This window comes from Miscanthus floridulus, chromosome 2, assembly GCF_019320115.1.
Source record: "Miscanthus floridulus cultivar M001 chromosome 2, ASM1932011v1, whole genome shotgun sequence".
NCBI lineage: Eukaryota > Viridiplantae > Streptophyta > Magnoliopsida > Poales > Poaceae > Miscanthus > Miscanthus floridulus.
Window position 1 is genome coordinate 1568885 of NC_089581.1, and position 70522 is coordinate 1639406.

General features: G+C 49.4%; 4 protein-coding genes and 1 pseudogene across 10 annotated transcripts; 3 read left to right on the plus strand and 2 right to left on the minus strand.

Annotated features, from left to right (window-relative positions):
- Positions 1 to 18850: 18850 nt before the first annotated feature.
- Positions 18851 to 41562, minus strand: LOC136514486 (probable thiol methyltransferase 2). 7 transcript variants are annotated; one of them, XR_010773660.1, is made up of 12 exons: positions 41209 to 41560; positions 40960 to 41111; positions 40781 to 40867; positions 40580 to 40677; positions 40371 to 40470; positions 40222 to 40268; positions 40026 to 40104; positions 19982 to 20177; positions 19723 to 19858; positions 19545 to 19637; positions 19107 to 19457; positions 18851 to 19013 (listed from the first exon to the last, which is right to left on the minus strand). XR_010773660.1 is itself a non-coding variant. In XM_066508435.1 (8 exons), exons 1-8 carry the CDS (start codon positions 41318 to 41320, stop codon positions 25224 to 25226), a joined length of 759 nt encoding a protein of 252 aa, XP_066364532.1. In that variant the 5' UTR covers positions 41321 to 41558; the 3' UTR covers positions 24935 to 25223. The 7 variants fall into 7 exon arrangements, 2 of the variants coding, with proteins under 2 accessions (XP_066364532.1, XP_066364547.1); XR_010773662.1 differs by having other exon boundaries at positions 19963 to 20177; XR_010773668.1 differs by lacking the exon at positions 40222 to 40268 and having other exon boundaries at positions 41209 to 41562.
- LOC136514475 (poly(ADP-ribose) glycohydrolase 1-like) lies at positions 21337 to 24772 on the plus strand. Its single transcript, XM_066508427.1, has 9 exons — positions 21337 to 21896; positions 21996 to 22197; positions 22322 to 22426; positions 22717 to 22835; positions 22961 to 23104; positions 23207 to 23276; positions 23551 to 23688; positions 23807 to 23869; positions 24366 to 24772. The coding sequence occupies exons 1-9, from the start codon at positions 21352 to 21354 to the stop codon at positions 24531 to 24533; spliced, it is 1554 nt and encodes a 517-aa protein (XP_066364524.1). The 5' UTR covers positions 21337 to 21351; the 3' UTR covers positions 24534 to 24772.
- A 915-nt stretch (positions 41563 to 42477) lies between the features above and the next one.
- On the minus strand, positions 42478 to 45033 carry LOC136537599 (putative pentatricopeptide repeat-containing protein At3g01580). The gene has a single exon (XM_066529535.1). The coding sequence runs from the start codon at positions 44726 to 44728 to the stop codon at positions 42533 to 42535; it is 2196 nt and encodes a 731-aa protein (XP_066385632.1). The 5' UTR covers positions 44729 to 45033; the 3' UTR covers positions 42478 to 42532.
- A 159-nt stretch (positions 45034 to 45192) lies between these two features.
- Positions 45193 to 50332, plus strand: LOC136537600 (kinetochore protein NUF2 homolog; annotated as a pseudogene).
- A 14535-nt stretch (positions 50333 to 64867) lies between these two features.
- Positions 64868 to 66815, plus strand: LOC136537601 (large ribosomal subunit protein uL22-like). Its single transcript, XM_066529537.1, has 7 exons — positions 64868 to 64947; positions 65027 to 65063; positions 65169 to 65209; positions 65838 to 66068; positions 66150 to 66252; positions 66340 to 66407; positions 66510 to 66815. The coding sequence occupies exons 1-7, from the start codon at positions 64945 to 64947 to the stop codon at positions 66540 to 66542; spliced, it is 516 nt and encodes a 171-aa protein (XP_066385634.1). The 5' UTR covers positions 64868 to 64944; the 3' UTR covers positions 66543 to 66815.
- The last annotated feature ends 3707 nt before the right edge of the window (positions 66816 to 70522 follow it).

The following is a 70522-nucleotide window of genomic DNA, read 5'->3' on the forward strand; positions in this document are numbered from 1 at the left end:
CTATACACCGATCTCAGCCGAAGCCATGCAACATCGTCAATATGGTCCGGATTGAAGATTATCAAGAAGGATCCGTCCACACGGTCCGAGAGGGCGACTCCAGCTCCTCATCCGGCATCGCATCCAACGCATCAGTCCACACCGAGCTTCAGCGTCACGAAGATGAAGGCGTCAAATACGATCTGGACCTACCAGACCACGCCTCGGGTTTCCCCCAATTTCCGTCTTTCCCGCCAAGACGGGGGGATTTGATCCATGTTGTCAGCAATGACGAGCCGCCAGCAGTCGGCGAAACAGAACAAGAAAAGACTGCACGCGAAGCACGCAATATTGACCGGTTTAATCGCCGGCAAATCGAAGCTGAAGCAGACCAGGAGGCACGACGCATAAGGGTCCAACCACGTGACCTCAACAATGCTTTCGATAGGGTGGGGGACAAACAAGTCTTCAAGACCCCAAGCGCCAACGTAGCCGTCGCCATGGCGTCGATGCAGCGGCTGCCCAACACTCCCGAGACCCAAGCAGTCCGTGATGACATACAAGCTTATCTAACGGCTGCTATGGCTCAGACCGCAGAGATGAATCAAGCCCGGGCTCCATCCATTTCAGTTGAATCAAGCCACAGCCGCCAATACTCAAGTCGCTCACAGCCGCTCAACCGACGCGGCTTGCACAACAACGACCCATCGGACAACCGTCAAGGCGGGAACAGTGGTCATGATGGCGGTCGGGACGAAAACCGCCGCCGGGAGGATAACCGCCACGACGTTCGAGGTGACAACCGCCGAGATAACCGCGACGATCGTCGTGATAACCACGGTCGCAGGGCTAATCCAGATGGCAATCGGGATCGCCGCGATGGCAATAACGATCTCCGCCATTACCTCGGTGGACGTGATCTGCGTGCTCGCATCAACCAGAGAGCCAACGATCATGCATCCCATGAAAGCTATCGCCGTATGGAGTATGATACCGCCCACGGTCTGTCGGGTCTGAAGCAGTTCACTCCACACCTTCGCCAAGTCATATGGCCCAAGAATTTTAAGCTCGAGAAACTTCAGAAGTACGACGGCAAGGAAAACCCCGAATTATGGGTCATGCTCTACGAAACTGCGTGCCGATCAGCCATGGCCGACGAACACGTCATGTCTAACTACTTCCCAGTCGCTGTTGGTCATGCAGGTCACCAATGGCTGGTTAGCTTACCGCCAAACTATTTTGACTCTTGGCAGGAGCTCAAGCAGGCCTTCATCGACAATTTCATCGCTACTTGTGAACAACCCGGCAATAAGTACGATCTGCAACGGATCCGAGATCGGAAAGACGAACCACTGCGCGAGTACGTTCGGCGTTTCTCGGAGATGCGCATCAAGGTCCCGTCAATCTCCGACAACGAAGCAATCGAGGCTTTCGTCACCGGCCTCCGCTTCCATGACGCCCTAAGAGACAAGCTCCTCCGGAAGAGACCTGAATTAGTCACAGCGCTTTTGGCCACCGCTAAGAAATACGCAGACGCTGACGACGCTAAAAAGATAATCGTTGAAGAAGCAACAAGGGTTCCACGCTCCGACCACCCTCCAAACCGCGACGATTACCGCGGCAATCGTGGTCGGAACGACAATTTTGACCGCCGCAACCAGCGCAACGACTCCCGCGACCACCGTGACCAACGTAATCAGCGGCGCAACCGCCGTGACGATTACAGGAGCAAGCGTGCTCGGGAAGACGACGGCGAGGTCAATACCGTGAAAAAGGGCGGCGGACGTCGTAACTACGAGGACGACTACGCCAAAGCATTGAAGGGGCCCTGCCAGCTCTATCCTAAGTCGAACCACACCATGGAGAATTGCCGCGTCCTCAAGACTATCTACACACGTCAACAGGCTCCGGATATGTCCGACAAGCCTAACGACGCGGGGGAACAGCGCAACGAGGACAACGACGACGACGATGCAGACCCTCGTCATAAATACGTCAAGCCAACTGATCGCGTGCACACCATCATCGGCGGCAAGGTGTCCATTGAGACCAAACAAGAACGCAAGCTGCTCGCCCGCGCTTGCTTGAACGTGGCAAACACCGACAACCTTCTCACCGATCCACGGCTCCCTCCGTGGTCTCACCGTGAAATCTACTTCAGCAGGAAGGACCAATGGGCCGCCATACCCGAGCCAGGGCATTTTCCCCTGGTCCTCGATCCTTGTATCAACAAGGTTCAGTTCGACAGGGTACTGATCGACGGCGGCAGCTCCATTGACATACTGTTCAAGAACAGCCTGCCCGCTCTGAAAATAGCCCAGGCGGACCTGAAGCCGTACGAGGCACAGTTTTGGGGTGTTCTCCCCGGACAGAGCTCCACACCTCTCGGGCAGATCACGCTACCTGTGCAATTTGGGACTCCGGACCACTTCCGCACCGACTACGTCAACTTCGTGGTCGCTGACTTCGACGGCACCTACCATGCTATTCTTGGTCGACCGTCGCTCACCAAGTTCATGGCCATACCTCATTACAGGTATCTGGTGCTCAAGATGCCTACTGAGAAAGGAGTTTTAACCCTCAGGGGCAACGTATACGCAGCTTATACCTGCGAGGACGACAGCTTCAAAATAGCAGAGGCCCACGACCTCTCCATTCACATGGCCGAGACCATGCTCGACGCTAAGAAGACCTCGGCCGACCACCTGGAGATCCCAGAGCTCGAGGCTCTGCGCAAGAACATCAGGTCCAAGGAGCACAAGACGATCTAGCTGGTCGATGGCGATCCCAGCAAAACGGCCCTCATCGGGGCCAACCTGGATCCCAAATAGGAAGACGCGCTCATCAGGTTCTTGAGGGGCAACGTGGATGTGTTTGCATGGAAACCTTCCGACATGCCTGGTGTACCTCGGGACTTGATTGAGCACTCCTTAAATGTCAACAGCAAGGCCAAACCAATCAAGCAGAAGCTACGACGGTTCGCTCGCGACAAAAAGGAGGCGATTAGGGTAGAAGTTACACGGCTTTTGGCAGCCAGATTTATCAAAGAAGTGTATCATCTGGAATGGTTAGCCAACCCAGTTCTTGTACACAAAAAGAATAATGAATGGAGAATGTGTGTTGATTACACTGATCTCAACAAACACTGCCCTAAGGACCCCTTCGGCTTACCTCGCATAGACGAGGTCGTAGATTCAACCGCCGGTTGCGAGCTGCTTTCCTTTCTCGATTGCTACTCTGGTTATCACCAGATTGCTCTCAAAAAGGATGACCAGATCAAGACATCTTTCATCACGCCTTTTGGCGCCTACTGCTACACGACTATGTCGTTCGGGCTCAAAAACGCCGGGGCTACCTACCAACGAGCTATACAGGCTTGCCTCAACGATGAGATAAAAGACGGCCTCGTCGAGGCTTATGTGGACGATGTAGTTGTCAAAACCAAGGAAGCACGTACCCTTGTTGACAACCTGGAACGCACCTTTGCAGCCCTCAATACGTTCCAATGGAAATTAAACCCAAAGAAGTGTATCTTTGGCGTTCCTTCTGGCATACTGCTCGGCAACGTCGTCAGTTACGACGGCATACGCCCTAACCCGGAGAAAGTCAAAGCTGTCTTAGACATGAAGCCCCCAAAAAAGGTGAAAGATGTCCAGAAGCTTACCGGATGCATGGCCGCTCTAAGCCGTTTCATATCAAGATTAGGAGAAAAAGGGCTACCGTTCTTCAAACTGATAAAAGCATCCGAGAAGTTTGAGTGGTCGGAGGAAGCAGACACTGCTTTCACATAGCTAAAAGAATACCTCACATCACCCCCGGTACTTACTGCTCCCAGAGAAGACGAAACTCTCCTACTTTACATTGCGGCAACCGATCGGGTGGTTTCCACTACAATGGTGGTCGAGCGCGATGAGCCGGGCCACGCCTACAAGGTACAGTGGCCAATTTATTTCATTAGTGAGGTACTCAACGAATCCAAGACCAGGTACCCACAGATTCAGAAACTGATCTACGCCATACTGATAACATCCCGAAAGTTGAGACATTACTTTGACGGATATCGGGTGGTGGTCATGATCGAGTATCCTTTGGGGGACATCATTCGCAATAAGGATGCGAACGGACGCATCGTCAAATGGGCAATGGAGCTATGCCCCTTTTCCTTGGAATTTGCAAGCCATACTACAATCAAGTCTCAGGCACTCGTCGATTTCATCGTCGAGTGGACAGACTTAAGCACGCCTGCCTCTCCGGGATCCGATGAATATTGGACGATGTACTTCGACGGTTCTCTCAACATTGACGGTGCAGGAGCAGGAGTTCTTTTCGTGTCACCATCTAAGGAGCAGCTCCGGTACATCCTCAGGATTTATTTCCCAGCATCTAATAACACCACCGAGTACGAAGTATGCCTGCATGGTCTACGCATTGCGGTTGAGCTTGGTATTAAATGTCTCTATGTCTACGGAGATTCGGCTCTGGTCATCAACCAACTCAACAAGGACTGGGACACGACCAGTGAAAAGATGGATGCATACTGCAAATCGATAAGAAAGCTAGAAGGCAGGTTCTATGGCATCGAGTACATACACGTGGTCCGGGACAAGAACCAGGCAGCGGATGCGTTGTCAAAGTTAGGATCATCCCGAGCCAAAATCCCACATGGCGTATTCGTCCAAGACCTGCTCACGCCTTCTATTGAAGACGAAGATTCAACGATCGACAAAGCTTCAGACCAGCAATTAGTGGCTACGGTTCCGGCAACAAGCACAACTGAGCCGCTTCCGACCACTCATGAGCCAGACTGGAGGACACCTTTCATCAAGTACTTAACAGATGGTAGCGGTTACACTGATCGAACAGAAAATGAACGACTGATGCGTCGCAGTAAGCAGTATCTGCTCATCGATGGCAAGTTATGGCGCAAAAACGCAAAGGAGGAAATCTTGATGAAGTGTATAACCCAGGAGGAAGGTGAGCATCTCCTGGACCAAATCCACTCTGGCTCCTGTGGCAACCACGCGGCCTCAAGAACACTGGTCGGTAAGGCTTTCCGAGCAGGGTTCTATTGGCCATCAGCAGTAGCCGACATAGAGAAGTTAGTCCGCCGCTGTGAGGGTTGTCAGTTCTTCGCCAAGAGAATCCATGTACCAGCACATGAGATCCAGACGATTCCAGCCTCTTGGCCCTTCATGTGCTGGGGACTGGACATGATCGGGCCTTTCAAACCGGCTCCTGGGAAGTTCACATGCGTCTTCGTGCTAATTGACAAATTCTCTAAGTGGATAGAATACATGCCTCTGGTACAAGCAACCTCAGAGAAAGCTGTCACGTTCCTCGACTAGGTCATCCACCGTTTCGGCGTACCAAATAGCACCATTACTGATCTGGGTACTCAGTTCACCGGGAACGCCTTTTGGGACTTCTGCGATGAAAGGAGCATAGTAGTAAAATACGTCTCGATGGCGCATCCTAGGGCTAATGGATAAGTCAAGCGGGCAAATGGCATGATCTTGGACGCACTAAAGAAAAGGATATACAGAGAAAACGACAAAGCTCCCGGAAGATGGCTCAAGGAGTTACCAGCCGTGGTCTGGGGCCTCCGAACTCAGCCCAGTCGTAACACCGGCGTCTCACCATACTTTATGGTTTACGGCGCTGAGGCAGTCCTCCCACCAGATATAGCTTTCAGATCAGCACGGGTAGAGAACTTCGACGAAGGCAAGGTCAATGAAGTACGGGAGCTAGAAGTCAACAGCGCAGAGGAGAAAAGGCTTGATTCTTGCGTACGCACGGCCAAATACCTTGCTGTTTTGCGCAGGTACTACAACAAGAACGTTAAAGAGCGTTTCTTCGTGGTCGGGGACTTAGTCCTGAAGTGGAAGACGAACCAGGCTGGTGTCCACAAACTCGCAACCCCATGGGAGGGACCCTTCATGATCAAGGAAGTCACACGTCCAACGTCTTACAGGTTAGCTCACCTGGACGGCACGGACGTACCAAACTCATGGCACATCGACAAGCTTAGACGTTTCTATGCTTAACTACTGAGATATGTACTCTACTTGTATTTTCGATTTACTTTAATAAAGCAATTATGATTTCTCCGACCACTCTAATGTGTCACTCCGAATTTTATGGCTATTCTAACTTAAGCCAGTACAAGCCGACCACCACTCCTTCTACGGTTTTTGGAGCAGGCCTTGTCTCCGGTTCCTCCCAACACGTGCATGGGATCCGCTCTCTATGTTGCGGGTGATCGGCAGGTCCCCCCTGGTTTGATTTGTCTGAGTCCATGTGCGCACAGGTCATAGTACCTCACACTCCGACCACATGCCAAACTAGGGCCGCACAAACTTTTCAGGATGACATGTCGAGCAAAATGGTACAACTAAACAGAACGTTAACACGTTCCCACTTAGTTACACCAACCAAAAATTTCAGGCTTAAGTGCGTTTTGTATAAAGCAAACAAGCTTATAATGATATACAGTTATGTTATTACAAGCTTGCCTGAAGAGGCTCAAGTTTACAATAACACAACTATGTCCTCCTTCTACAGCTCTAAGCCTATTACATTGGCTGGTCGGGGCGCATGGCATTTACTGCTCGCCGCCTCTGATACCCTACTCGAGTCTCGGGGACTCTTGAGCTAGTCAAGCTGAAGGGGATGGCCCCACCGGTGCCTGGCTGGTTGAGACCGCAGGCTTCGTTGGTTGGCTTGCAGCTGATGGCATTTCCAGCTGGCTTGTCGATGGCATACCCTATACAGGTGCTGTCCCACCTCCGCACAGGTTAATATCACCAATTATCTTTGACGACAAGTCCAGCTGGGCCGTTCGAAGCTCTTCGGCCTTATCTAGGTTTATCTCCTTCGGGTACCCAGCCTCCAGGCGTTTGAGATCGATCAGGGGGTAGTGAGCATGCACCATGCTTAGCACATGGGCACCCGTGTACTCACCCGCCTCCTTCACGAATTCTTGGAACCATCCCCATGCTTGTTTGCATCTCTCAACCAGTCCGAGCTGGGGCGTCCTTAGCTCTTCCTCTGTGAGCGCCGGGTCGATAAGGCCGAGGACGGGCACAATGCCAGTTGCCATTTCTTGGCACCGCTTGTTCCACGTGTCCCGCTCCTCGGTGGCCTTGAGGCATTGTGCTTTCCAGTCATCACGCTCCTTGATCACGGCCTCTAGGTGCCTCTTGGCATTGACTTTCAAAACTGAACGCAGTACAAGACATCAAACGTGATGACACGACAAGGCAAGGTGGGCAATAGAATGAGAAAGGTGGTCTGGAATGCTTACTTTTCAGGTCATCCTTCATTCTGGTAGTGTGGTCTTGGAGTTCAGACTGGCTGCATGCCAGTTTCTCGTTGTCCTCCTTCAGGCGACCACATTCTGCGGTCACACGGCTATTTTCCCCCTGGAGGCGGGTCACTTCAGCTTCTAAACCTGCATTACAGCTGTTACTGCCAAGAACACAATAACACAAGTCCTGCACTTGCTACGATACGGTGAAAACTTACTTGTTCTCTCCCGCTCTTTGTTATTGAGCTGGCTGACCAGGTTTTGGTTCTGTGCTTCTCGGTCTGTCCTCTCCTGGTCGGCGGCTTCAAGTTGGCGCCGTAAGCGTTCCACTTCAGCCATCAGCTCCTTATTGGTCGTCGTGATTCCTTCTATCTGGTCGAAGCACCTTTTTCGGTATCTTGCAGTTTTCATCAAGTCCTACATATAGACAAGCTACGTCAGACAGTTCGATTACACAACAGGGTCAAGGACTCAAGCCAAATATACCTGGACTTCCGTCACCAGACGCTTGGCCGCCCGTTCGACTCTTAAGGTCTCTTCAACCTCTGGGATTTCCTCGTGCATGACCCATTCGTCGTTCTGATAGCGCGACACATATACATGTTGTCGCCTATCTTGGGGACGGCCCAGGACTTCTTCCACTTCTTCCTCTTCAGCCTCTTGTTCGGGAGGCGGCGCTGGTCTGGAGTTTGCAGACTCCACGACCACCAGGGCTTTTCCACGAGCCGTCGCGTCGGCAAACATGTTCTGGGCCACTTCTAGCTGCTGCTCCTCGGCTAGATCCAGCTCCCTTGGCGCCATGGTATCCACCTCAGCAGGGTTCGTGCTTGGAGCACTTGTATTCTGCTCGGTTGTCTTCTTGACCAGCTGCTCGGGGACTGGCGTCTGGTCATCCACCTGCTGAGGTCCAGGCGGAGTCCCTGCCATGGGCTCCTCCACGGCTGGCTGCTGGGCAGTTTGTCCCGTCGTTGTTGGTGTAGACGTTCCGCACCTAGCTAGCTGGTCAGGGCTTTCGGTGGATGCCGATCTAATGCATCAGAGACAAATTCAGAAGATAATAGTATCCAATGCAAAATGCAAGCTTACATAAAAAATATAGATACTTACAGCTTCGACTTGCGGAAGGATGTGGCGAAGGAACGTCTCCTCGACCGCCCCTGCTCCGCTTGCTCGGCAGTTTCCACCGGGACTCTTTCAACCTCCGGTACAGGCGTCGGAGTATGATGCGGCATGTTTCCTTCGTCTGTCCTCTGTGTTGCAGTGGTCGGTGCTGTGACCACTGCTGGCCCAGAGGAGCCACCCTGCTCCGTCGGTCCCACCTGCCTTCTCCTCTTTCGGGGGACGAGCCGGAAGATGTCCGCATCCTCTGCTTCGTCGTCCGACAGGGGGAAGATGGCTTGACGTCGTTTGCTGGCAGCCGGACGCTTACCAGCGGCTCTGGTCGAGGTGTCCTCTACAGTCTCGAGTACCGCCCAGTGAATGTCGTCGGTCCTGGCGCTGGTCTGGGCGGCTGGGCCGGTAGCTTGCGGCCATTCTACACCAGGGGGAGGCGACACGAACACTTCTGTCCGGTCATGACCATTACACTGAGACACAAAATGGGGGCAAACAGTTATTTTCTTGTTATAACATGACTCTACAGTTAAAAGGAGGCGTCATTTACCTTTGGGGGAGGTCGAGCCAGCTTGAAGGCGTGCTCGATGGCGTTCAGCGTGACATAATTGGGATCGGCCAGGTTGAACAGCTCTCCAATCCTGGCCTTGATCTCTATCTTGTCGAGTGGCTCTTTCCTGGTCCTTGTTGGATCCACGCCTCCTTGGTACTCGAAGCCAGGATGAATCCTTTTCTGGCACGGCTGAATTCGTCGGCTGATGAAGTTGCCGACCATGCTCGGGCCATCAAGCCTTCCCCACGGGATCATCCCGAGCAGTTCGGCGATCTGCTCCAAGTTCTCGGGCTTCTCCGACCAGCTATTTTTCTTCTCTGGAATTAGCCCCACGTCGCACAGAGTGATGGTGTTCGGCTCTTCACGGATGTAGAACCACTTCTTGTACCACTCGTCCAATGAGGTGTTCCAGGGGCAGTGCAGGTATTGGGCCTTCATGCCGTCACGCAGGTTCAGGTAGACGCCTCCGGCGATCTTCGAGCCACCGCTCCCTTTTTTCCGAAGACAGAACAGGTGGCGAAAGAGGTCGAAATGGGGCTGGAAGCCACCATACGCCTCGCAGAGATGGATGAAGGTGGAGATGAGAAGAATCGAGTTGGGATGCAGATTGCAAATCCCAATCTTGTAGTACAAGCAGAGACCCTGAAGGAAAGGGTGCACTGGAATCCCAAAACCCCGTTTGAAGAAATCTTCGAAAACCACAATCTCACCTGGTTGTGGATCGGGGAAGCTTTCTCCTTCCGGTGCGCGCCATCCAGCGAGTGCCTTGTTGTGGAGCACCCCCATGGCGACGAGGTCTTCGATGGTCTACTCGTTGCTCCGCGACTTCCACCACTCCTTCGCCATGATTCCGCCTTTCTTCTGGGCGTCTCTCCTCGCCATTACTCTGTCCTTTCTAGGGGGGTGGATGTGGTGGCAAGGGGATTTGGCGATGTTTATCGGAGGAATAGGGTTTGGCAAGAGGAAGACGAAGGTGGCGGCGGCGAATGACAATGGGGAACGGTGACAGTAGCTTGCCAGATCTACATTATAAATAACGAAGAGTTCCGTCGTTTCGTCCGCCCGAGTTTCTTGGGAGATGTGCGCACGCGCAGCGGACGGTTGTTCACACCACCTCGAGATCTATGCCAATAAACACGCCCCTTCGTTTACAGTGTACGCGCCTCTTCGCTGATAAAGTCAGAGGGCCCACACTGACACACCTCAATACAGGTGTCAACCGACTGTTTGCCAGGAAAAAATAAGACGACAGAATGACGTACTATACCTATTTGCTTTTTTGACCAGACGTGTCAGACTGGACTTGGTAGAGAATAGAGAAAAATAAATACACCAAATAATAGTACAAGCAGCGCACGTAATCGTGGATTTGCCCTGACCACTACTGTGCTCGGGAACTACCTAGACCACTTTTGTGCTCGGGGACTGCCCAGACCACTCTCGCGCTCGGGAACAACTCCGACCACGGTGACTGCTCCGACCACGGCCGTGCCCGGGGACTGCTCCGACCATTACCATACTCAGGAACTGCTATGACCACCGCTGTGCTCGGGGACTCTCCCGACCACTTCTTGGAGTTTTGTTCTCCTCAGCTACATGTGATTTGTACTCACATACAGTTGAGAGACATTTATTTGGACCTTGCTACAAGGCTCATACTTCGCCTTCCAGCAAGCTCGGGGACTACGTCGGAACGATGCACCTGCCGGTGTATCTTGTTTTGCCTGTACGACAATTGGATTCTTAACTTCAGCGGAATTCCTTTCTAGACCCTGGCACCACGTGACTGCGTCACCTACTACCAGGCTCGGGGACTAAGTGGGCACACTTCACCTTGCGGTGAATGTATTTGTTTAGATCGACTCTTGTGCTTTGAATGATTGTAAGGATTATTAATATGCTTGGGGACTGCCCCGACCACTGCTTGAATAATGGTTCTCCTTGGCTACATATGATTTGTACTCACATACAGTTAAGAGACACTTCTTTAGACCTTGCTACAAGGCTCATACTTCGCATTCCAGCAAGCTCGGGGACTACGTCGGTACGATGCACCTGCCGGTGCATCACGTTTTGCCTGTATGGCAATTCGGTTTTTCAACTAAACTATGAATTCTTTTTAGACCCTGGCACCACGTGCCTACATCACCTACTACTAGGCTCGGGGACTAAGTGGGCACACTTCACCTTGCGGTGAATGTGTTTGTTTTTTGACCCCTACGCTTCTGATGTTCAAGGACGATATGCTTCAAGACCACTTACATTTCTTTTCAGAAATAAAAGTGGGCACACTTCTCAGGACAGAAATCTTTTTCTTTTTTCTTAAGAGCACCATACATTCTTCGGACAACCTACTTCTCCGGTGATGACGGTCGTCGGAGGCGTCAAAGATTCAAGCCTCACTTGTCGGAGAAGGTTAAAATGGCGTGTCGCAGCATAATACATGATGCTCGGGGACTAGCTGTGGGGGTATTAACCCCTATACCCTTACGGCTAAGCTTGGACTGGCCCGGATCGATGGGTTCGGCCCACCCGAAAGACGACGTGCGGCCCAGTTAACCTGATCGGAGTCCCGCACAAGGAATCAAGACGGATTTGGCGACCAAGCAGGATCCTGGTCGGTTGGAATAGGAATCCTTATCCGGCCACATATGGCAATTGTAACTGACTAGGATTAGTTTCCAGATCTGTAACCCTGCCCCCCGGACTATATAAGGCGGGCAGGGGACCCCTTTAAAAAACATCTCTCATTGACATACAGCAATACAAATCAGACGCAGGACGTAGGTATTACGCCTTCTTGGCGGCCGAACCTGGATAAAACCTCGTGTCTGTCTTGCGTCACCGTCTTGTTTGGGGCTTGCGCATCTGTCTGCCGATAATCTACTACTTTGGGCATACCCCTAGGTAGACTGCCGACCATATTTCGTCGACAGAGATGGAGGAGGTGGAGCTCAGCCTCGGACTGTCTCTTGGCGGCCGTTTTGGGCTCGACTAGAAGGAGGACAAGCTCCCTCGTTCGTCATCCGTGGCGGCCATGCTGACAACGTCGGTGGAGGTGTCGGCGCCTCCTGGCCTGCCCTCCCGCGGACACAGCTGGTGCAAGCGGAGGTGTCGGAAGTTGGAAGGAAGCAGGGGCTAGATGGATGGGGTTCTTGCCGTCGGCCGGTCCAGCGGCTATTGGCTATTTCCAAGAGTTCCCAAGAACCATACCCATCCAGCCCTTGCTTCCTCCGAACTTCCGACACCTCCGCTTGGACCGGCAGCGAGCTCGTCTATGGGAGGGCTGGCGGCGCCGACACCTCCACCGGCGTTGTCAGCATGCCGCCACGAACGACGACCGGGGAGCTTGTCCCCCTTCCTATCGAGCCTGAACCGACCACCAAGCTGCCCTAGCCTCTTCTTCAATGGTGGCGCATGTCCCTTGCCAATCCCGCATAGCAAGCCTAGTGGAGAGGAGCTCGAGGAAGGAGCGAGGCGAGCGCGCATGGAACCGGTTTAGCAAAAGGAGGGGGTTAAGTAAACATTTAGTTACTTTAGGAGGTCATCCTGACCTAATCTATACATGGAGGTAGTAATTTGGACTCTTTTCTTTTTTTAATCTTGACAAAAATTAAAGGATTGGGGGTCTGTTGGGAACTCTTGGAGATGCTCTAATAATACTGCCGGTTTTTGCTAATAATTGGACTGGATGTTAAACACAGCAGAACCATCTTTTTCTTACTTTGCGTGCAAATCGCCTCAGAACTCAAAGTGATTCTCTCTCTCTCTCTCTCTCTTTGCAACCGACCACCATTAGGTGTACCCGTATTTGTTGTATCCTATCCTACACAAAAGTGATAGTCTACTGTTACAAGTTCAGACAAATTCTGAACAACTTTTTTTTGGCACTACTAGCTAGTGTGTGTAATCTTTACAAGCAATATATAGTTGAACAGTGGTTTTGTGATGGAGATATATACATAGTATACAAAACTACATAGTTTTCGTACAGCTGTAGCACGCCACTCAGAGAAAAGGTAGAGCCAAAACAAGAAACTGGACACAGGCTCGATCTGCGCGGTCGTCCAAACCATTTTTTGTTCTCCACGCCAACAGCTGCGTACGTGGTTTTCTTTGTTTGATTTGATGAGATGCTGATGAGTCATGCGTGAATCATACTAATTAAGGACAAAAAAAAGTACTAACCCCCTAGGAGTTTATGTCATCATTATTATTCATGGCAGACATTTAATGAGCCATCCCACGAGTAAATCATGACACGTCAACTTATATCTCCTATATTACTATCTATGATCATATCTACTTGCAAATTGATGGATTGTATTTGCAAATCTCAAACGAGATTATGCATGGTAGGCTTCATATTAGGGATTTTTCCTATTTTTCACAAAGGAATGGTGCCTTGCAAGGAATGTTAATAATAACATCTGAAGTTATCATGTTTCACTTGGCAATATAGACATGTAATAAATAAAATAGTAAATGATTAGCAATTTATCCTTTTTATGTTAGCACAATAATATATTATTTGAGTAAAGACTTTCTACTAGCTGCCGTTGTCTATTATTTATTTATTTATTTATTTATAGACGATGCACTTGGATGGAACATGTGAGCAATCTTGCAGCACTACGCATGCTTGGAGTTATAGTTGGGGTGTAGAAAACAACCATAGTTGTCTTCTCCATCTCATCTCCTACAACTATAGCTATCACGATCATTTATTCACTAGCCTGTCTTCCTCCACCTCCAATGGCTCCTTTTGATCTACCTAAGGCTATAGATTCTTGCAGTAAGCATGGGTGCCAACTTTACTATCGCTTAGTGTTTCTCCTTGGAATGGATCCTTCTCTTTCCATAGAAATAATTGCCTTTTGGTTGTTGGTTGAAGGAAATGGCGAAGTTGATTTCCTTCGACACATCAATTCCTTTCATGGCAATATGTTTCTAGACATCGTTGATATGGGAAAACAGTTTATTGATGCCGTGCATGGCAACCCTGGTGGTTTGAAATCCAGATCCGCATCAAAGTTTCATGAGGAAGTTATTTTTGGAATATGTTTCTTCCTCAATAATGTCTGCTACAAAGTCTTGAGCGATCTTAGACAAAAGGCCGAGCAACATATGGCAATTGATCATGTGAAAGAATCCCCCGGTTCAAGCTATCATGTTCATCATCAATACATGAAGAAGTACCAGCCCCACATGATCACTGTAAGCACAAATATAGCATGTCTCACAACCTATTTCATGGAAATTTCCTAAATTGACTGCATTTAAAACATTGTGACACTTATATGGATGGCACTAATAAATTTTCCTTATTTACCTTGTGCAATGAGCTTTTATTTGATTTTACATTTGCTCTTTTCCATACAGAGCTCTCATCAACATCAAGGAGACGGTTTAGTTTCTAGAAGTATACATAGGGATATTAATTCCCTTTAAGATGTGATAAAAATAAGGGATGAAATTCTAGCAATTCATGACATGGAAGAATCTCCTAGTTCAAGGTATCATGTTCATCATCAATACATGAAGGATCAGCCCCACATAAGCACTGTAAGCAAAAATATAATATATCTCACAACTTATTTTGTGGAACTATCCTGCCTTTAAAAGCATTTGACACTTATATGAATGACACTACTAATTTTCCCCATTTAACTTCTACAATGAACTTTATTTCATTTACATTTGCTCTTTTCCATACAGAGCTCTCATCAATATCAAGGAGACAACCCAATTTCTAAAGGTGTACATAGGGATATTAAATCCTTTCAAGGTCTGGTTAAAACAAGGGATGAAATTCTAGCAATTCATGATATGGAAGAATATCCCAATTCAAGCTATCATGTTCATGATCAATACATGAAGGACCAACCCCACATAAGCATTGTAAGCACAAATATAGCATATGACACCTATATGGATGGCACTCATTAACAATTTCCCCATCTACCTTCTGCAATGAAGTTTTATTTGATTCTACATTTACTCTTTTCCATACTGAGCCCCCATCAATTTGAAGGAGACAGTGCAACTTCTAGAAGTATGCATTGGGATATTGAATGCCACCAAGATATGGTAAAAACGAGGGATGAAATTCAATCAATGAATTCTTTTTCGGGAGATTAAGGAAATATGATTCACTAGCAACAAATAAACACTGGACTAAACATATATTCAAGACCGAACCCTGTGCCTATCACAAATCAAAGCCTTCAAGGTATGGTAAATAGGAGGTATGGAGCCCAACCAATGAATGATTTCTCAGCAGATTTAAATATTATTAATCCCCAGCAACAAAGAGCCATTGGAGTTATTCCTTCTGGATCAAATGTTGATGATTTGGAATTATTATTCGGACAGTGTACGATATCTCCTCAATTCCCATCAGAGCAGGGTACATTCCCCCAGAGTTCTACAACAAACATGAACCCTCATTTTCATTCACATATACAACATGATTCCCCTGTTCCACGAGAAGATAGAACATTATTTGTCACTTTCTCCAACGGACATCCATTAACTAAACATGAAGTATATAAATTTTTTATGAGGTAAGATTTTTGTCTTTATTCTTACCTATTTACTCCCATGTTTTTTAAATTACTTTTATTAAAGAATTTAGAAACAAAAGATCAAAATGAATTCTTTAATAATGAGATTACAAAGTATTTTTCTATTTGATTCATTTTATTTGTTTTCCATATATCTTCTCTAGATTAACTTAGATATATGCCACTATGCAATACCTATTAGGAAAAATGTTATTGCAAATTGCCTTCTTGCTAACAATAAAAAAGAAGCAAAAAAATTCTTAGAATGTTGAAATTCTTGCACCTACCTTCTAGTATAGTAGGTAAAATGCACCTCATATTCCTTATTGTTCATGACTTCTCGTTTGGAAAAGTGACTTGAGCATAATAAGTATTAAGTGTAATGAAAATATCTTATTCCCTCGTCAACAAACATAAGGTAAAAACACATGATGTAGATGGTGGTGGTGCATGGTGTCTCACTGCATCTAGATTTAGTGATGGGTGAGTTATCACAAATCAATAGTAAATAAGCTATTGTATTAAAATTGATATGAAAAAAAACTATATATAATATACATGACAAGTGGTAAAAAGGTCACTGAATGTATTTTAAACAAATAGGACAATACGAACCAAAGTGCTTAAGGGAGATTAAGAGATTTTTTTTATGTCAATAAGAGTGAAGGCCTAAAATCATTATCAAAAGCTCAATGAGTTAGGCAAAGAGGATACTTGTCATATAAGATGGACAAGGAGACTAAAGATGAGTTATAAGCAAAGAAGAAGAAGAAGAAGGGGAAAGGGGAGCACAAGGTTGAGGAGACAAAAATAACCTAAAGAAGAAGAAAGGGCGTGGTTGATGCCATCTATAGATCCTAGTTCTTTTTCCTTGTTGCTTCCCTACACTCTCTGGTCCTCTAGTATCCTTTGCTATCGCCTATGCCCTCTCTCATCCTCATGCTGCCATAGAGTTCATATTTATTCGTCCTTGAAATTGTAGTAGCACTTATAGGTTTCTGGTTCATGAGAAAGGAAGAATTATGCACAAACCTCACAAACAGGGGGCGATCTACAAAGGAACCCCCTTCCCTCCATGGCCACCCGACTGGAATTCTGTTGCGGAGAAGAGGTGGAGGAGAAGGAGAAAGAAGAAGATAGACCCACCTCTCCCACACCCACCCCACCCGCTTGTTCTTATTCGCCACAATCAGTAATGATAAGGTGTGATGTGCTACTTGATGTGTACATAATAATAAAGAATGCAAAAGTAGCATGACCTTTGTAGAAAGTGAAGCATAAACGACAAAATAACACGAGGATTGGCATCCGGTGGTACCAAAGATCATGTGAAGTTTTTACTTCCAAATATTGTTTTATAAGAAGGAAACAAATCAAATTCTAAACAACAACAATAATTAATTAATTAAGTGTGATAATAAAATGTGAACATAATGGTGGATATATTCAACGCAAATGGTATGTCCATGTGGACAATTATAATGAGAAAAAAGGAATGCATAGAGAAGAGGATGAATTACTAGTCAACCCCTTGACTTGTTTCATAGTCATTCCCTCGCCCTGCCCACCCTCCCTTAAATAAACCACTAAGCGCTTGATGGGTTCACAAATATTTTGGTAGTCACCATTTTGCATGGTATACCATAAGGTTTGGATTTAGATAAGCCTTTTCTCATTGTTTGGAAAGCTACTTCTTCCTTTTCTCATTGTTTGGAAAGCTACTTCTTACTTTATGAATTTACTAGTAGGGCACATTTATTTCGAATCCTATATTGCTATCCATCCATATTCTTATTGTTTGGTCTTCTATTTGTATTATTTTCGGTGATGTAGAAAGCCTAAGCATAGAGGATCCAGTTGACTAGGCCACCTCAATATGCACCGTCACATTTGGCTCGCTGGAGACTGTGCTATTCATACTTGGTGGGAAAGAGAGAGTCAAGTTTGTGTCAGGAGGGAAACATTTGTGGGCTCGAAGATATGTTCCAAGGAACCACGAGAAGGGCAAAAACGAAGCTTGGATGTGACTCAATAACATGAAAATCAAGTGGTTTCAGAGATCAGTCCATTAATTAAACTGAATAATTCGCAACTCCATGTTTTTGCTTGCATGTTAAGATCCTGCTGTAATAATGCGGCCGTCAACTCTTCGGCTCGAGACTACCTGCGTCTTTAATTTGGATTATTCCCGTGTATCCCAGCATGCAGATATGGAGATGTGCCCAAATGAGTAATGTGTGTTTAAATGACTTCTAGCACTGTTTTTCTTCTAGCACTGTGTTTAAATGATCTGATTTTATCACTGTGTTTTAGATTTTGATAGGAGTTTATTTGCGCTTTGTACCTCTTTCCGAACTGTTTTGCAGATTGGATCCATCTCTCTACATACTTTTTTTTTTACAGATAGAAAAATTCTTACTTTGAGGGGAAAGATTAGCGGTCTGTTCGGCTGGTACATAAACCGGTTGATTTCAATTGCAAGAGAGAATAAACTAAAATAAGCTAACACTGCTGGTTAAAGCGAACAGGACCTGTTGCCATGTTAAGAATTTTCAAGTTCGGATACCCCGATGATCTTCGCTAAAATCGTCAAATGTCTGCGTCGAATCCCAGTGGATCTCGTCGCTGCGCACCGTCGGTGTCGCCGACGGCAACCTTGCCCTCCCACCACGCCATTGCCGCCAAGCAGTAGTCAACCTGACGCGATTTTTTTTAATTTTAACCATTTTTTGAATATAATTTTAAATCTAACATTGTCGGTTTTTTTTTAAAACTAACACTTTTGGCCGTGTCTATTGCCCTGGCGCGGCCAAATGCCTATGCCGCGCCATGCATGGTGGCGCGGCACAGGGCTGACGTGGCGTGGGCCGGCTGGGAGGCGCTGACGTGGCAGGTCTTGCCGCGCCACCGACCCTGGCGCGGCAGTGCCGCGCCCTGTTGCGTGGCGCGGCTGGACCAAACATACCGTACAAGCAGCCACACCACCTGGCCGCTGCGCCTGCCGCCGGCCCGGGCTACCTGGATGGTAGAATCGAAACGCGTCGCGCCCGTATTTTGTTGCGTTTTTTTTCACGGCCGAATAGAGAATTTGACAAGCCAATGATTAGTTTTTCGCCTTTCATAATACGGTTATGCACCATTTTAACTAATCAATTACGAAAAATTACCACCGGTGTCCAGATACGACGGGACTGCCGGTTTGCGAACGCAGGGTACTTAATCTCGCCGGCAGTGCTGCCGCGACTCAAAGAAACGAATAAGAAGCAAGTTGACAAGCTGCCACATAACATATTCATTGTTTTGACATAAGTTTGACATAACATAACCAAATAACCCCGTAAGTTTCGGATGCCAATATTCGTTTGACCTAAACAAACTAAGACCTAGGAGTGTAAGGATCCCTCGGAAGCCTCTGTCTCTTCGGATTTGTTGGCAACACATTGGGAGTGTAGCCAACGTCGGTATGGTCGCGTCGACGATGCGTACGGCTCGTACCCTGCAGGTATATGATACACACGATTACTTATAATTCTTTATGATCGTTAGTTCATGGAGCCTACGTATTGAAATAAACTATCTTTGTTAGTACCTGTGAGGCTCCTTAGGTGCCAAACGGGGCACCACCTAGCTGAGACATGCCGATCTCGTCCTGCGGCCATTCGTCCCACTGGCCGTGATGTCCGCGGAAGCCCGGGGGTTCGTCGTCGTCGTCATCGTCCTCCTCCTCGTTCTCGGTTGCAGGGTCCTTCCCAGCGCTATGATGTGATGATGTACGCACCGCGAAAGTGGCACCCTGCGTCATCGGCTGAGAAGAGCCGGCTGGTGTCCTCAAAGATGCTGAAGACGTGCCACCCGACCGTGCGGTGAGTGGCGGTTCCTCATAAGGAGTATCCATGCAGCTCAACTTCTGAGCTAGCTTTCTGCAGCTCTTCTTCACCTTCTGCATAAATAGACGTTAAAGTTAGTTCATTACCCAAACGCATATATAATAAAGAAATATTTTTGAAACGGACAAGTTTATGTTTACCTCCACAAAAGCCATGAGAACGCCTGGCCCCTGCCCTCTAGACTCGTGAAGCCGGAACGCTGCTTCGTTGGACAGCCTTGACAATTGTGTCGTCTGGGTACAGAAACGCGGTTGGACAGTTTTAGTACACATACTTAATACCAAAAGGATAACAAATTGTACCATTCAAGTGTCTTACCACGTATCTTTGAAGTAGAGCTCTCTGTAGCTGTGTGTCCTCCCTAGTGGTAACGTCGTACACATCTTCAATGACATCTGAGTCCTCGTCGATCGCCACGTCAGTGTACGGAGGCTTGATATGTGTCCTCGTAGACCTGTTAGTTGCCTCCAATTTGTTACAAGAAAGTTTACGTACAAAGAATGCACTCGCACCTATCTACAGCTGTAGTAAGTAGTGCTAGGTCAAGAGACGGAAGACCGTGGTTGACAACACGAACAAGCTCGAGGAAGCCGGCACGCCGTATATACTGCGTATAACGCTTGTCCTACTGATGCGCCCTGGTGTGAGTGCGGGGCCTCAAAGGAGGCAAGGACACCTCTGCGTCGTTGTCACTCAAGATGTGTGCTCGGTGCTGATCGTCGTACTCCACCTCCAGAATGGGATACAACGGGTGCTGCGTGGGAGGGACCATCCTGTTACAAATTGATAAACAAAGCGTTAGAGCATTCAAATTAACAAAATTCAAGTTAACATTAGTAAGTTCACAAACAAATCACAAACAAATTCACTAACCTAACTAGCCTAAATCTCTAAACCCAAAATTCTAACTATACTAGATAATAAATGCATAATCAATTCATATAAAACTTTGATTCTAAAATTACAAGTAATCTCTCCGTCTCTAAATAAATACACATCTTGCTTCTCGAGTAGTCAAATATGTTTAAGTTTGATCAAAACTAAAAAAACGGTATCAATATTTCTATCTCCTAATAAGTTTATTACGAAAGTATACTCCATGCTTAATGTAATAGTACCTATTATGTATCATAAATATTAGTACGCTATTATATAAATTTGGTCAAATACACTAATAGTTAATGAAAATAGCCTCGATGCCCCTACATGCTCCTAAAATGCTAGCACTAGCAGACCATCATCAACTCTTTTGCTTTTGCGACGGCCGCTCGAGGATTGCGAGGGCACGTGGGGTACCGTAGGGATACAAAAAATACTAACTATACTAGATAATAATAAAAAATATGAAATTGAGAGGGAGGTACCTTAGGAGCAGGCGGCCTTGACGCACCGGCGTTCGTGGCGCGGCTGGCTAGGGCGCTGCAGGGCGGGAGTGGCCGGGCGCGGCGTGTGTGAGCGACCGAGGCCGGGCCGTGCGGGTGCGAGTGGGGCGAGGCGAGTCCGGGCGGGCGGGCAGGGCAGGGGTGCGTGCGGGCGGGTGGGCTCGCACGCGGTATATATCTGGTCCTGCCGCGCCATAGATCAGGGCGCGGCACTGCCGCGCCAGGGTCGGTGGCGCGGCAAGACCCACCATGTCAGCGACCCCCCCCGGTCGGCCCACGCCACGTCAGCCCTGTGCCGCGCCACCATGCAAGACGCGACACAGGCATTTGGCCGCGTCAGGGCAATAGACGCGATCAAAAATGTTAGTTTAAAAAAACGACAGTGTTAAATTTAAAATTATATTAAAAAAGGGTTAAAATTAAAAAAAAATTCCCTGACGCGGGAACCGTGTGGACTCCACTCGGGTGGGGGTGGCGGCCCGAAGCCCAAACCACACGGGCTCGCGGCCGAGCCGACCGACCCGGACCCAGACCCAGACCCACTCGCTCCTACGCCCCCGCCGCAATGGAGGAGCCGGCGGCCTCAGGCCTGGCGGCGCGCGGCGACCTGCGCTCGGCGCTGCCCTTCCTCCCCGTCGTCCTCCGCGGCGGCGCGCTCTTCTGGCCGCCCGCGGCGCAGGAGTCGCTCCGGGCCCTCGCGCTCGGCCCCGACGTCAGCCGCGTCGCCTCTGGGGACGTCCTCGCCGACGCGCTCACGGACCTCCGCCTCGCGCTCGCCCTGCCCGCGCTGCCCCCGCTTGCTGCCGACGGCCTGGCGCTCTTCTTCGACGACCTCCTCTCCCGGGCCCAGGCGCGGGGCTGGTTCTCCGAGGTCGTCCCCAACCTCGCACGCCTCCTCCTCCGCCTCCCCATTCTGCTCGAGGACCACTACGCCAAGGCCGGCCATGGCGCCTCCGGGCTCCGGGTCCTGGCGTCGCAGGACGTGGGCCTTGTGCTCCTAAGCCAGGAGTTCGTCGCCGCGCTGCTCACCTGCGCGCTCTTCTGCCTCTTCCCCACGGCCGGTAGGGACCAGGCGTGCCTTCCCACCATCAATTTCGATGGCCTGTTCACGTATGTCCTCTTTGCATTCTGTGTTGTTTCGCTTATGATTGGAAAAAAAAAACAACTAGATTGGAGTACCTATGTTCATGTTATGTTCACCGATCGCAGGGCGCTGATTCACCGATCGCAAAGCCAGGAGCAGAAAGTGAGGTGCCTTGTTCACTATTTCGAGAGGGTGACTGATTCTACACCTACTGGTTTCGTTTCGTTTGAGCGCAAAGTTCTTCCCCGCCGGGGCCTCTCTGATGGCATTCCCTACCCTGACATCCATGCGTGGTTGGCATCTAGTGCACCCCTCTGCCAATTCCGGGTAAGAGACCACTGTATACTGATTTACTGATACTGGATTATCTGTTTGTGTTGTAATGATTATAAAATTGCCTTCAAGTTTGTTATAATTTTTTTCTGATTATCTGGTTCCTTTTCATTAGTAGGTATTTTCCTCAGGTTTTATAGAAGATGAGGAACAAGAAGCCCTTCAAGTTGACTTTGCAAATAAATATTTGGGAGGAGGTGCCCTTTCCAGGGGTTGTGTGCAGGTACCTTTCTTTTGATTGGCAGATTTTTAGTTTACCCAATCTTCAATTTCGTAGCAACTACTTTGGTTAGGGTCTGTGGGATCATGTGATGCTGTTCATTTCTGAGCAGTTTTCAGATGAATTTGTGCATCTACACAGTATGAATTGCAATTTATCCACCATTTCCTGTTTGTGCTTAAAAAAGTCCTTCGCGTTCTGCTGTGAATTGAAATGACTTTTCAAATAGATTACATATGTTACAATGCTCTTGTGGTTTTGTGTAACCACTCTGTTTTTCCTCTATGGTACAGGAAGAGATCCGCTTCATGATAAACCCCGAATTGATTGTGGGTATGCTATTCATGGCTTCTATGGAAGATAATGAGGCTATAGAAATTTTTGGTGCAGAACGGTTCTCACAGTATATGGGGTTAGTGAAAACCCTATCCACCCTTTGCTTACTTTAGTTCATAGATTCGATGAAGTGACTGATATGATCCTTGTATGATTTTCCTTACATGATACTATGAATCCAGTACCTGTTTCTCCTTGCAGTTATGGTTCCTCCTTTCGCTTTGTCGGTGACTATTTAGATACCAAACCCTTTGATTCAATGGGGAGACGGAGAACTAGGATAGTTGCAATTGATGCTTTGGACTGTCCAGCTTGGTTACACTATGAATCTGGTTGTCTCCTAAGGTAATAAGTAACTTTTTTTGAATGTCACAGTTGTCACTGATGATATCCTTTATAAGCAAATAATATTTATGGTTTTACTGTTTCTAATTATCCTTTGTTCAGGGAAGTGAACAAGGCTTTTTGTGGATTTTTCGATCAATCAAAACACCAGCTTTATGTGAAGCTTTTCCAGGTTGTTTAACTAATCACTCCATTGAGTTTCACTCAATAGCGCTTTCCTTTTATTTTTGCAGCCAATATGGCCTTAGTCAACATTGCAACCTTTAGTTAGTTTCTTTCTTGTGTTCTGCCAGTGATGTAACTAAATGCAGATGAAAAAATGGCACTCTGGTGCTGTAATCTCAAGAAATGCCCAAACATTAAGCCTGTATATGCATAGCACCAGAGGTATGACAGATATGTCATATATTTGCTGATTATGTTTTCATTTTTTAAATACTGTTCAGGATTCACACAACAAGGGTAACTTTCCAAGTATCAATTCCAATGAGTACATAGGAGTTTCAACAGGAAATTGGGGTTGTGGTGCTTTTGGTGGAAACCCTGAAATCAAGAGCATGATTCAGTGGATTGCTGCATCACAGGTACAGGATACATGTGTTTCCATTTAGATGCAGGTGGCTGATTGATGCATAGGGATCAAATAAATTTGTATGCCTCTTTTCTTTTGGGGGTGAAATCTGTATTTTCTTAATCGTGCAGGCTCTCCGCCCTTTTGTTAATTACTACACCTTTGAGGATGCATCTCTGGAAAGATTAGAGGAGGTACTATACATCCCTTCCACAATTTTTTCTTATGCCACATGATTAGAAAGTTAAACTCTAGCTGTACAACTTCTAAAGTTGGTGTATCCTTACCCTTGAAAGAGTGAGGATCCTTGTTCGGCACAGTTCAATGGAGCCTCTCCTAGAGATAACTACCAATTGGGCCTGATACATTTTTAAAAGTTCAGAACAAGTAGCTTGTACGATGCCCAACAAAATTTATTTTGAATCAATTACCACGAGACTCACTTATTTATATTGATAAAAAGAAGAGTTACAAAGTTTGCTAACCCTGGGAGGTTGGAAACCAAGTGGTTCCAAACCAAAAAAAGGGAAAATTACAAATAACATTTTTCTCACTGTATGAGAGGATGCACAGCAAACTTTGGTGTGCCAGTCAAATTCTAAAAGTGTTAATCACAACTCTGTGCTGTTAGGCTTCTTTGTTATATATATGTTCCTTGACCTTTTCCCTTGTATCGTCATGCTGTGACAGGTGATCCAGTGGATACTACGTCATGGCTGGACGGTCGGTGAGTTGTGGCATATGCTCATCGAGTACTCATCCCAGAGGCTGAAAGGAGAAACGTACAAGGGATTTTTCGCTTGGCTACTTCCCAACAGCAGGCCCAACAATGACACGCATTACATGTCTGATGAATAGCCCCAGTTTTGTGAGGTCATAATCTATGAGGCGCGCAGCTCGCTACAAGCGCTCTGTTGAGTGTGTACTTGTGTTGAATGTGTAGTTGTGTGGGCGCGAACAGAGGGTGAGAATAGTAGTCTATTGCATCCTAGGCGGTTAGCACTCTGGATGTTGTGTAACAAGCAGTGACTACATGGGCGATCAGTTTCAGCACTTGCGCAGAACTTTACTCCATAGCCGAGTCACAATGATTGGTTAGGCCATTCTCAATGCATTTGATTCATGGTTGAAATACCTTCTACAATGCATAGTTTCATTTCTTTTGTGTTTCGTATTTGCATTTAATTCTATGACACATTCAGACTTAGAAAATTTTCATCTCACCTATATGAAACTCTCATTTCATCTCTATTGTTTAATTCTTTGCCATGTCACCAAGTTTGCTTAGTTGACACCCTATTAATTGAGGATACAACTTCCATTGAGAGTGGCCTTACACAGAATGACAGAAAGGGCTCTCTATTTATTCAATGGGAGCAACAATATACTCCTGTTTTGCGATACATGATCCAAAGCATGATGACGAACAATATTACCAATTATATTATATTGCACACAAGATATATCTGGAGTCTTCCATATATATAAATAATATAGAAGCACAGATTTTTATTTCAGTAGCGCCGAGTTCATAAGAATTGTTTGATGTTATGGGCTAGTCTGTGTCTCTCCTGCAGAATTCAAGCTGGTTGGGTTTGCCATCCTCTTCCACCTTGCCATTTTTTCCATTCCCTAACAATACGTATAAGAGAAACAAACAAGTTCAGTAAAGATTATTACTGCATTTCTTAGTAATGCTAGGTTTAGGTTGGTGTCGGTGTTTCGAATCACCGGCTAATTAATTTCTAGTTTGCGTGTCTGCCCGGATGACTGTGTTCGGAGGACACAAGGATTTATACTGGTTCGAGCGGAACGTCCCTACGTCCAGTCTGCTACTGCTCGTGTTACCGGCACTTGATTTATAGTAGGTGTTACAAACAGGCGAGAGAGGGAGAATGTCCCAAGTCTCTGGTGAAAAGAGTGAGTCTGGTTGAGCTCTCTGTCTACTGTCAAGTACCTAAGCCTTCAGCTGCTCAGACGAATGCCCCCCTCTCCGTGGGGTGTCCTGCTTCCCCTTTTATAGATGAAGGGGAAGATGCAAGTTACATCGGAGAGAGAGAGAGAGAGACGTGGAGAGAAAGGCTTTCGGGGTTGCAACGTCTTCCATCTCCTTTACGCGGGTCACGCGCGGCCCTGTAGATGACGACGGGAACGGCTCCACATCGTGGTCCTGTTCGTCACTGGCGCCGTACGAGGGAGTCGTCAGCCGGTCGTGGCGCTCCATCCCGTCCCAGCAGACAGTATGGCTCACTAACGCCTTCGCTGGAGGCCGTACAGGGAGTAGGTAGTACAATGCCGGCGCGCCCGATGCTGTTGACGACATGCATCCTCAGACGTGGCCAGTCGTGGCCGCGGGTCACGTCAAGACGCGCCTGCTCCCCTTCTAGCGTCAGAAGTTTGACCTTGGACTCGTACTTTTAGACCCGTAGTGGTTGGGGGTGGTACGGACCTCTGTCGGGCGTGTAAGGAAAATGGACCCTAGGCCCATTTACTTTGGATTTTGGTGTTTGATGACCAACATAACCAAATTGGACTAATGAATTTGTAAGTGATTGTTTTATAGTCCAATAGGGTGCAAGACATGACTTGGACGAAGGCGATGTGATGATCCGATGATCAACACCATAAGCAAGACGCTAGGAGCACAAGAGAAGACCCAAGATATCAAGCAAAGTCCAAGCACGAAGAGAGGAACCAAGCCGTACGCAAGATCGCTAAGAAACGAGCTCACAGAGGTGATCGGACGCTGGACCGGACGCTGGCGGCAGATCGACCGGACGTAGGCAGCAGAGTTCAGTCGAGTACAGAAAGGTTCTAGAGCGGCAAAAATGCGACCGGACGCGTCCGCTGGCAGGTGACCGAACGCTGGCAGCGTCCGATCAGTTGTTCACGGCTTCAACGGTTGGGACAACTGGTCGCGTCTGGTCAGGACGTGATCAGCGTTCGGTCAGTAGCAGAAAAGCAGGATTTCGTCCCAACAACTACTTTCTCGGTGGGGCTTATAAATAGACCCCCCCAATCGGTCATTTGAAGTGTGTGGAGTTGAGGAAACATATCAAGGGTGTTGATACACCATTTTAGTGATCTCCACTTACATAGTGCTTAGTGATTGATTAGGTAATTAGCGTAGGTGCTTTGCGAAGTGCTTAGGTTGATTAGACCACTGCTTATGCGCTTGCTCTAGGTTTAGGCCTAGTGTTTAGTGAGGTTTGCATACCTCTTACTACTCAGTGTTTGCGCGCACCATTGTTGTACATCGGAGGGGCTTGTAGTCTTGTGAGATCACACCAATCACATTTGTGGTGTGGCCGCCACCGTGTACCGGAGGGAACAAGGCCCGCGGCGTTTTGGCCGGAAGCTTGATAGTGAAGACGGCAGGGAGCATCCGAGAGAGGCTTACCGGAAGGCATGTCGAAGACCCACTTACGCGTGGGGAAGGCCCGAGGCTATCCACGAAGTTACCCGACTGGGAGCTTGGCCCTTGCGAGGGGCTCCAACGAGGACTAGGGGGAAGCTTGCATGCTTCTTGATACCTTGGTAAAAATACCAGAGTCGTCGATGGGAGTTTGCATATCTCTACCTTGCTCTTTAGCTTCCGCATTTACATTGATTGTATTACTCCTTTTGTGGTAGAGATAGCAACACGCTAGCAAAACTATAGTTGCACATTTAGATAGTTTATCTTTTGCATAGGTTTTGCTAAGGTTAGAAAAAGAGGCCATAGTTTAGAAGTACAAATTTAAGTTGCCTAATTCACCCCCCCTCTTAGGCATCACAGTCCACTATAGGGCGGTGCCCTCGAGATCGGGCGAGGCGGAGCCCGCGTTCTCGGGATCAGGCGAGGCGGAGTCCACGCCCTCGGGGTCGGACGTGGCAGGGCTCTCGCCCGAGGGGTCAGGCATGACGGGGCTCTCGCTCGAGGGGTCGGGCTAGATGGAGCCCGCGTCCTTGGGTTCGGGTGACCCGTATCCCGTATCCTTGAGGTCGGGCGAGACGGAGCCCGTGCCCTTGGGGCCGAGTGAGATCAAGATATGCTCTTGACCATCCGAGGGAGTTAGCGTTCGCGGCCATTAGCTTCCTTCTTCTAGGTATCCCTGATACTGATACCCGACAGTAGCCCCTGAGCCTACGGAGGAGTAGGATACTCCTTCGAAGGCTTTTTCGGATGAAAGGATTCTGAAGATCTTGATCTCTCTTTGTGGGCTGCGGGATGTCTTGGTATGGTCGAGATTCCTTTCCGTCGTGTTCGGACTCCTCAGGAGCATGTAGCTGTGTGATTCGAGGGATCAGAGAAGATCTCTCTTGATTTTGATTCCTCCATAGGATCCGACCGATTCGCCATTGTTATGCGACAGCGTATTCGGTCTCCTTGTGTGTCCAACTCTTGAGCCTCCATGCGTAGCAAGGGTCCAGTCGAGGGGTCGGCTCATCTTAAGGTCGTCCACCCTCAAGGGTTTTTTCGATGGACCGCGCTCTATCAAGACTCGAACATGGGCCGGGATACCCGCGACGCTTGTACACCCGGGTACTGGACGCTAGCGGGCCCATCACGTTCCACCCCTCACTCTAAAGGTGTCCTGGAGCGGTTGTGAACCCGTCGGTGGGCCAACCTTCGAACTCCTGGGCCTTAATGGGCCATGGGAGCGTTTTTAGCTCTGTATCCCTACTTACCTATGGCGGTTTTCAGCCCATCGAGGAGGCGAACCGCTGTCCAACGCGGGGGTGGTGTGTGCACAATTCCTGGAGAGGCAAAGTGATGGGGTGTGGTGGGCACGTTGATCTAGGCGAATGGTTCACCTCTCGTCTCATCCCGCCTTATAAATAGCGGGCTCCCCCTTCATGTTTTGGCATGCCAAACTGCAATCTTGCCTTCTCCGCCTTTCCACCGCCGTCATTCGGATCTGCTACCTCTGCTAGTTCGCCATTAGCACCCTAGATCTGTCGCTTTTGCTTCTCCACCGTCGCCAAAAAGCCCTCGCTCCTCTTTCTTCGCTTTCCATGGAGTCGTGGTACCACTCCGACGTCACCCACGCACGCATGGAGGGCCTCATCAAGGGCGGTCTTCTTCATGGGAGGATTGACACAATGGAGTGGCTGGTTCCCAGCCACCAGGAGGTGCCGATGCCGCCCGATAGTTACATTGTCTCTTTCATGTCCTTTCATGAGCGTAGGCTCACGATCCCCCCTCATCTGTTCTTCTAGGGGCTGCTGCACCACTACCAGGTCGAGCTATAACACCTCAATCCCAATGGGATCCAGCACATCACGGCCTTATCGTGATGTGCGAGGGGTACCTAGGGATCGAGCCACACTTCGAGTTGTGGAGGTACTTCTTCGCCATCTCCCTGCACAGGAACAAGGATAGAGGCGGGGAGATCCCGGTGCCGATGGAATGCGCGGGCATCCACCTTCGGGGGCGGCGGGCGGCCGAGTACATGCCCTACTAGTTGTCTAGATCCAATAAGGAGTGGCACACACAGTGGTTCTACTTGAAGAATGGCCCCGCCGCCCCCTTGCCGGACTTCACCGGGCGCTTGATCGAAGAGGCGCCGCCAACGTGGCCGTGGGGGCCACTCGACAAAGAGAAGAAAAGGATGTGCGACAACCTCGAGGCCGTCGTGTCATTGAGGAGCCATGGCCTTTGTGGGGCCAGTGTCATTGGAGCATATCACACGAGGAGGGTGGCGCCGCTGATGGCGCACGCCCTCTCGTTGTTCGGGATGGTGCCAGTCGTGGAACTCGGTGAGACGATGCTCGCTCAGGGGCCGCTTTGCAATAGCGAGATTGCGCAGAGCGTCAAGGAGGCGACGAACGAGTCCAACACCATGTTCTTGATCTCGGGACATCCATGATGCGGCCGGAGCCGGGCTTCATTGAGTTGCTGAGGGATTTGGGCTTTTAGGCCTCTATCGCACCGCTACTGGAGCATGCGGCTGTGAGGGCGGCGAACCGTGTCATAGATACACGGAGAAAGGAGAAGGATGACAATGAGAAGAAATGGCGTGTGAATGAGTGGGCGAAGCTGCAGCGGGGGAAGCGGCGCCAAGGCTCGTCAGAGGAGGAAGATGAGGAAGAAGAAGAGGAGAAGGGGGCGACGGCTCTAGGTCACCCATCACGTGGGACGATTTGGCCAGCGAAGATGAGGACCCACCTTCACCGTAGATGAGGCCCTTCCCGTGGCATCTCCTAGAGCAAAAGGGGGAGGACTCACCCCCGGAGACGGCAGGAGCAAGTTGCCCCGCTCCACCCGGACCTTCTACGGTGCCCCCGGAGCTGAGGAGAGCCGGTGGCTCCACCTCATCCGAGTTCCCGAGCAAAGAGAGGGCTCGAAATGGCAGCGCGACGAGGAGTCGCAGTCGGGGTCGGGCGGGCCAGCCATGAAACGTCAACGTCCGACGACGTCAAGGTAAGCTGAGAGTTTTTTCATTCTTTTGTTTTTTGATGAATTTTTCGCCGCGAACTAACTGTCGTGCCTTTCGCAGCGTCGGGGGGCATGGGACCCTCCTGAAGCTGGCGCCGAAGAAGACTCTCGCCCTTCGGCGGGTGCGCTAGGACCCGTCTAGCACCACGACGAAGGCTGGCGGGAGCGTGGCCAGGGCAACCATGGGGTCGACTGGGTAGGCGCAGCCGTCAGCCACATCTACAGGAGGGCAGGCAGCGGAAAGCGCATCCGGGTCGCCTATGGCAGGCGCGACGTGGCTAGAGCCATCGTCCGCGCTAGTGGGCATGCTAGTGATGGGGCAACCGGGGCTATCGTTCGGGCAGACGGACGGAGGAGGCCACGCCTGGTGCACCCTCGATAGGCACGACGGCATGGCAGGCTTCCTTGTCCGTGTAACCCGCCCTTCTACTATTGGGGGGCCCGCTCGAGAGGAGTTGTGGTCGTGAGAGGGGTCAACGCTACTTGGGGTCAGCGTAGAGGCATCTTGGCCTCTGGTCTGGGTCAGTGGCGACCCTCACACCTGGGGAGGACCCCATATCAGGTTGGCCAACCGTCGGGACCCGGGGGTGACGCTCTTCACCCTCGACGATGCCGCGGAGAAGAGGGAGTGGGGGAGCGTCCACGCAGAGGTGGGGATCACGGTCCGGACCCTGACCACCGTGCTGAGTTCGCTACAAGATGTCATTGCTCCAGTTAGCTAGGTATAGTGCATCAACGTTTTCGACCTTCGTCTTCCCTTTTTTTGCCTTTTAACTAGTACCCTTTTCGTAGGTTCTCATGGACCATAGCCAGGAGAAGTCTATGTTCCTTCACTGTGAGAAGGGCGTTTGGGATCGCCTCACGGTGAAGGAGCAGCACGAGCCACGGGGCAGTGGCTACGTGAGGAACTGGCCGCCCAGCTCACTGCCGCTCGTCAAGAAGTGGCCGAACTTGCCCCCATTCACCAGGAGTTGGCCAACCTGTGGATCAAGTACGCGAAGGCTCATGACGACGCCCGTGAAGCTAGGGAGAAGCTCTTGGACCTGGTCGAGAGTACGTGCACGGACGCCACAGAGATCGAGTGGCTATAGAAGGAGCATGACGACGCCTAGCAGCAGATCGACCTCCTAAAGGATGAGCTCCAGGGGAGAAGGATCTAAAGGCCACGGCAGAGGTGGTGATAGCTAGACTTACCGCGGAGGTCAGCCAGCGCTTGGAGCAGGCCTAGAACTTGGAGGTCGAGGTGGCCCAACAGCGTGACGTGGCGCGCAAGTTCCAGGAGGACGTTGACGATAAGCCCCTGGTCTTCCTTTGCTATCCTTCTCTCTAGGATCCACAATAGGCTTTTCGACATGGCTGGTGCGTGTTTTGGGTAGGTCTTGATCACAGGCTCGGGGCAGAGGTGACGAAGTGCCGTAGCCTAGAGAAGGAGCTCGGTGAGGTGAAGGCCACCCTCCTAAAGGAGAGCGATGAGCACGACGCCCTACGCGTCACCGTCCAGCTGGTTTACGATGACCTCGAGCTAGCCCCGGCGTAGGAGACAAGCTCACTCACGATCCACGCAGTACGAATCATGGATCGGGTGTGCAAGATGGCGAGGGACACACTCCGCTTGGGCGTTCATCGATCGTTCGCGATCGCTCGTTCTCACTATGAGAACATCGATCTAGAGACGATGAGCCAGGGCTTCGTGCCCGGTTACTCCGATGCCGAGCTAGAGGACATCGAGAAGGAGGTGGCCCCTCTAGCATAGGACTTATCTGCCTAGATAGAGGATGAGATCATACTCCCAAAAAATTAGTTAGTTAGGCCAAATAATGACCTTGTAATAAATGGATAGATTTTAATTTCTGCTATGGTTGAACAATCTTTTGGTTCTTCGTCCTTTTTAAAAAAAGGTTAATGTGTTTCGACCCTTTTCGTGGTTAAGGCTGTAAAGCTTGGGATGCGGGCGAAACAACTCTGATCACGCTGGTGAGCAAAAACGCCCTAGCAGCTGGGGCGTAGGTTTCTTACAGTCCGACTAGTTTTACTCAGGGTTTGTTTCCATAGCCCTTACTTTGAGATCTTAACGTAAGGGAGGGTTAGGCGCAAAGAATGTCTCTGGGTAGATATACTCTTATCAGCCCCCGAGTGATGCCCGACCCCCTATGGTTGCCGGGGTCGGGTGTCACTAAAGATAGAGGGAACAATAGCGAAACCGATAAGAGAAAATATTTTCATAATTCAGAAATATCATTCTTAACTATATGCATAGGCTAGGGGTAAAAGCGACGTAGCTGCTCGATGTTTCATGCGTTGGTGAAGACCTTGCCGTCGATGGTCTTGAGCTTGTAGGTGCCTAGTCAGAGCACCTCCGCGACGGCGTACGGTCCCTCCCATGGCATAGACAGCTTGTGATGATTTTTGTTGCTCTGGACGAGGCGGAGTACTAGGTCCCCGGTGTTGAAGGCTCGACCCCGACGGCTGTGGTATCGGTGCAGTGCCTGATGGTACTTGGCCAAGATGAGGAGGGCAACATCGCGCACCTCGTCGAGCTGATCCATGGTGTCCTCGAGGGACGCCTCGGCTCCCTGCTCGTTGTATGCCCTGACCCTCGGCGTCCCATAGTCGAGGTCGGTCGAGAGGATAGCCTCAAAACCATAGACCATGAAGAAGGGTGTGTAGCCGGTGGCCCGGCTGGGGGTCGTCCTTAAGCTCTAGAGCACCGCGAGAAACTCTGCGACCCAACGCCCGCCAAACTTATTCAACCGGTTGAAAATCCTAGGCTTGAGACCTTGTAGGACCATGTCATTCACGCGCTTGACCTGCCCATTCGTGCGGGGTTGCACCACGGTGGCCCAATCAACGCGGATGTGGTATTCGTCGTAGAATCGAAGGAACTTCTTCCCGGTAAACTGTGTGCCGTTGTCCATGATAATGGAGTTCAGGACTCCAAAGCGATAGACGATGTCGAGAAAGAATAACACAGCATGCTCGGACTTAATCACGGAGATTGACCGAGCCTCTATCCACTTTGTAAACTTGTCTACGGTGACAAGCAAGTGTGTGTAGCCCCCGGACGCTCTTTTGAGAGGTCCAACCTTATCAAGACCCCAGACCATGAACGACCATGTGATGGGGATCGTTTGGAGTGCTTGGGCTGGTAGGTGGGTCTGCCGGGCATAGTATTGACACCCTTCACAGGTGCGCACAATCTGCTCAGCGTCGGCCACCGCGATCGGCCAGTAGAAGCCCCATCGGAATGTGTTTCTGACTAGGGTTTTGGGTGTGGCATGATGTCCGCAGACCCCACCATGAATGTCCTTTAGTAGTTGCCTTCCTTGTTCAACAGGAATGCAACGTTGTAGGATTCTGGTGTGGCTTCACTTGTAGCGCTCCTCCTCAATAATGACGAAAGACTTGGCTCGACATGCGATCTGCTGGGCCTCTGTCTTGTCCATGGGGAGCACTTCATGGAGAAGCCAATCGAGGTACGGGGTCCACTAGTCAGCTAAAAGGTCAGGCTCTGCCACTGGACCTTTGTCAAGCTCCATGACTTTGGGTTCATTGGGGGCGGGTGGTCGGTCAGCCCCTGAGCCTAGCGTAAGCAGCTTGTCCTCAGTCTGTCCCCGTTCCTCATAGCGGACCGAAGGCTTCTGTTGATCGCTGGCAAAGACGCCCGTCGACACCTGCTCTTGGTTGGACGCCATCTTCACCAGTGTGTTAGCTACCTCGTTGAGCTACCTCAGGATGTAATTGAGTTCGAGGCCATCAAACTTATCTTCCAGCTAGCGGACTTCTCGGCAGTAAGCAACCATCTTGGTGTCATGGCAGCTTGACTCCTTCATAATTTGACCGATGACCAGCTGTGAGTCACCTCAGACATCAAGCCATCGGATGCCCAACTCAATGGCAATGCGTAGGCCATTAATGAGCGCCTCGTATTCGGCCACATTGTTGGAGGCGGACCGCGTACTTCATGCGTATCCTGAGGGGCGAAATGAAAACTAGCCCCACATCAGCGCCTCTCTTCATCAATGACCCATCAAAGTACATCATCTAGTACTCTTGGTCGATGGCTGCTGGCAGCATCTGAACCTTGGTCCATTCCGCAACGAAATCAGCCAGTGCTTGGGACTTGATGGTTGTCCGAGAGGCATACGAAATGCCCCGACCCATCAGCTCAAGTGCCCACTTGGCGATTCTCCCTATGGTGTCCCGGTTTTGGATGACCTCGTCGATAGGGAAGGACATCACGACCGTCACCGGGTGTGACTCGAAGTAGTGACGCAGCTTTCTCTTGGCGATCAGGACGGCGTACAAGAGCTTTTGGATTTGTGGGTAGTGAGTCTTGGAGTTGGACAAGACCTCGCTAATGAAGTATACGGGGCACTGCACTTTGAGGGCGGGTCCCTCTTCCTCCCGCTCTATGACCGAGGCGACGCTGACCACTTGTGTGGTGGCCACGATATAGAGCAGGAGCGCCTCTCCATCGATCGGGGGACTAGGATTGGGGCTTTCGTCAGGATTTCCTTGACTTTGTCGAGTGCCTCCTGAGCCTCAGGAGTCCACACAAACCGATCAGTCTTCTTCAGAAGTCGGTATAGCGGGAGGCCTTGTTCGTCAAGGCGTGAGATGAAATGGCTAAGCGCGACGAGGCACCCCATGATTTGTTGCACTCCCATTAGATTCTAGATCGGACCCATCCTCATGATGGCCGAGATCATCTCTGGGTTGGCTTCGATGCCACGCTCAGAGACGATGAACCCAAGTAGCATGCCTCTCGGGACCCCAAAAACACATTTTCAGGGTTGAGTTTGATGTCGTTTGCTCGTAGTTTTGTGAAGGTCTGCTCTAGGTCATCTATGAGCTAGTCGGTCTATTTAGACTTGACCACGATGTCGTCTACGTAGGCCTCAATGGTTCACCCAATGAGGTCTCTGAAACACTTGAGCATACATCGCTGGTATGTAGCTCCCGCATTTTTTAGACCGAAAGGCATCGTGACATAGCAGAATGACCCGAACGGGGTGATGAAAGAAGTCGCAAGCTGGTCGGACTCTTTCATGGCGATCTGATGGTACCCAGAGTACGCATCAAGGATGCAGAGGGTTTCGCACCTTGAGGTCAAGTCGACTACTTGATCTATACATGGCAAAGGAAACAGATCCTTTGGACATGCCTTATTGAGACTCGTGTAGTCAACATACATTCTCCATTTCCTATTCTTTTTTCGTACAAGGATAGGACTGGCTAACCACTCAGGATGATACACTTCCTTGATGAATCTAGCTGCCAAAAGCTTTGTGATCTCTTCGCCGATAGCCCTGTGCTTCTCCTCATCAAAACGGCGTAGGCGCTGCTTCACTAGCTTGGAGCCCGGCTTGATCTTCAAGGCATGTCAGTGACTTCCCTCGGGACGCCCGGCATGTCCGAGGGTTTCCACACGAAGATATCTCTATTGGCACGGAGGAAGTCGATGAGCGCGCTTTCCTATTTGGAGGAAAGCGTGGTGCTGATGCACACCACTTTGCCCTCGGAGCAACTAGGGTCTATGAGGACCTCCTTGACGCCCTCCGCGGGCTCAAAGGATCTGGCCGACCGCTTGGAGTCGGGTACCTCCTCGATAGCCCTTCCTTGATGACCATGAGCTCCTCAGAGGCGATGATTGCCGAGGCATGCTCGCAGCACTCAACCTCGCACTCGTAAGCATGCTAGAAGGTGGTGCCGACGGTGATGACCCCACATGGGCCCGACATCTTGAGCTTTAGGTAGGTGTAGTTGGGGATGGCCATGAACTTCGCGTAGCATGGTCATCCTAGAATGGCGTGGTAGGTCCCATGGAATCCAACCACCTCGAAGGTGAGGGTCTCCATCCTGTAGTTGGTCGAATCCCCGAAGGTGATGGGCAGGTCGATCTGCCTGAGCAGTATGGCTTGCTTCCCCGACACGATGCCGTGGAAAGGCGCCCCGATCGGTCGGACATGAGATCGGTCGATGCCCATGGCACCAAGTGTCTTAGCGTATATGATGTCGAGGCCGCTGCCTCTATCCATCAGCACCTTAGTGAGGCGCTTCGTGCCAACGATCGGGTCAACCATGAACAGATACCTCCCCGGCCGTGGGGTGCTATATAGGTGGTCGGATCGATCGAAGGTGATGGTAGACTCCGACCACCGGAGGAAAGACGGCGTGGTCGGTTCGGCCGCGTAGACCTCGCGGCGTGCGATCTTTTGGCGACGCTTGGAGTCGTAGGCCACCATCCCACCAAAGATCATGAGGCAGTCGTCTGGGGTCAAAAAGTCACCATCATTCCCCTTGGCGTCGTCTGTCGCTGGCTCAGGCTTCTTTCTCTAGTTCCCCTTGTCGAAGCCGTCAGACAGGAACCGCTTCATGAGGGCGCAGTCCTTATATAGATGCTTGACGGGGAATACGTGGTTCGGGCATGACCCCTCGAGTAGCTTCTCAAAGTGGTCGGGAGCAATGCTACGGCCTTTTTGCTCGGCAGCGGCCATGAGCGAGCCCCTATGCTGCTGCTTGTTCTTCTTCTTGTTTGGACGGTTAGAGGGGCCCTCATTGGCATCCTCGTCCCGCCTCGCTTTGCCTTTAGAGTGATAAAAAATCACCCCGACCACCTCCTCGCCTAAGGCATGGCTAGTCACGATGTTGAGGAGCTCCTTGGTGGTCCGAGGGCCCTTACGTCCTAGCTTGTGAACCAGGAACTCGTGGGTGGTCCTAGATAGGAAGGCTCCGATGATGTCGGCATCGGCGACATCAGGCAACTCATTGCATTGCCTAGAGAAGCGTCGAATGTACTCGCGGAGAGTCTCTCCAGACTTCTATCGGCAAATTTTCAAATCCTAGGGCTTCCCAGGGCGCGTGTAGGTGCCCTAGAAGTTTTCCACAAAGATCTCTTTCAAGTCCGCCCAACTTTGAATCTGGTTGGGCGGAAGGTGCTCTAGCCATGTTCGTGCCGAATCGGTCAGGAACAAGGGGAGGTTACGGATAATGAAGTAATCACTAGCCACACCACTGGCTTGACAAGCAAGCCGGTAGTCCTTGAGCCACAAGCCGAGGTTTGTCTCCTCGGAGTACTTCGGGACGTTGGTCGGCGGTCGATACCGCGGTGGGAAAGCCGTGTTAAGTATGTGCAGGCCAAAAGCCTGGGGCCCCGACAGGTTGGGGCTTAGGCTCCGGTCTTCACCGCTGTCGTAGCGTCTGCCGCGACAAGGATGGTAGCCATGGCCGGTCTCCTCTCTCTTATCACCCCGTCCACGCCTGCGGGCCTCTAGGGTGTTGCATGCGTCACAGTTGGGGCCAAGATGCTCATGCACCGGGACCATGGCAAGTCCCCCACCGTCGCATGGCAACTGGTGGATGGACATGTCCTGGCCATGTCGTCTCGAAGACACACGTTGACTGGCATTGAGCTCGCGTCGTCGAGACATCAAGCTTTCTGCCTATTGCACCGCTGCTCGCTCGAGCAGCGTGCGGATCTTGAGGTGGGCCCGATGGTCTTTAGGTGTCGTGGGCTCTGGGAGATTTCAGAGTAGGGCCACCGCGACATCTATGTTCTGACTTGCCCGAGCGAAGTGCGGGATGCCTCCATCATCCTCAATGATCCTCCGGTTTACGTCTGGGCGATGGTGTGTGCGCGGCCACCATCCCCGCGACACTCGATCTTGCATTCGAGCTTCATGCACTCCTAGTCTAGCTGAAGGCGCGCATCTTCGAGCTCCTGATGCCACGCCCTTAGCTGTTCCACCTGCATGCGGGGAAGGGCCCCCGCATCTTCTTCAACTTCATCATCAAAGTCGTTTGGTGGGGTAGCCCCTCCCACATGGACGCTTTCGATGCGTCCTTTGGGGGCACCTGCCATAAAACATTCTCACGAGGGGTGATGGCTCCCCCTACTAGAGTCAGAGTCGGAGATCAACTCTGAATCTCCCGCGAGGTCGTGGAAAGACTCCATGATGTAATTGGCCATTCCCATGAATTCGTCATCCGTGGGAGATGGGTACATGCGCTGTACCATGAGGTGACCAACAGTCCTCATGGTAGTGCGCTGACTGAACGGGAACGCTGTCGGGGCGTCCCAGGTGAGATATTCGGGGAGAGCGACTCCCCTACGGCAAGCTACGTCATAACGTTGGCGAAGGAGAATGTGAGGCAGCGCACATCCTCCTAGGACGGTCGGGGTCCCAGGAAGACGTCGAGCTGACGCTCTAGCACCCCGTAATCGAAGCCGAGGAGCTAGTCGCTCCTGGGGACACATGCCTCCGGTGTGCGCAGCTGCAACTTCTCGAGAGCTTCGATGGTTGCGTCGAGGCCGATGGAGCGAAGGAGTTGGACGGGGGCAGACGCCCGCTCTAGCTCTCCCTCCGTGGTGACGATGAAGTCCAGGCTCCCAAAGCGCACATACGCGCCCAGGACCCAGCTAACACCATGGCTAGCCATCCGTGGCCTGTTGTGGACGATGAGGCGCGCAAAAGGCCATACCTGGTGCGCCAACTATCGTGTTTCGAATCATCGGCTAGTAAATTTCTAGTTTGCGTGTCTGACCCAGATGGCTGTGCTCGGAGGACACAAGGATTTATACTGGTTCGGGCGAAATGTCCCTACGTCCAGTCTGCTACTGCTCGTGTTATCGGCACTTGGTTTATAGTAGGGGTTATAAACATACGAGAGAGGGAGAAGGTTCCAAGTCTCTGATGAAAAGAGTGAGTCTGGTTGAGCTCTTTGTCTACTGTCGAGTGCCTAAGCCTTCAGCCGCTCAGGCGTGTTAGATGTGTGGGAATGCCCCCCTCTCCATGGATGCCCTGCTTCCCCTTTTATAGATGAAGGGAAAGATGCAGGTTACATCAGAGAGCGAGAGACGAGGAGAGGAAGGCTTCCGGGATTTCAACGTCTTCCATCTCCTTTATGCGGGTCCCGCTGGCCCTATAGATGATGACGGGGATGGCTCCACGTTGCGGCCCTATTCATCACTAGCGCCGTACGCGGGTGTCGTCAGCCGGTCATGGCGCTTCATCCCGTCCCAGCGGATGGTATGGCTCGCTGATGCCTCCGCTAGAGGCCATACGGGGAGTAGGTAGCACAGCGCCGGCACTCCCAATGCTGTTGGTGACATGCGTCCTCAGACGTGGCCCGTCGTGGCCGTGGGTCACGTCAAGACGCGCCTGCTCCCCTTCTGACGTCATAAGTTTGACCCTGGACTCGTAGTTTTAGACCCGTAATGATTGGGGGCGGTACGTACCTCCGTCGGGCGAGGCAGAGCCCGCGCTCTTGGGATCGGGTGAGGCGGAGTCCGTGCCCTCGGGGTCGGACATGACGGGGCTCTCGTCCGAGGGGTCGGGCGTGACGGGGCTCTCGCCTGAGGGGTCGGGCGAGACAGAGCCCGCGCCCTTGGGGTCGGGTGACCCGGATCCCGTATCATTGAGGTCGGGCGAGATGGAGCCCGTACCCTCAGGGCCGGGCGAGACCAAGATACGTTCTTGACCATTCGAGGGAGTTAGCGTTCGCGGTCATTAGCTTTCTTCTCCCGGGTATCTCTGATATTGAGGGGGTGTTTGGATCCTGCTACTAAAATTTAGGAGGTGTGTCGGGAGGATGTTGCATGGGGTGTTCGGATACTAATAAAAAAACAAATTACATAATCCGTCAGTACTCCACAAGACGAAATTTTTAAGCCTAATTAATCTGTCATTACTCATTAGCACATATTTACGGTAGCAAAACATTGTCAAATCATGGACTAATTAGGCTCAAAAGATTCGTCTCGCAAATTAGTCGCAAACTATGTAATTAGTTTCGTAATTAGTCTATATTTAACACTCTATGCATGTGTCTAAACATTCAATGGGACAACGACTAAAATTTAGAAGGAACAACCAAACACCCTCTGATACCCGACAGTTAGGCAATTGAATTACAGTAGTACGTAGTACCTTTCGTGATTGGACTGCCACCTCGTTGTCTTGGATGCTGTTCATGACCAAACCCAAGGGATTCAGCACCTCCTCGTAGCTGCAATGCATGCATACACACATTAAAACAATTTCGTAGTATTATATATATTACTTTACTGTTTGCAGCCATGAAATACAGAAGTATATATACACTAGACAGATAACAGCATCTTACTCGACCACTGCTGTGTTGAATGGTGGCCCAGCTTCCTGTCCTTCAGCCTGCCATGCATATGCATTGACGTGTATATATATGAACAGATCCCAGCACATACGTATATCATGTTTGATCAGTGATTATTTATATGTATGTTATTATTATACCAGGTACATGAGGGTAATAAGCTCTCCATCTTGTTTGAGCAGGTCGGCAATTCTCTTGGCCCATGCTGGCCTCATCGACGGCTCGAAAGCACAGAAGAATCTGACAAAGCAATGCAAACCAACACAAGAAATCGTCTCGTTTAATTTCGCCATGAATTGCATGAAATGAATTATTATCAATGAACAGAAGAAAATCACCACGCACGTACGTGTAGTCGAAGATGATGTCAAACTTGTCCGGCGGCTCCCAGGTGAAGAAATCGGCAGCGACGAAGTCGAACGAGTTCCCGTCGGCCGCCGCCGCCCGCTGTTACACGCAGAATCATATCATGCATACCGAATACAATTTGATGAATGCAGAAGCACAACACGGCCCGGCGCAGTGCCGAAAATGGCGCACGGCGGCGTACCTGTCTGGCCTTGTGAATGGCGGCCTCGGAGATGTCGAGGCCGACGACGAAGCGGCCAGCGCCGGAGAGCGCGACCACGTCGTGCCCCTGCACCCACAACACGATATCGATCGATGCATGTGTGAGATGGTGATCGAGGTCAGCATGCATGGTGACCATGCTGTGCAGTGTGCACTCACGGCGCCGCATCCCGGGACGAGGACGGTGGTGGCGCGGCCGTCGTGATCGCCGCCGGGCAGGGTGCCTGAGTTGACGAGGTCGACGACGGCGGGCGTGGGCTGGCCCAGGTCCCACGGTGTCACGCCTTCCTCCCAGCACCGTCTCCACCCGTCTGCACCGACCGTGAATCGATCGATCAATGGTTTATTGCATCCATGTACAACCGATGATGACAAAGGGAACGAACAAACAAGCTCATATGCACGCACCTGAGGAGTACTCCGCCGTGCCGCCGATGAGCTGCCGCACGCGAACCACCGCCGGGTTCGAGACGTTGAGGACCTGGCCACCGCCGGCGATAGCCGTGGATGCCATTGCCATCACCAGCACCAGCACCAGCTAACTTCTTAATATTAGCCAATCGGCCGTGGATAGATGTGATGTGCTTTGGAGTTGTTGCAGACGAACTTGCAGTGCAGGGCTACTCCTACGGTGTGCCTCTGTCTGTCAATTAATGCAAGAACGACGCAGCAGAGAATGATATATATGGTCTCAATGTCTCATTCTCAATCGTCGATTCTCGATTGATTCATCGTCTCACACTCACCGGCTACCACCACGTACACTGTACACACACACTACCACAGTCCTCATCTCCTGTCTGTGTGGCTAATAATGGGAGAAACAGCAGCAACACCCGGAAACCAGGCTCTGCGTTGCTTCCCTCTCTTCGTCACAACCATACACCGCGAGAAGCCGTCACAACCATACACCGCGAGAAGCCGACAATAATAATTGAGCGAGTGCGAAAGTAGTGACCACACATCAAACTCTTGATCTTGGCTTGGAAGCTACTCCGGTCCCTCTGTTAAAAAAAACGTACACAGTGCAGAGAGCTCCCGCTCTGTGCGAGATCTGAGGAATGGTATCAGTGGCAAGCCTTACTCTCGCCTGTGTAATACGAGGAGACCGTGACTCAAGCGCAGGACCTTCCAGTCACAGGCGGTAAGACTCTACCACTTGCACCGGTCCCTCTGTTCCAAATTATAAAAATTGTTTTATCTTTTTTATATTTATAATGTTTACTATGTATGTAGAGATAGTGTATATCTAAGCTTAAACTTACTTATAATTTAGAATTTAGAGAGTGTAATATTGCAGTCTGCTGTGCACTTAAGAAAAAACTCGATGAGTGGTTGAGATACACGACCACACCTCTCACTCCAACTGGTTGAGCTAGGTTTATTTCTTTGTTCCATCGACTTGTATGTAAACAGTTTCTACCGACTACTGCGACCTAAAGCGCATCTTGTTGCCTATAACGGACTTAACTGTAAGGTGAGAGCCGGAGCCATGTCTGTCTCCCCTTGCGGCCTCACAAACAGAATTTATTTTTTCTTCGTTCCTATATATTTTAAATTCCGCATCTGACTTGTATGATTTTTTTACCAGAATAAAATAAAGTAAAAAACTAGCTGTACAATAAAGTCATTCCAATCATGTAACTGCAATATCGTGTTATAAGATCAAATGTTAAAAAAAAACAAAACAAAACTTGTACAGAATAAAGTAACAATTTTACCTTGGCATACACTATGTGCCACTATACATGTAAAGTCTGCAAGTGATATGCTCATCTTTGACATCTAACTCTGTATCTCGCATCACAACAACGAGCTCTGCAAGCATCTGATAGATGGATGCGGAGTCTGGATGAGACGTGTCTCTTGCAACAAAGGTGCTGACCTCGTCCTTGACCTCGATCCAGCTCCAACCGGCATCCTTCTTCACCCCAATTTCATCCATCCTCCGACGCACCCTCTCGGCATCCTGCCATTCTTCGTGCATCGCGTACAGGTTTGACATCAGCACGTAGCTCGCGGAGTCTCTTTCTGAAAGCTCCATCAGCTTGTCTGCTGCGAGCTTCCCAATGTCAAGATTCCTGTGCAGCTTGCACGATGCTAACAGTGTCTTCCAGATCAAAACATCAGGCTCAAATGGCATATTCTCCATCATGCGTAGCGCTTCATCGAATCTGCCATTTCGACCCAGCATGTCGATCATGCACGCATAGTGAGAAGGGGTCGGTGTGAGGCCATATTGATGAGTCATTAGTCTGAAGAATGTCTCCCCTTCCTTTACCAGGCCTGCATGATTGCACCCTACCAGGACTGCCAGAAATGTTGAATCGTCTGGCTGCCAACCACGTGAACACATCTCACTGAATGCCTCCATTACCAAGTTTGCGTCTCCATGCTGTGCGAGACCATGAATCAGTGAGTTCCAAGACATGACATCATGAAGATTCATGACATCAAATGCAAGCCTTGCAGATCCAATTTGACCACACTTGGAATACATGTTAATTAGTGCATTCCCAGTACAAACTTTGAAGTCACACCCCAGTTTCAATGCCAGGCAATGAAGATGCCTTCCTTGATCCAGCAATGCCAGGTCTGCACAAGAACTCAGACCACTAGAGAAGGCATAGTCATTCGGAGTAAAACCTTCCGAATGCATCTGAAGAAGCAATGCTACGGCCTTCTCACTGAAACCATTCTGGAAGTTCGCAGAAATGGCAGCTGTCCAGCTAACAAGATCAGGATTTTCAATCTTGCCAAGCACAGCCTCGACTTCTGAAACAAAACCACTCCTACCATACATAGAGAGTAGAGCATTTGATACTCGGATGTCAGTCATTAGGTTGCGCTTGATGGCCGAGCAGTGAATTTGACGCCCCAGACAAACAGACCCACAAGCCCCGAGAGCAATTGAAAATGCAAATTCATTTGGTTCAACGCCCTCTGAAATCATCTCGCTGAACACTCGCAGTGCATCTTCCAACCTTCCATCCCTAATGCACAGCTGCATCATGGAGCACCACGACACCACGTTCTTGGAGTCGAGATTTTCAAACACTGTCTTCGCCATGTCAAACTCACCGTGCCTCGAATAGAAGTCAATCAGTGCAGTCGATGCATAGACGCTCTGTGAACCCATTACCTTGAGCATATATCCATGTATCTGCCCGCCAATCACACGAGGGCACTCCACCAGCATGCTCGTCATCGTGTGTTCGTTCGGCTGCAACCCCTGCCTCATCATCTGACAGAGCACCTCCACGGCCCGTTCGAGCTCTCCGTTCCTGCAGAGCGCCGAGACGAGCGAAGTGTACCCCACGACGTCCGGCGCCTCCATCCAGCGAAACACCTCTTCGGCCGCCCGCAGGGAGCCACACCTGGAGTAGAGCTCGATGAGGCAGCTCCCGATCCATGCGTCGGCGGCGAAGCCCGCCCGCACGGAGAGCGAGTGCACCTGCGCGCCGAGGCCGAGAGCGCCGGCGCCCGCGGCCGCGCACGCCGCCAGCGCCGCGTTGCACGCGAAGTCGTTGGGCGCGACGCTGGACTCCAGCATGTCCGCGAACATGGCGGCGCCCGCCTCGGGCCGCCCGTTCCGCGTGCACCCGGAGATGGCCGTGGTCCACGCGACGACGTTCTTGCGAGGCATCCGGTCGAACAGGTCCAGGGCGTCCCCTAGCCTCCCGGACTTCATCAGCCCGTCCAACCGTTTGCAGTCGAGGACGACGTCAGGCGGCGGCGCAGAGTGGCGTACAATGGCCGCCGCCGCTGCCGGGGGCGGACGGGCATGGCTCGGTGGCGCGGGGAGGAGACGAGGCGTGGGTTGCTTGGCGTGGAGCGAGACCATTTCCCGCAGCTGCGGCAGAGCGGGACTGAGGGAGGCCGGGAAAGGATAAGCTGGGTGATGCAACTCACTCGTGCAGGGGCCCATGTGTCAGTGCGCTGGGGAGACCTCCGCTTCCGCTCGGCACCACCGCACCGGCGTCTCCCTTCTCAGATGCCGCTTCCACGGCCCCTCCACCTCGCTCTCCGCCCGTCGTCCTCCTCCCTCAGTGTGGCGGCAACGCACTCGACCAACGGCGGCTCCCACGCATCATCACGCAAGGCCGGCGGAGCCTGCACGTCCGGCAGCGGTGGCGCTCGCGCGCCAAGCAGACCGCAGTACCCGGCCCCCCAGCATGGCCTCAGGCTGGCGGCGTTACCAATGGCCAAGCGGCCGAGCAACACCATCCGCAATAGCCGTCCCTCCATCAATAGGATAAGGGTGTGAATTTTGCTTAAAGATCCCTTTTTTCTATGAATTATATTATATTAGTCCATGGGATCCCCGCAATAGCCCTGTGTTGGGCTGGGCCGCTGGGCTCCATTCTATTATTGGGCCTGGCAGCGCGAGACACCAAAGTACGGCAGCAGCCTTTTGAGCAGAAGGCTCCGCTCCCCACGAATTCAAAATCAATGGTGGGTGGGCTCAGTTTCTCAGCCACAGACGCTGCATTTCTCCAGCGCAGAACGGGGCGGGAAGACGAAAACCCCAACGCCGCCGCCTGCCGGAGTGGAAAGGGGTAAACCCGCCGAAATCGCATCCCACCCCACCCATCCGATTTCGATTCGATTCGCCGGTGGTGCCCGCAGCGGAGGGGATGGCGAGCTCCTACTCCTTCCCGCTGTTCGAGCCGGCGGAGATCGAGGCGGCGCTGCACAGCTACGGCATCGCGCCCAGCACTAGCCTCTGCGCCGAGGACATCGTCCACCCTCAGCCCGGCTTCGTCGCCGAGGTCCTCTATCTCTTCATCCTCAACTTCGTCGGGTACGCCCCCGCCGCTCCCCTCGCCCCGAGCTGTCCCGTCTCACCTGGATCCGGCCTCATCTCTGCGTTTGCTTGCTTTGGGGGGCATTTTGCTTGTTGCAGCGACGAGCCCGACGAGCAGCTACAGTCCAGGCGCTGCAGGTGCTCGACAACCCGGAGCACCACATGCGCGCCCTACGGTTGTCGCGGATCTACAAGAGGGCCAACGCCTTCCTCCAGTCCATCCAGTTCCGAGACCTCAATCTCCGCGACCTCCTCCGCGCCGACGGCCCCTGTGTCGTCCTCATCCTCAGCGCCCTCATCAACTTCCTCCTCTTCAGGCGGGAGAAGCTCGCCTTGCTCGAGCCCATCGTCCAAGAGTACGGAGCGCTTGACAAACGGCAGAGGGAGCTCAGGGCTAAGATCGACGAGGTCGCGTTCCCATCCTCCTCCTTTACATTTTTCTGCCTTCTGTCCGGGGAAATACTTAGGTTTTCTCTCCCTGTGTGTGTTTTCTTTTCGGCGTTTTGTTCCCTTCCATTTTCCACCTTATACAGCTTAGCAAGGCGAAAGAGGACCATCTGCTTAAGGAGCAGGTGGAGGCACCCATGGTCCAGCAGCTCGAGAAGGAGGTCAATGCCCTCAAGCAGAGGCTTCATGATTACAACAGAGAGCAGCTGTCGCTGCGCGTTGCATCAAAAGCCTTGGACGAAAAGAGAGAGGAGACACTGAGGAAGGTGCTGATTCCTGTCTTGTGTTGCATTTTTCCTTCCTTTTGAATAGAATGGTACTTGGAGCTTTTCCTTGATATGTTTTTATTCTTGTGTTCTGTGTGATCCATGCAAAACAGAGGTTTACAATGTGGGCTTTTGTTTACATATGTCAACTTTGAACCTCCTGCATATTATGGCTGCTGTCAATAATCTTGGCACTACCACCTTGCTGCCTTAAGCTACAACACCGAGTAGATTTCTTATTTGGCGTATTGCTGATACCTTCTGTCAATATATTGTTATCCATGAAAACTAAGACGTATGTATAATCTGGTTGTTGCTCAAGTGTCCACCATGTTATGCTACCAGCATATGAAAAGAGCACGTTTCCCATGCATGTATCAAGCATGTTATATTTGCAAAGTTCAGCTAGGCGCTAGGCGGAATCTAGGCGCTGACCCATTGCCTAGCGCCTAGTCGGGAGTACTCGGTCCTAGGCGTTTGCCTAGGCGTTTTGGCAACGGAGCTCTCCTCTGCTCCAAGAGAAAGCAGAGCAGAGCAGAGGGCCGCGCCTGGTTCCCCGAGTGAAGCAGAGCAGGGGGCGGCGAGCAGAGCAGAGGGCCGCGCCTGGTTCCCCGAGCGAAGCTGAGCAGGGGCGGCGAGGCAGAGCAGAGGGCCACGCCTGGTTCCCCGAGTGAAGCAGAGCAGGGGCGGCTTCAACCAGAGGGCCGCGCCCGGCGTGGGGAGGGGCAGCAGGCGGCAGCCAGGGGAGGTGCGGCGTCCACCGGAGGCCGCGGCCAGCCGGAGCGGGCACACGCGCACGCGCGGCCGCCCGATGGCTGAGGCTGGCGCACGCGCGGCTGCGCCCGACGGCTGCGGCTGGGCAGTGGTCGCGACGGCGTGCGGATGGCTCCACCTAGCGCCGCGATGCGCGACTATGCCCCTAGTCGCGGCGACGGGCTTCGCCCAGCGACTAGGCGCGCGTAGTCGCCGAGTAGTCGCCGCCTAGCCGAACTTTGTATATTTGAGAATGTGCCTACAGCATGTACACTATTGGAATTTGGAAGTAGTATGAGCTAACATTGAAATTAGTTGAAAAGTCGTATGCTCAAGAATTCTGTTCAATGCCAACAAGATAACAAATTGTATTGAAGTCAGTAGGTTTTGTTTGCCTATATTCAGCTCCAGGCTTCTTGGTTGAAGCTAGCACAGGTAGTTTTGGATTACATGGAGTCTGGATGATGCCGTAGGTGATAGTGAGCTGCCTTTTGGTAGGTTCATTGGTTCAGTCAGTTGAAATATTTCACCTGATTCGCGTCAACAGATCATGTAACTTGCCACTGGTTTTGGTTAGACATACGTTGAAAATCTCATTAGACTTAAAAGTGGAGAAGCTAGAGTTGTTAGGCCAGACATGAGACACCCCTCTTACTCTGGCTTTTTTACTCCGAGGAGCCAAAGCTCCATAGACTGCCACCTTCTGTATGTTATAGGTGCTCCAGGCCAAATCAGTCTTCAAGCATTGGAAGTATGCTTGTTTAAGAAAGTGATCTTTTAGCATAACTGGAAGACATTTAGTTATTTAATCAGCCACTGAATGCTGACATTTTTTTCTTCCTAACTAGTAATTGTTATTAGCATCGGCTTTGCTTTGTATATATGGACATTGACCAGCAGAACTGCTCTTGTTAAGTTAAACTGGATTTTTTTTACTCTATTCAAAGCAATACATCATAATATTACATTCGCTGCTTGTATTCTTTTTTCCTGGCAGATCAACCAGGCTGATTTTGAGTTGGTGAAGGTTATGCAAGAAAAGGAAAAGCTATCAGCCAAAATTGTTCATTCCCCTGAAAAGCTCCAGGTAGGCTGTATGTTGTTTGTTTTAAACTGCTACAGGCATAAAGTTCATCAGGAATTGAATGTGTTGGAATGCCTAAGCTACAAAAACCGAAAGCCATTCACACAAGCAACTCTGTAGGTTCTAGAATTACTTTCCATGGTAGAACAGCAAGCCATAGTTTTCCTAACTGTCTTACTCAATGCAACTAGGAGTAGCAAGTATGCTGTCATCCTTTCAACTGTCGGAATGACTTTATCTCTTCACAGTTCAGCATAACTATGAATGAATTATTCACTCAACAAGTCAACATATCATTGCAATTGTCACTGGGTGCTCTATCTAAGATTGCGTTCTTTTTAAAAAAGTGCCCATTTTCCCCAGAATCATTAGTGCTTGCTTCTTTATGTGCTATTAGTATATTTTTTATGTGCTTACATTGTCAAATTGCTTCGATCAGAATTATGAGCTTCAATCAGATAATCATCATCTTGTGCTAGCTTCCATAATAACTATGGATTTTATTTTCTATATCAAAGAGGAACCTTGAGGAGAAGAAAGCAGTCCGTGATGAGTTAAAGAACTTAGAGAAGATGGCAATGCAGAAAGTCCAAGAGAAAACCAATACTCTTGAGATGTATACTAAGGTACTCTTTATGATGCGCTCTTCCTGATGCTGATTGGCGCAACAATTTCATACTTGTTGCTATAAATTTGTTGTAAACAATACAGATCATGTGATCACAAACAGTATTTTCTTTCTGGTAATCTTGAGTTCCCATTTAGTTCTCCCCACAGCCTCGGATCATTCTTTTCTTACTACAGCTGATGGGGCAATTGCTCAAATCATCAAATCACAAGAACCATTTGACATTTATTGTTGTTTCTTGTGAGGCTTGACCTTTCTTATTCCTCTATACTCCATTTATGTAGTTGCATGATAAGCATCTTTATTTTGCAGGTTTCTGAGAAACTAGCGAAGCATCTCTCTAAAATTTCTGCTGTGCTTGAAAAAGTATGAATAGCGGCAAGCTTTCCTTCATGCAAGTTTTTTTCCTTTGGCTGATTGCACCCTTGAGTCAAATTGGTATAACAATGATTGTACAAATATATTATTCATGCTAGAGCGCTGCTGCTAAAGCTTCTGAGAAGGATGTTAAAGCACACAAAGAGAAGATCAATGATCAAAATTTGGAGATAAAGGCACTTCGCAATAAAGCTGCTGAATGGGAAATGAAAGGTTAGTATATTTTTAGCGTTGCTCAAGTATTATCAAGTCAGTTCTTAGTTCAGATGTTATCATCGCATTACTGTGCATGAACATCTTGCAATTAGTACTCGAGAACGAGGCCAAACTGAAAGCAAAGGAGAAAGAAAGGGATCAAAGAGTTGAAGAGAACAATCGGAAGATGACTGCATTGAAATCTGAAGTTGAATCGGAGCACAAGTGCCTTGAGGAGAAACAAAGAAAAATAAAGGAAAAGATTGACAAGGTGATGTTCTTATCCTGGATGTTCTGCTGTTGAAAAGAATCCTTTCGAAATTGCACTGCATGAGTTGCCACATCCCGTCTATTGCTTTGCATGTTACCTTGAATTTGATTGATACCTTCGAGCCTGATTAGTAGCTGTGGCTCTATAAATCTAGAAGGGAAAACATAGGCTATGCATCCACTACATTTCGAAAGCCTTGTAGGCTGTTGTCATCTTTTTTCTTTATTGTGCGTACCTCTTTCACATTTTCCGACATACTGTCTGCCAATCAGGGTTCTGAATTATGCTCTCAAGCCGATTCTGTTGCTGAAGCTGGAAGGAAGAAAATAGAGGAAATTTATGGGAAGTATGATCAAGTTTGTGAGGCGGTACGTCCTAGCTAGAAGCCTATTTGATTTCCTAAAAGGACACTAGTACATAAAGAACTTTGGTTTCCTTGAGGTTGTTTGCTGATAACAGCCTTTTCTCCAGGCTAAGATGTACATGGATGGCTTGGATCAATCCTTCGACGAGACTGATGAAGCTGCAGTGATGTTGAACACTATAGCCCAGAGTGGCGCTTGATGTGGTGAATTGACCATCGGGCGATGGATCGTGGACAATTAGCATAGTAATAAATGTGCTGGTGTCCGGCTTTGTTATTAGAGTTAAATGTACCAGCGACCCTTGAACTTGTAAGGGTGTGTCACTTAGGTCCACAAAATCGGAAAATGCACTTTTGGGTCCTTAAACCTGTCAAGTGGTGCACCGCAGGCCCATATAATACACGTAGACACTTCTAGCTGACGTGACATGACAGCGTGGTATGTGTTTTGACATTTAACCCCTTTAATTCTCTCTTCTCACATCGTAGCCCATGACCAACACGGCGTGGTTCAGAGACGTCCGCAGGCCCTTGAACCTTGGACGGCGCTGCTGCCGGCGTTGATGCGGACGGACACCGGCTGCCTGAACACCCCCTGCTCCATCATCAGGGCGACTTCGTCAGCGCACAACCCGCAAAAAATATTGGCAGCCAGCACGGCGTGGTACGGGCTGTCCGCGGCCCACCCCGCTTGCATCTCTCGGTCATGTCCTAGTCCCACGGCGAGCTTCCAGCGGTAGGAAAGCGTGCTGTCATGCTTGGCGAGCTTGCGTCATCAGTCGATGGACACACATCTTAGGACCTTGGGCATGTGCGACATGCTTGTCAACATTCGTGGAGCTGAGTTCCGCGCGCGATGCCAGTCCTCTTGGAGGTCCTCGTCGAAGCTGACTGGGCCACGAGCGAGAAGGCGCTAGCCACGCTCGACGGCGTCCTATGTGCCGACGCTGGTCTCGTGGCTGCACGCGCACTCGTTGGTTGTGCAGGTGCTCGTCGAGCGACGCTTCACCTGTACGCTCGGCATGGCCACGACTTTCGTCGTCTTAGCGATCTAGCGCCTCTATGGTGTGGACGCCTTCGGCGCTGCCGCTCGCTACGGTGTCTGCAAGGACAGTGTCAGACAACACGAACCTGCTGAGCTCCATGCCTCCATCGATCAGGCCATGCTATGCCAGCTGCACGCACTGTCCAGGAGTAGGAGCACTCGAGTAGAGAGTGCTCCATCATCAGCGTGGCCTTGTCAGCCCAGTTGCCCACTTGCCCTGGTACTTGTCGTCGATCTTCACCACCGGCAGTGCAAGTGCATGCACAATCACGAAGAACAGCGCAGTGCTTGATGCATGGATACACGCGTGCGAATCTGCATGACTCCAGCCTGGCAACGTAGACAGGGTAGTTCGGAGCCTTGCCACACTGGTCTACGATTAACACCTGGTTGATGGTGTATTCGAACGCGTCTTTGAATGACTCATTCACACATGCGGAGAGCACGCCCCTGGCGGGACAGGCGGCTGCTTGTTGGACCTAGACGTCCTGCCATTGGCGAGGCTACCGGCGACGTCCTGCTGGTCGTCGGCTTCGGGCAAGGTGCCGGTGTACATGCCGGTGAACTCGTCCACAGTCAAGTCGAAGAACTTGTTGAGGCCGAGCTTTGCTTGCACGCCACAGTAGCGCCCGGTGTCTTCACTAGGCCTGCGGGACGTCTTTGAACCATGCCGTGCTGGTCATGGGCTACGACGTGAGAAGAAGAGAGAATTAGAGGGGTTAAATGTAAAAACACATGCCACGTTGTCTTGTCATGTCGGCTAGAAATGTCTATGTGTATTATATGGACCTGCAGTGCAACACTTGATAAGTTAAAGAACCCAAAAGTGCATTTTCCGAGTTCGTGGATATACGTGGCACACCCTTATAAGTTCGAGGACCGCTGGTGCATTTAACTCTTGTGTATATATACCTGCACGGGATCGTGTCGTGTGTGGTCACTTTTGCATCTCGTTTCATGTTGTTGCTCTGATCGTGTGTGGTCAGTCAAACGCGTCTGTATTTGCTTTTTGCACCACTATTTTATTTTAATTTAATTAGTACTAGTTTGCCAGTGAAAATGGATCGGTTAACCGGTGATGAGGTCTGGATTTGCTTGGTTGCAAGTCCAAGTCGTGGAGTGGAGGGCAAATCTAAAGCACCACAAGTACTGACGGGTCTCGACAATGGGTAGTGAAAGGATCAAGATGCCCAAGAGGGGGGGGTGAATTGGGCTAATTCGAAATTCTCTTGCAATAAACAAATCCTACGGATAGCCCAATTAACCCCTTGTGCCTAGAAAAGTGTTTCTATCAAACTAATGCACAACGAACTCACAACCTATGTTCCAACCTTACTCTTAGCAAGCAATTCTATGGATGTAAAACAAGTATTGAATTGCTCAAAGTAAATACTCAAAGTAAGTGCTCAAAGTAAATAGAGAGGGAAAGGAACGCGGCGATGTTTTGCCGAGGTATCGAAGAGTCGCCACTCCCCACTAGTCCTCGTTGGAGCACCCGCGCAAGGGTGTAGCTCCCCCTTGATCCGCGCAAGGATCAAGTGCTCTCTACGGGTTGATTCTTTGACACTCCGTCGCGGCGAATCACCCAAAGCCGCTCACAACTTGAGTTGGGTCACCCACAAGCTCCGCCGAGTGAACACCAAACTCCCAATCACCACCAAGCCGTCTAGGTGATGGCGATCACCAAGAGTAACAAGCACGAACTCTCACTTGACCACGCGAAGCCTAATGAGAAGATGGATGCACACTTTGCTACTCTTGATTTGCTAGTGAGGCTACTCTCTTGGATTCTCAAATCACAAACACCTCACTAGGATCTTGCTCTTCTTGGCACTCACAAACGTGTTTCTCAGCTGTTGGAATGAGCAAAGGATGCTCCACTCACGAGTGGAGCTTCTATTTATAAGCCAGCCTGAAAAACGAACCGTTATGAGCTTCTGCGGGATGACCGGATGCACCGGTCGTGATGACCGGACACTCCGGTCAGTTCAACCCGCGAACCAGTAGTAACGAGTCGACCGGACGCTGGCAGGGTCCGGTCAGCACTGACCGGACGCGTCCGGTCGCATAAAACCCTTACTGGAACCTTACTGGACTCGACCGGACGCTGTACCCTCAGGGTCCGGTCAGCACTGACCGGACGCGTCCGGTCACTCTTTTCCAAGTCTGGACCCTTACTGGAGTCGACCGGACGCTAGCCCTCAGCGTCCGGTCACAAGACCTTCCAGCGTCCGGTCACAACAGACTTAACCACCTCAGTCAAACGAACTGACCGGACCCTGCGGCCAGCGTCCGGTCACACCGGAGCCAGCGTCCGGTCAGTGTTTGACCCTCCATTCACTTCCAACTTTCGAACATATGTGAATGAAGTTTGCTCCAAAGGATCTTAGGCATTCATAGGAGCTACCTAGAGCTAGTTTTAACAAGTGTGCACCACACCTAACTCACTAGACTCAACTAGGTCAAGCTACCCGTTCATACCCCCCTTCATAGTACGGCCAAAGGAAAAACAAAGTCCTAAACTACTCTAAGTGTCTCTCCAACTCCAATCGACACTTAGAACTAGTCATCCTTAACCTTGTCGTCCATCCTTTGAAAACCGAAACGATTTCCATCGTAGGGGCATGACAACCTCGATTGCCCAATCGATCTCCATTACCATGACCTAACTTAATTGCCTCTGCAAAACACACGTTAGTCATAGTAAACTTGTATTGATATTAATCACCGAAATCCAACTAGGGGCCTAGATGCTTTCAATCTCCCCCTTTTTGGTGATTGATGACAATACCACCTCGAGTATGTTATGGAGTGAGGTTTTTGACGGGCTTGGTTCATATAAGCTTTTGTCAATAAGAACAAAAAGAGTTAGTCAAGCTTATATGACCCAAGCCAACACAATGTACTTAAAGGATATGAATTAAGCATGAGTACAAATAACAAAGCTCATTTGCTTCGAAATATAAACGCGGAAGCAATAGCAAATGAGCATTACCCAAGTGATATGACATATAGATAAAGCAAAGTAGAAGTCACACATGTCAAATATCACAACCACGTAGATAGCACTATCACATATATATAATAGTATGCATGAAAGTAAACACACGAATGCATAAGTAATAGTGTATCACACAAATAAAACTCCAAATGTATATTATAAGCTAATACTAGATAACTAGCTCCCCCTAAAGCTCGCTCCCCCTGAGTCTACATACTCAAACCCTCTCCCCCTTTGGCGTCAAACACCAAAACCTAAGGGTCGGTCGGCGGGGCTGCAGCGGACGAGTCGGGCGCTGAAGTACATGGAGCAAGATGGAACTGGGCGCCATCATCATCTGACCCTGAGCTCTGAACTGACTGACCCTCTGAAGCAGGAAGTGTTGCTGAAGCGGTCTGGGTCTGAGCTGGGGCTGGTGCTGCCTGTGATGCTGCAAGTATGTCTGTCGTAGGATCTGACGAGGCGACAGACGAGGGGAGCCTCTGAGTGGTCATAATAGCTGGAGCTGCTGTAGACGGACCGGCAGAATGCATGTGAGGCGGAGTAGGCATGCCAGTCAACTCGCTGAATGATGCTCCAAGACTCCTGGAGACTGACGACTCAGGCACGAATAGCGAGGAAGTCTGCTCTGGTGAGAAACCCGTGTGATAAGGAGTGAACTGCGGGGCTACACCAGGTGAAGCTAACCACTGGGACACCTGTACAGGAGGTGAGGTAAACTGAGCTGGAGGCTGTCCCTAACTCTGAAGCCCGATGGGCTGTACTGCTAGAGTCATCAAAGTGGTGGGTGGCTGTGCAAGCTGGGGCGAAGTCTGTGGCAGTGGGATCCCAATGGCTGTCACTACATGCTGCATGAATCCCATGAGCTGCTGCTGCATAAGTAACTGCTGGTGCTGAAGAAGCTGCTGCTGCCGCTGAAACTCGTCCTGACGAGCCTGAAACTGTGCGAAGTTTGTAGCTGTCTCCTGTGCCTGTCGTGTCTGATCCTGCTGCATCCGCTCAAGAATAGCAATGAGAGCGGGGTCTGTCTGTGGAGCAGGTGGAGCAGAACTAGAGCTACCGGCCTCTGCATCGTGTCTGCGTGGAGGCATCTGAGGTATAGGCTGGTAGTCGTCGTCAGAGCTGTCACTGTACTCACTCACTCCCTGCTGTGCCTCTAGCTCCTCCTCCTCAGTGGCTGCAATCCCTCTGATGATCTCGTCCTGCTGAGCTGCAGACTCTGGCACGTCGGGGCGACGGCTAGGCTGACTGGGTGCCTGAGGAGTGGCGTGTCTGATCCTCTGTGACAGGTTGTAAGCTGGGAACTCTGTAGTGGCACCTGTATACTCATCCATCATGCCAGGGGGCTTATCAATCACAACTCTGCGGATGAGGAACGTGATCCAGTGAGCATAGGGAAGCTGCCTGCGACCCTTGAATCCCTCAGCTATAGTATCCTCCATCTCTGAAAGAAGGAGGTCCCAGATGTCAAACACTGTCATCTGCATGATGGCATTGAGAAGCCAGAGCTGTAAGCGAGTCAGGCCCTCCCTGTATCCCAACCTGGGAAGCAGTGTCCTCCTGATGATGGCCTCTAGTATCCTTGCTGTAGGAGTCAAGTCACTGGGGTTCCTGCTCGACCCCTCACCGAACGGCTCCTTGAAGCAATGCCGCACTAGATCTGTAGGGGGCACCTGCCCTCCATGAGGACGCCTAGGAGGCTCCTGATGTCCATAGCAAACCTCATGCATCTTTACAGGCTGCTCCTGTAGTCTCAGTATCTCCCTGGCTCTGCCACTAGTCACTCTGTGGTCTTTGCCGTTGAAAGCAAAGTGAATGAATCTGTGATGAGGATCGATGTAGAGCGAGGCATAAAACTGACGGACCCAAGAAGGTACATATATCCCTGTCCGTCCAATCAGATCTGACAGTCCTGGCAAATATGACAAGTATTGCCGAATGCCCTCTCCGGCTGCTGCCACAATGGACTCTATCTGACAGACCCTCTGTGATCTGAACACTGCCCCACTGTTAAGATATGCATTGTAGAAATCCTCCTGCAGTGGCGTGTAGAACCCCTCAGCTGCTCTCTCATCCCTCCTTGGAGGAAACCAAACCTCAAACTCAACAAACCGCAGCTGCTGAACCTGCCTGGCTGTAGCGGCCCTCAAGTCGAGGTGAACCACTGGAGGCGGACCCTATGGTCTGGGCGGAGGGTGTGAACCCTTGCGCCGTGTAACTGGCCTCGGTGGAACTGCAGCACTGGTACGACTCGAGCGGCGTAGCTGAGGTGCCGGCTCGGTCTCCTGACTCTCCTGAGTCTCCTGGGCTGGCTGAGGCTCTGCTGGTGGAGGCTGCTGCTGTGCTGACGGACCCTCCTCAATGGCGACCCATCGTCCTACAAACATGGCAGTCCCAGCTGGACTACCATGACGACGCTCAACCTCCTCAATCGCAGCTCTGACTGCGGGTGAAACTGGCTGATCTGCAATGACAACTCCGCTGCGGGTACCACCTCTCTCGGCACGCTCTGCGGCCTCTGCAACAGCTGCTGCTCTCGCTGTCTCGGCGTCGGGGTACTTGCGCTTCTTGGATGTCAGCTGCTTGGTTGACTTGCCTTTGGATCCGGCTAGCTGACGAGGCAGGGGCCTCCGATCATCATCACCTGGGCCACCACCAACATTCTTGGTGCGAGCCATCTGAACTGACAAGATGGTGAACTGTCGTTGATGAAGATCAACTGTCAAACTGCCGCTTTCGAGGCTTGGCCTCGATCCTTACTCGCGAGCTTGGCTCCGAGTTAACTGCCAACTGCCAATAGAACCACAACGGAACCGACTCGCTGCACGATAGAATAGATGGATATACAAATAAATACCATATGTCTAATAGATACGAAACCCTAGCAGAGAAAGCAATGTAGATGCGAAATTGAATCGAATGGCTTTCTACCTGACAAACAGCGAACCGAGAAGAGATAAGATGTCACGCGGGGGATCCTCGGAACCGGGCTAGGGTTAGGTCAAACGCCCTGAATGCAATTGGAAATCAGTGCATTTAGAATTGATCTAGATCACAATTGGAGATCAAGATTGAAACGCAGAACTCGCCTTACCAACCAATGGGAGGATAGGGCAAGAGCACTTGGCGTGAAGACGAGCAAGCCTGGCAACGGTGGAGCGGCAAACTTCGGCGCGAGGTGGCCAGCGCGGTGCTGCAGAGTCGAGCTGGCGCGGGGGCTCGGCTGCAGGGCACGAGGAGGCTGCGGCGCAGCTGGGCAGGGGCACGGAGGCACGAGCGCGAGGAGAGGCGCGAGGAGGCGGCTGCTCGGGCTAGGGCTGGCGAGCGAGGCTGCGGCGGCTCGGCGAGGCAGCAGCGGCGCGGCTTGGTGGCGCGTGGGCTAGGGCACGGCTGCGGTTCAGGCTTAGATCAAAGAGAAGAAAAACACGGTTCGGATAAATAGCCCCCAAAACGCGACAGAAAAGGAAACGGAAAAAAGTCTTAAAGCCGCGCGAGATCCACTGACCGGACGCTCCGGTGGTAGCGATCGGACGCTACCACCCAGCGTCCGGTCGATTCCAGAGAGGTCCAAATCCTCTGGAATCGCGACCGGACGCGTCCGGTGGTCCATGACCGGATGCAGGTAGGGTCCGGTCAGTACTGCTTGTCCTTCCTTCGATCGACCGGACGCAGAACCCTTCCTGACCGGACGCACAGACGCAGCATCCGGTCACTCCTTCATTAGCAGTTCACCTCCTGTGAACTGACCGGACGCTGGACAGCAGCGTCCGGTGCAGCGTCCGGTGCACCTTTTACAGCAATCCTTCAACATTCCTTCGCGCTACCTGTTCCCAATCAAGTCCCAACTTGAATAAGATCCAAATAAACACCAATTGGGACTGATGTGAGTGACTTCTCTCAAACCCTCATATTTTTCAAAATATTTTTGCCTTAGGCTATAATTCTTTTTAAGAAAATAGGCAACAAGAGGGCAAATGGAACAAAACGACAAAACAACATTCATGCATATGTAATACTTGTAAGTAAATCTAGTTGCTTGTCAAGTTTGATCCAAGGTTAAGCTTCTTCACACGCTTTTCGGCGGTTATCTTAACCATGTTAGACAAGCCCTATATGCATTGCCACAAATTAAACATGTTGTATATTACAATGAATGCAAGGGACAACACAAGCTCAATTTTTAGTGAAGTTACTAAAATCAAGTACATTGAGCTCGTTCCGCAATCTACAAAATGTAGCCTCATCTAGCGGTTTAGTGAAGATATCCGCTAATTGATCTTCGGATCTTACACCTTCTAGTGATATATCATTTTTAGCTACATGATCTCTTAGAAAGTGATGGCGGATATCTATATGCTTGGTGCGAGAGTGTTGAACCGGATTATTTGCAAGTTTTACCGCACTTTCATTGTCGCACAAAAGAGGTACTTTCTCTAGAGCTACTCCATAGTCTAGTAAAGTTTGTTTCATGTATAATATTTGTGCACAACAAGCACCCGCGGCAATGTATTCCGCTTCGGCGGTGGACAAAGCCACACTATTTTGTTTCTTGGAGGACCAAGACACAAGTGATCTACCAAGCAAATGGCACCCTCCGGATATGCTCTTTCTATCAACTTTGCATCCGGCGTAATCCGAATCGGAATAGCCAATTAATTCAAATAAAGCTCCTTTGGGATACCAAAGGCCAATGCTTGGTGTGTGCTTAAGATACCTAAGGATTCTTTTTACGGCAATTAAATGAGTTTCCTTAGGACTAGCTTGAAATCTAGCACACATACACACACTAAACATGATGTCGGGCCTAGATGCGGTTAAATATAACAAGCTACCAATCATGGAACGGTAGAGAGTTTGATCAACCGAGTTACCTCCCTCATCTAGGTCGAGATGTCCATTGGTAGGCATTGGGGTCTTGATTGGCTTACATTCATCCATCTTGAATCTCTTGAGAAGATCTTTTGTGTATTTCTCTTGAGAGATGAAGATGCCTTCTTTCATTTGCTTGACTTGAAAACCAAGAAAGAATGTAAGCTCACCAATCATTGACATCTCGAACTCCTTAGACATCAATTCACCAAATTCTTTGCATGAGTCTTCATTTGATGATCCAAAGATGATATCATCAACATATACTTGACAAATGAAGATATGCCCATCAAGCTTCTTGGTGAATAGTGTGGTGTCGACCTTCCCAATGGTGAAGCCCTTCTCAATAAGGAAGTCCCGAAGGCGCTTATACCAAGCTCTTGGGGCTTGCTTAAGCCCATATAGTGCCTTGGACAACCTATAAACATGATTAGGATATCTAGGGTCTTCAAACCCGGGAGGTTGATCAACATAGACTAGTTCATTAATAAAGCCATTTAAGAATGCACTTTTCATATCCATTTGATATAGTTTCATTTCATGATGTGATGCATATGCAAGAAGGATACGGATGGCTTCTAATCTTGCAACCGGTGCAAAGGTTTCTCCAAAATCTAAACCTTCAACTTGAGAGAACCCCTTTGCTACTAGTCTTGCCTTGTTCCTCACAACAACACCTTGATCATCTTGCTTGTTGCGGAACACCCACTTCGTTCCAATGACTCTTGCACCTTTTGGTCGCTCTTCAAGATTCCAAACTTCATTGCGAGTGAAGTTGTTCAACTCTTCATGCATGGCATTGATCCAATCCGGATCTTTGAGAGCTTCTTCTACCTTGGTAGGCTCATAGCAAGAGACAAAAGAGTGATGAGCAATAAATGAGGTAAGTTTTTGAGATCGAGTCATCACCCCCTTTGTTGGACTCCCTATGATGAGATCTTGAGGATGATCTTGTAGGAGAGGTGTATTTCTTCTATTGACCACTTGAGGAGGAGGTTGTGGGGCATCAACATCTTGTGCTTATACCGCCATTTGCTCATGGGAGATATGAGTATCTTCATTTTCTACTCTCCCAACTTTTTCACCATCTTGTGGTACATTTGATGAAGAAGGTTGGTTAATGACTTGTACATCATCTTCATCATCTTTTGGCTTGATGTCTCCCACCGGAATATTCTTCATAGCCTCCCTCAATGGTTCATCACCTACATCATCAAGATTCTCATGTGCTCCTTGGGAGCCGTTAGATTCATCAAATTCCACATCATATATTTCTTCAACCAAGCCGGTGGCATGATTAAATACTCTATATGCTTTGGACTTCAATGAGTAACCAACAAGAAAACCTATATCACAACGCCTTTGAAACTTCCCTAGGTGTTGCCGCTTCTTGTAGATGTAGCACTTGCAACCAAACACCCTAAAGAAGGAGACGTCCGGCTTCTTCCCATTGAGTAACTCATATGGTGTCTTGACAAGGAACTTTTGAAGAAATAGGCGGTTGGATGCATAACATGCGGTGTTGGTTGCTTCCGCCCATAGAGCTTCGGGGGTGTTGTACTCATCTAGCATTGTCCTTGCAAGAGTGATCAAAGTCCGGTTCTTCCTCTCAACTACACCATTTTGTTGAGGAGTATAGGTTGCGGAGACTTCATGTTTGATTCCAACTTCATCACAATAAGCTTCTATGTTTGTGTTGTCAAACTCTTTGCCATTGTCACTTCTTATCTTCTTGAGCTTCACTTCAAATTCATTTTGAGCTCTCTTGGCAAACTTCTTGAAGCAAGATGCAACTTCGGATTTGTCATGAAGGAAGAACACCCATGTATATCTTGAATAGTCATCCACAATCACAAGACAATAGAGATTTCCTCCCAAACTCTTGTATGTTGTTGGTCCAAATAAATCCATGTGTAGGAGTTCTAGCACTCTTGTGGTTGACATGAAAGCTTTGGTTGGATGAGTGTTTGCAACTTGCTTACCGGCTTGACATGCACTACAAAGTTTGTCCTTCTCAAACTTCACATCCTTCAACCCTCTCACCAAATCATTCTTCATAAGCTTCTTGAGTGAGCTCATCCCAACATGAGCAAGCCTTCTATGCCATAGCCACCCAAGTGTTGTTTTGGTGAATAAGCAAGTCTTCAAATTTGCATCTTCGGAGGTGAAGTCAACTAGATATAAGTTGTTGTATCTAAATCCATTGAATATCACTTGATTGTCATCGACCTTGGATACAACAACCTCCTTCTCGGTGAATAAGCATTGAAAGCCAAGATCACACAATTGCCCAACGGATAGCAAATTGAAGCTCAATGAAGCAACATAGAGCACATTGGAGATGGAGTGATCATTTGATATTGCCACTTTGCCCAATCCTTTAACCTTGCCCTTTGAATTATCTCCAAATGTTATTTTCTCTTGTCCATCTACCTCTTCATCTAGTGAGGTGAACATACGAGGATCACCGGTCATATGTTGAGTGCAACCACTATCAATAACCCAATGACTTCCACCGGTCTTGTAGTTCACCTTGCGTTCACCTTTGGCCATAAGACATAGGTGTGTAGAGGATGATGGCGATGGTGGTGGTGAAGATGCAAGATCAATAGCAATGGCGGCCACCTTTTCATCGTCACTATCATCATCGGATGATCCACTTGATGAATCAATGTCCGTGAGCCAATCACCGACAATATAGGCCTTGCCACTCTTCTTCTTCTTGTAGAACTCCCTCTTCTTGCTATCTCTCTTCTTGTATGGCTTGTTCTTCTTCTTTTCATCTTCATCACTTGAATCATCTTTCTTGCCCTTGTTCTTGAACTTGTCTTTCTTGGGCTTTGTGCATTGATGAGCTAGATGACCAAGTTCGCCATAATTGTAGCAATCCATCTCGGAGATTGGCTTTCTTCTTGAGCTAGTGAAGAACTTCTTCTTCTTGCCATCAAACTTGATGCCACTCTTGTTTAGCCTTTTTAGCATCTTGGTGGTCTTCTTCACCATGAGGGCAAGGCTTTCTTCATCATCTTCATCACTTGAGCTCTCATACTCAAGTCTTGCTTTGCCCTTGTCTTGGCTAGCTTTGAATGCTAGGTCCTTCTCTTTCTTCTTTGTAGAGGATGAGCCATCTTGTGGTGTGATGTGCATGTACATCTCATGAGCATTGATCTTTCCCAAGATTTGTGTCGGTGTAGCGGTGGAAAGATCACCTTGATGTAGCACGGTCACAATGTGCCCATATTTATCAATGGGGAGGACACTCAAGATTTTTCTCACAACATCGGATGGTGACATTTGAGTAAGTCCAAGCCCATTGACTTCCTCTACAAGAACATTTAATCGAGAATACATCTCATTAGCACTTTCTTTGGGAAACATCTCAAAAGAATTTAGCTTTTTAATCACAAGATGATAGCGCTCCTCACGCTCACTCTTGGTTCCCTCATGGAGCGCACAAACGTCCGACCATAGAGCATGGGCGTCTTTGTGGTTCCTTACACGATTGAACACCTCTTTGCAAAGGCCTCTAAAAATGGTGTTGCGAGCCTTTGCATTCCATTTCTCATAATTCACTTCATCGCCTTGAAGTTGTGCGGCATTCCTAGGTGCGGGGAACCCTTGAGAGGCGGCTCTAAGAATTCCAACATCTAGAGCTTCTAAGTATGCCTCCATGCGGATTTTCCAATATGGAAAATCATCTCCCTCAAAGATAGGAGGAGGTCCATCCCCGTGAGACATCTTGCTCTAAGCGATTAAGCTTAAAAACGTGAGCACGAGGCTCTGATACCAATTGAAAGGATCAAGATGCCCAAGATGGGGGGTGAATTGGGCTAATTCTAAATTCTCTTGCAATAAACAAATCCTACGGATAGCCCAATTAACCCCTTGTGCCTAGAAAAGTGTTTCTATCAAACTAATGCACAACGAACTCACAACCTATGTTCCAACCTTACTCTTAGCAAGCAATTCTATGGATGTAAAACAAGTATTGAATTGCTCAAAGTAAATACTCAAAGTAAGTGCTCAAAGTAAATAGAGAGGGAAAGGAACGCGGCGATGTTTTGCCGAGGTATCGAAGAGTCGCCACTCCCCACTAGTCCTCGTTGGAGCACCCGCGCAAGGGTGTAGCTCCCCCTTGATCCGCGCAAGGATCAAGTGCTCTCTACGGGTTGATTCTTCGACACTCCGTCGCGGCGAATCACCCAAAGCCGCTCACAACTTGAGTTGGGTCACCCACAAGCTCCGCCGGGTGAACACCAAACTCCCAATCACCACCAAGCCGTCTAGGTGATGGCGATCACCAAGAGTAACAAGCACGAACTCTCACTTGACCACGCGAAGCCTAATGAGAAGATGGATGCACACTTTGCTACTCTTGATTTGCTAGTGAGGCTACTCTCTTGGATTCTCAAATCACAAACACCTCACTAGGATCTTGCTCTTCTTGGCACTCACAAACGTGTTTCTCAGCTGTTGGAATGAGCAAAGGATGCTCCACTCACGAGTGGAGCTTCTATTTATAAGCCAGCCTGAAAAACGAACCGTTATGAGCTTCTGCGGGATGACCGGACGCACCGGTCGTGATGACCGGACGCTCCGGTCAGTTCAACCCGCGAACCAGTAGTAACGAGTCGACCGGACGCTGGCAGGGTCCGGTCAGCACTGACCGGACGCGTCTGGTCGCATAAAACCCTTACTGGAACCTTACTGGACTCGACCGGACGCTGTACCCTCAGGGTCCGGTCAGCACTGACCGGACGCGTCCGGTCACTCTTTTCCAAGTCTGGACCCTTACTAGAGTCGACCGGACGCTAGCCCTCAGCGTCCGGTCACAAGACCTTCCAGCGTCCGGTCACAACAGACTTAACCACCTCAGTCAAACGAACTGACCGGACCCTGCGGCCAGCGTCCGGTCGCACCGGAGCCAGCGTCCGGTCAGTGTTTGACCCTCCATTCACTTCCAACTTTCGAACATATGTGAATGAAGTTTGCTCCAAAGGATCTTAGGCATTCATAGGAGCTACCTAGAGCTAGTTTTAACAAGTGTGCACCACACCTAACTCACTAGACTCAACTAGGTCAAGCTACCCGTTCATACCCCCCTTCATAGTACGGCCAAAGGAAAAACAAAGTCCTAAACTACTCTAAGTGTCTCTCCAACTCCAATCGACACTTAGAACTAGTCATCCTTAACCTTGTCGTCCATCCTTTGAAAACCGAAACGATTTCCATCGTAGGGGCATGACAACCTCGATTGCCTAATCGATCTCCATTACCATGACCTAACTTAATTGCCTCTGCAAAACACACGTTAGTCATAGTAAACTTGTATTGACATTAATCACCGAAATCCAACTAGGGGCCTAGATGCTTTCAGGTAGGCTCAACTTTAGTGGCCTAGTCGAGACAAGAGCGTCAAGTTTGCATCAACTGTTTTAGTGTAAAAAAAAGGAGCATTGGGCGTGGCCTTACAACTTTCCTACTAGCCTCTTGGCCTCTTGGGGTAAGTTGCTTTCAATTTTGTTGACTTAAAGAATATAGAAAAAAAAACAAGAACTTAAAATCCGGAACTCATTATAAAAAACATAACGACTTACAGTTTGAAACCAAAACAACTTATAGTTTGATAGAGGTTAGTGTAGTCTTACAATTTGGATTCAAGTTAGTACAAAAGCAAGGTTGGATTGAAGTTAGTATATATAAGCAAGGTTGCATTGCAACTGAGATATCCGTGAAACTGTGTATAAATCACAATAGACTACAAATATATGTTTGTGTTGATCGTCTGTTCAACAGAGGAAATCAAAGATTGAATGTGAGTACTAGACAAGGCTCCATATCCTCTAAGCCTTCCTGGGTTGAATTTATTTTGTGGCCCATGTGAAATCGGCCTGCTAGCTGCCTGGCCGGTATCAGCTAGGGTTCCTCCCTTACCGTATAAAGCCTTCCTACCGCGCCGCCACGCCGTTCTCTTCTCTGGCCATTCCTCGTCTCGCTCGCCGCCGCCGCCTTCGGGTTTGCTCGCCAGCTGCAGCCATGGTTTGTCTCTGTCTGCGCTTCTGGTTTTCTCCTTTTTTGCTATGGTAGTATTCTGATCCATCTTCTCGGTTGTTGACAGGTGAAGTACTCGAGGGAGCCGTCCAACCCCACCAAATGTAAGCATCTTCCACTCTTATACTTTCTTCAATTCGTCTGTCCACCCCTTGTACGAAGGCTATCTTGATACGGAAGCTGATGATCCTTTCTTTTTGTTTTTCCAGCCGCCAAGGCTATGGGTCGGGACCTGCGTGTGCACTTTAAGGTGAGTTATTGAACAAATGAAGATTTGATCTCTGCAAATAAGTACTAGTATGTTCTATTCTGTACTGTAAACTTCTGTTTTTCTGCTTGTGCGTGAAGTTAGACATCTCAAATTTCTAGTTTAGGTGTCCGTTAGGTTGTTTTTGAGCTATTGATCATAGCCACTGGTTTAGCAAATGATAAAGTTAGCAGTATGTATGATGTATCGCTTCTCAAATAGCTTCGATTTGAGTAGATTTGAGGATGCAAATACATTTAGGAACGATTAATCTTTAAATTTTGTATGTGTATCTCTCTCCCCTTGTCACAACTCAATAGTGTTGCATGGGTAATGGCCTTGGTTTTTTAATTAATTAATAGGAAGGGGGAAAAAGCACGCAATTCTATTCCCTAGACAATATTCTTATAAACCTTAGGAGAGTTGCAGTTGATAATATTTGGCGACCATTTGGGCGAACTGTGATCTCTGGTCGTGTGAATCATTGATCAACTAATGAATGGTGATTTCTATACTTTTTGGAGAAACTAATGGGACTGCAGGCATTTTTTGTATCCTATTTCTTTTTGTAACTTGTGGTTTTATCTTACTGAATACATGTTGGTAATATTTTTGCACTCATTTTGTTCAGAACACACGTGAGACAGCTTTTGCCATCAGGAAGCTGCATCTCGCCAAGGCTAAAAGGTATCTTGAGGATGTGATTGCCCACAAGCAAGCCATTCCCTTCCGTAGGTACTGTGGCGGTGTTGGACGGACAGCACAAGCTAAGTCTCGCCACTCCAATGGTCAGGGACGTTGGCCTGCCAAGTCTGCTAGGTTCATTTTGGATCTTCTCAAGAATGCAGAGAGCAATGCTGAGGTATGTTATCTTGCCTCATTGTGTGAGCTTTCCTTGTTGCATACTGCATGATTATTCAATGTATTTTTTTTCCTCCTGTAGGTTAAGGGATTGGATGTCGATACACTTTATGTGTCGCATATTCAGGTGAACCAAGCTCAGAAGCAGCGGCGCCGGACTTACCGTGCTCATGGGCGCATCAACCGTGAGTTCAAATTATATATTGTATTGGTCTTTGTATCACTCGTTTATAGTATTGGAGTGTTCTCATGCCCTTGATTATGTCCCGCAGCGTACATGTCTTCCCCATGCCACATTGAGCTGATGCTTTCAGAGAAGGAAGAGCCAGTGAAGAAAGAGGTATGCTCTTTTAACAGAACTTATTTTTCTAGCGTAACATTTCTTTGTTTGAACTCGCTGAGCGACAAACTGACAATTGATGCCCATATTTATGCTCTGTAGGCTGATACCCAAATTGCACCCAGGAAGGCTTAGAAGATATGAAGCCTTGTCTAGTATCAGTCCGATCGCCTGTATCTCCTTTTTTTCTGTACTGTTGGTGCATACTTCATCTATCCCCAGAGTGGAACATTTCTTTCTGCAGTTGTGACGACATCCCCAGAATGAGAATGTTGCCTCAGTAGTAGATTTACTCAGTTATAATCCTACTAAACTACCTTGGTGCTGGATTTTGTACAATCGTTAATCTCCTTGACTAAGAGAGATCTTTTGGTCAGCACATCATATACATGAGAGTATGACATATAATTTCCATACTGTGCCTACATCATACGGTTAGGTGAATTGCACTTTAGCATCTATGAGGATATCTCATAGGGGGACTGTTTTGAGTTTTGACGATGCAGTTCAAGCATGATTTCAGATGCATTCATGCATGTGTCAACGCCACCGCATCCTTAATCCAGTAGTCCTATCCTTAACAAAGGTGTTGGAAAAGTGTTGTTTGGATTAAGTGTTGTTTGGATTTTGGAATTCCAGGTACCTGAGATGTCGGGTACTATTTCCTTAAGACAAATTTCCGATATCAGCTTTGGTAACCCAAAATTTATGCAAACATGAGTTACCTGACTTTCTGGATGACCCGAATGCTCACCCCGGCTTCTAGCTATTGTTGGATTGACCTAGCATAGCATTGTGAAATTGTGGTGCCTGCTCCGTTAAATTTAGTAGTTTGCCAAAAATCTAAAATTGAGTCATCTAGCTGCTCCAGCCTGGAGAAGCGGAGATGCCAAAGAAGTAAAAAAAGCTTTGGCGTGGCAGGAAGGCCTGATTTTTGCTGTGGGTTGGTCGTTGGTGTAGATAGTGCGCCATTCTTGAGACGGATTGCAGTATAACGGATGCTATCATGACAATGGCAAGGATTTTTTTTAAATAATATTATTTTAATAATAAATTGTAGATCTATAAGCTGTAATAATAAAATTATAGATTTAGGTGTCAATCAGCGAAATAGAAGCCGATGAGAGTCTAATCGGCGTTCCAGGAGCCGATACGAACCTGTCGGCGTTTGGATGGCCGACAGAGGCCTCACATAGTACGGGCATCCGTCCACGTGGGTGTTATCATTGCCGATAGAGTAATCGGTATTCCAGGGGCCGATATCTCCCCAGCCACATACGGCCACGTGACATTAGTGGATGGATGTGTTTTTTCTTTCTTTTTCTATGGTTGGTTATTTATTGGTAGTTAGATAAAAATAGTATATATTTTAGGCACATATTTAATATGTATAGGTATTTAGGTATTCAGAAGATGTAGAATCATAGTTGCTTAGTTAGAAAAAATTAATTTATTTGTTCCATAAATTTGCTATAGGAAATCCTTCAATGGCGGTATTTGCTGATGAATATCACTCAATGTTGTCTTTGCTAAATCTTTAAACCATGAATTTAAATGATTTTAATTTTTAGGTTATCTTAGGTCTAAACAGCTTACTCGAAAACTTAAATATAGAATTACAGAAGAAAATACTCCATCACTTCTAAATAAGTGATTCTCATTTCTCAAGAAGTCAAACATTTTTTAATTATAGATCTGAGTATTGTAATAGATACACATTATAATTTTACAAAAGGGTATGTCACTGTGGGGGGGGTATAACCTCAGGTACCCACGGCAATGAACATGGGCCGCACCGTCAGGGGAGGTCCAACCCATAAGATCAAGGCCTACGGTGCTCAACTCTAGTTGGTATGCACCGTAAGGCAATCAGAAGACAACTTGGCAATGAAGGAAGATCTGTTCGGATATGATAGATATCGTATTCCTTGTAAATACTTATCATATAGCCGAATAGATCTAGACTTAAACTGACCTGTAACCCTACCTTCCAGACTATATAAGGCGGGTGGGGACCCCCCTCGAATGCATCTCATATTCAATACAATCCACCAAAGACACAGGACGTAGGGTATTACATCTATCAGATGGCCTAAACCTGTCTAAATCATTTGTCTCTGCGCTTGTGTTGCCATTCGGCTCCTATCATGCGCACCTCCACCGATTCATCTACTACCTTGGGTATACCCCTCGGTAGACTGCCGACCAGATTTCATCGACAGTGGAGCGCTAGGTAGGGTGTGTGTGTGTGCTAATTCTATGGCGAGCCAGATGGTCCACTTCCTGAGCTCCATGATCCTTCCTGAGCCAAGTCAGACCTTCACGGTCGGCTCTATGACCTGGGTCATCGGCGCCGACGGTGTCAAGGAAATCGTGGAGGCGGTGCAGAATCACCCTGCGCTGATCGTGCCAACATCTACAACGACATATCCGATCTCGGTGCCTCTCCGCTAGGTTAGGTGATCCATCAGCAATGACGATTTGATCACATCCATTGATTGGGTCACAGACCACTTAGCGGAATGTCAGCTCCTCGTGGATTCGGTCTTAGATCAATCTAGAGCGAGCGACGAAGTTCCTGCACTCCAAGGTCACCATGCCACTAATGCCAAGCACCCTGCTCATGCACATCATCCGAGGTGGCAAGATGAAGATTTGGTGATCATAGTAACTCCAGAAGGGCGTACCGTTCAACGCCGACCACTCCCCGCTTCGATGGAGAACATGCCGAGGCCCTATTCTTTTGGGCTGGTGGGTGCGGATCCGATCTGTCAGGACGCCCTGCACCATCTTTTCGCCGACCACACCAAGCGCAGCTACGTCAACGACCTCTACCAGATCGACCTCCCTGAGGCCGACCAACCTACGCCAATGGTAAACATGGTGCAAATCCGGTAGCTTTCGGATGACATGCTCCATACAATCCTAGAGGAATGCCTCGAGCCATACTTTGAGGGCTCTGCTAGCAACTGCCAACCTTTCCCTCTAGGCTTTGGGAGAGAGCTTTTTATGGCTAGCCATGACAACGTTGTTATCGATGGAGAAACTAGTGTCCAGCGCTGTGAGCGCGAAGCCAGGAATGCTTATTGCCAACGACGTCGCAATGAAGAAGCAGAAAACGTTGCCCAAGTTGCCAGAGGTGACTCGCCACCTCTTGCTCGTAATCTCCAACAATAGTTCCTCATGGTGGACAACCAGCAAGTGGAGCAAACGCCAAGTGCCAATCTAGCTGTGGCCACCCATGAGCTGGCTAGACTCCCACCAACACTAGAGGTACTCAAGATTCAAGCGCTGCTCAAAGCAGCTCAGGTCTAGGTCAACGACATCTAGAACCTAGTTTTGTCTTTTTCGACCGCATTGGCTTGCAGTCGAGACCCCCGTGGCTCTCGCCACGAGGGGGAAGCCATTATCATAGCGGCCAGATCGTCCAAGGAGGGTCCAGGGGTAATGTTGCTATCAACCCTAGATCACAAGGACCACAAAATCAACGTGGCTGACCAGCTCATGACGCCAACCAGGAGGTTAATCAACCCTTGCGCGGTGACGCCCATGACCATATCAACGCCAATCTTGATGCCTGCCATCGCATTGAGAACAGTCGTGCCCAGCGGCATCGGGCAGAACTCCAACACCGATAGTAGTATGACAACCAACACGGCAACCCCGTCGGCCTTCGACCACTCCCCACTGTTGAGCCAACGGGACCTCGCCCCTTCACAACAAAGCTATGAGCTGTACAGTGGCCCGTAGGCTTCAAGGTTTTTGGGGTCGATCCCTACGACGGCATGGCTAATCTCGAGCAGTGGATGCAGCTCTATGAGATCGCCGTACGTGCTGCCGGGGGAAACAATGACGTAATGGCAAACTATCTACATGTTATACTCTCCCAATCTGCCAATAATTGTCTTATGGGCTTGGGGGAGGACTCCATCGAATCTTGGGATGATCTTAAGAGAGTTTTTATCAAGAATTACATGGCAACGTGTCAGTAGCCTAGCATGAAGTATGATTTGGAGAAACTCCATCAGACGTCTGGGGAACCTTTGTGAAGCTACATCAGGCATTTCTTGGAAACAAGGAACACTATCCCCAACATCGGGGACAGTGAGGCCATC

Bases quoted from the DNA above. Each gene is read 5' to 3' on its own strand.
- LOC136514475 (XM_066508427.1), top strand. From the start codon at position 21,352: ATGGAGGAGCCGGCGGCCTCAGGCCTGGCGGCGCGCGGCGACCTGCGC. The intron at 21,897-21,995 runs GTATGTCCTCTT...CACCGATCGCAG, and splicing joins AATTTCGATGGCCTGTTCAC to GGCGCTGATTCACCGATCGC. The intron at 23,870-24,365 runs GTACTATACATC...ATGCTGTGACAG, and splicing joins CTCTGGAAAGATTAGAGGAG to GTGATCCAGTGGATACTACG.
- LOC136537601 (XM_066529537.1), top strand. The intron at 65,064-65,168 runs GTAAGCATCTTC...TTGTTTTTCCAG, and splicing joins GCCGTCCAACCCCACCAAAT to CCGCCAAGGCTATGGGTCGG. The intron at 66,408-66,509 runs GTATGCTCTTTT...TATGCTCTGTAG, and splicing joins AAGAGCCAGTGAAGAAAGAG to GCTGATACCCAAATTGCACC.
- LOC136537599 (XM_066529535.1), bottom strand. From the start codon at position 44,728: ATGGGCCCCTGCACGAGTGAGTTGCATCACCCAGCTTATCCTTTCCCG.
- LOC136514486 (XM_066508435.1), bottom strand. From the start codon at position 41,320: ATGGCAATGGCATCCACGGCTATCGCCGGCGGTGGCCAGGTCCTCAAC. The intron at 40,105-40,221 runs GTAAGATGCTGT...CATGCATTGCAG, and splicing joins TTCAACACAGCAGTGGTCGA to CTACGAGGAGGTGCTGAATC. The intron at 25,308-40,025 runs GTACTACGTACT...ACGTATTGTTAG, and splicing joins TGGCAGTCCAATCACGAAAG to GGAATGGAAAAAATGGCAAG.